Here is a 71,773-nt window from a genome sequence, read left to right as displayed (position 1 = left end):
GTCATACAGCTGGTCAAAGGTTTCAGCCACAGCCCTGGCGTCCTGGAAGGGCTCCCCAGCAGCCACAAATCACTTTATAATGCTCTATCACATGAGATAAGTCCTGAACTTTGCCACCTTTCCATGCAATGCTTTAGGATGCTGAGAAACCAGGGAGCAGCAGTAGGAGCCAGCAGCACAGCAGCTGAGGTTTGGAGTGGAGCTCTGACCATTAACACCAGCTGTCCTGGTGTTGTCCAAATGAAACAGAAAGAGAAGCCAGCTTCCAAATGCAGCTCTTTCAGTGAGGACAATGCTGAGATTCCTCAAACAGGATGGAAAATGGCAGCAGCACAGCCCCTGGTTGTTGTCTCTGTTACAGACACCCAAGAAAATGAATCTTGCAAAATGTTTTGTGGGTTTACATGGGGAAAAAAAAGCAGGAACAATATTTAGCAACTGATCTGTATTACTTCAGCACTAATCCTGCCACAAACCATTGGAAAATGGCTGTATGAACACTGAGCTGGGAAGGGCTGATCATGAATAAGGTTACTTGTGTTTCAAGGAGCAAGCCTGTTAGGAGGTAAGCCAGAGTATTTTAAGTGGAAACATTCTTGTCTTTAATTAAGGATGTTCCTTTTCTCCCTCAAATGCAGACTTTTATATTTGGGTCAAAATTTTGCCAAGTTTAGTAACTTTTAATAAATGGGTACTGTTATTTCCTGAAATCCAGCCCAAGGTAAACGTGCCCGGTGTCCCTACTGTTTAAATTCAGGGGGAGCTTTCTAGATTCTTCCTCTCTGGTGACTTGCTCTTGTGTCTAAAGGTCTCTACTACCTTTGTTTTAACCTGAGATTTGTCAAGGCAGGAACAGAACCTTCATAACATCTGCCATTCAGATGATGGCAGGCAAAGAATAGCCTCCAGCTGCCAGTAAATCAAATGGAGTTGCACCAGGGTTGATGTTGCTTGAAATTCTTGCATCAGTGCTCAAAAGCCAGAGAGTAAAAAAAAAAGGCAAAAAAGGAGATGGGGAAAGAGAGGAGAAAAGATGTGCTGCTGATGAGAGTGAGAACAGGTCACTTCCCTGCCCCTCACTGGCAGGACTGAGCCAGAGGCTATTTTGGGGTGAAATGAAGAAGAATACGTATTTGTCATAGAATCATAGAATGGTTGGAAAAAACCTCAAAGCTCACCCAGTCCTACCCCCTGCCATGGTCAGGGACAACCTTCCACTGTCCCAGACTGCTCCCAGCCCCATCCAGCCTGGCCTTGGACACTTCCAGGGATCCAGGTGGAGCCACAGCTGCTCTGGGCAACCTGTGCTGCGGACTCCCACCCTCACAGGAAGGAATTCCTCCCAATATCCCATCTAACCCTGCCCTCTGGCAGTTTAAACTCACTGCCCCTTGTCCTGTACTCCATGTCTTTGTCCCAAGTCCCTTTCCAGCACTCTTGGTGCCCCTTTAGGCACTGGAAGGGGCTCTAAGGTCTCCCTGGAGCCTCCTCTCCTCCAGGCTGAACAATCCCCACTCTCTCATCCTGCCTCCATAAGATAAGAAGATTTTTCACTACTGTTTCATGTGAGCACTGAGGGAAAGGCAATGGAAGCCCAGCAGCCTCTCCACCAGCAGAAGGTTCCCTTTAGGAGCCATTTTCAGCTGCACACATTCAAATTCACTGCACTTTATTAATGACTGGAGAAAGAAAGGGCCAAATCCACATAAATAAATAAAACTGGACGGCTGCCATGACGAGCACTAATTTGGGTGGTTCTGTGCTGATGTCTCTCTGTATACAGTCACTGGAGTGAAAAGGAGATATTTTAAGTCAGAAACTGAGTATCTGTGGCAGACAATTTGGGTACAGGCAAGAGCAAAGCTCTCTGCTAAGGGGCTGGGGGAGAAAAAGCCATCCTCTGAAAAGATGAATATTTGAAAACGCCAACTGCTACAGCTACTGCAGGCTTATTTACCAGCACTCTGAGCCTGGCTGGAATCGATCTGTGGGGATAGGTTTGCAGAAAAGGAAACAAAAACAAATGGGGCTTCTGCTTCTGGGATGACACTGCTCAGTTGTCAGGAACAACTGGTTGTGTCCTCCCTTGGCAGGGGCAGCAGGAGAAGCTGTTAAACACGGACCCAGAGCCTGTGGCACAAGGGTTCAGGAGAAAATGTGTGGCATTTCACTGGGATTCCTGGTGCAGGGACTAAAACAATGTTAATTGTGGAGAACTGATTTATTCAGCATAAAGCCACCCAGGGAATTTGAGTTTTGGGTGTCTGAGAGCAGAAAGCACTTACAAGAAAGTTTAGGAATAAGCTTTCTAAATTCACTTTGCTCTCCTATGAACCTGTCATTTGTGCCTTCAGGTACCAAGGTGTATTTTCCCCTCATCACTGTTCCTAGTCCATTGGTGGGGAAACTACACAGAGAAGAGCAATATCTCTGCAGAAGGACCTTGCAATTTCAAGCTTCCATCAGCACATGGAGGCAGAACAGGAACAGCCTGCAAGTGGTTTTACTGACATACCTGTTCCTGTCCAAGTTTTACTCCTTTAAACAGTCCAAATTTTAAGGCAGAATGCCCAGAAACCACCCCTAAGGCACTTCTGTAATTGGCAGTTTGTTGTATTAAGATGCTGCTACCAATGCACAGTGAAGAATTAGTCCCTAATGTGAGGGATACACAGGGTTTCACTGGTGTAACTGTGCTCATACTGGGCAGAGCAATCATAAAAAAAAAAAACCACCAAAAATTAAAAATCGCACTTCAGAAAGCTCATTAGCAAACAGCCCCAACCTGAAGCCAGGATCTGAGCCTGGAATGAAGACTGGGGTGACATGGAAAGGTCACTGTGGAGAGCCCTGGCCGTGAGCTGAGCTGAGCTTTGAGCGAGGATGTAGCTTTGAGTAATTCTGGCATCCTGAGGTCTCAAGTAATTCCCACTTGTGTTTGCTTGTATTTTTACTGTCTGTCTTTTGCACTTCTGCCTCTCAGATTACTGGGGCTGGTGACAAGGAAATATGGGAATAGCCACCCAATCAAATTAAAAACATTAGAAAGGTCAAGCGCATACAGGTTGCTTTCACACCACGAGTGGGAATCAGATTTCCTGGTATCTCAGTAAAAGTGCCAGATAGTGTTAACCAGATAAGGAAATGGGAGCTTCTAAGTCTAAAACCAGGAGTAATTTGCCAGGGGATCTCTTTTCAAGGAAAAGTGTGTGGTGGTTAGGTTTCTTTGACATTTCTACCCTGTGGATGGAAACAGCCTGACTGTGCTTTTGTGTCTTTCCCTGCCCAGTGTGGTCCTGGTTCCACAGACATGAGAGTTCCTGCAGACCTGCTGATGCTGTAGGAGGTTGGAAGAGGAGCAATAAATAAACGCAGTATTTATCCTGGAAAAATTAGTGGTAAATACCTTTATCTGGGAGGGAATCAAGGTGCTGAAGCCTCATCTCACAGCTGAAGCCCTGACGGATTCCACCCTGATGGTCCCTTCCACACATAACTGAATCTCCAGCAGCCTGCAGACAAAATATCCATACAGTTTTAGACAAGAGTTCTAGGTGTTGTAACTACCAGAGCTACCCAATGAAAACTCCACAGAGCAGCATGTCCTCAGTAGACAGAGACCTTCTCCTCTTGAAGCACCACCTAAGGACAATTTTAACATGGATATTTAGAGACACAATTGGAAGTTTAGACATTTTAAGGTATAGACATCTTGGGAGAGTTCTGCTACCAGGCAAGACCAACTTTGTCTTTGATTGACCAGATGGGCAGCAACCACCATACACTGGGAAACTTCCTGCCCTGCTTTTCTTGGTGAGCTGTTTTAGATTTGTAATGACTGTGGGCTGTTTCTCAAAGGTCTTGCTTCTACTTTATTCCAGGACCAGTACTTCATTCAGGATTTTGAAGACTGTTGCACAGGAACAACCTTCATTTTCAAAGATAGCAGCTCCTGAAATAATGAGTAAATAAACCCTGTCACCTTGACAGGCTAACATTTCCATCTCCCCCTTCATTATTTATTTATGTATGGTTCCTGAAACCCATTTCCCAAATTCTCCACCCTCACCCTCCTCCCCATACTTTGTTTTAATGAATTGAGGATTGAATTCTAGAGCACACCTTTGAGTCAGAGATGATAAAGCACCCAGTCTTTTGGCAGTCCTGTAAATGCTACGGTGGCTTCCAAAGAGTTAATTCATTATGGTCCATTGTCCAGTCAACTTTATAGCTAGCAGCAGATTGGAGCCAACTTGAAATGCTGAAGTGGGAATGAAAAATGAGCAGAGCCTTGGTGTGCATTAAATATTTAATATTCTCTCAGTGGGAGGTGTCAGGAAAAGGACCATATAATAAATACTACAAGAGACAATTCCATCACTGACTCGTCTGTTAATGACCTCATTTGCTTTGACAGAAACATTACAGATGCAGCCTCTTCGCTTCTGTGGCCCTAATAAGCAAGCACATTCCAGTTGGAAAGCAAATTCCTGCTTCTGCAACGCAGAGGAGTGGGTTGGAGCTATGATTGCCTCCTTCTCCCTCTCTCTGTCTCCCCCCAACTCCACAGATCTGGGGCATTTAGAAAGAATTTTGTGTGGCATGAAAGGTATTTGTGGCAGCTGTGTGATTTTGGCAGGAAAAGCGACAATTTTATCAAACTACCTGGAAAACATGAACTCAAAAAAATGTTCCCTTCCCTTAGAGGAGAAAAGCGCTTCCCATCTCCTTCTTAACATCCCCAGCTTGTAAACTGTGAGAGCTTGGCAATGGTGTTTGAGGATGTGGTGGTGACCACCTCCAGTTTAACCCCTGTAGATTTCTTGTGCCAGGAATGAAAGAATGCTCAAGAGGATTTATCCAGATGCCTTCTGGTGAGTGTTTCCCACCTCAGCAGGCATAGAGATTTTGGATCCCACTGCATTCCTGGCCACACGTTGGCCAGATCACAGGATTTTCTATGAGGGCTGTGACCTGCAGCCCTGCTGGTCCCACAGAGGGATGTTCTGCCTGAGCCCCAGTATTACAGGGGCTTTGGCTTCAAACTAAGTGTGAGCAGCATGTTTTCTCTCTTCCACTATTTATGTTTGAAAGGTCTTCAAAAGCATCCCTGCTCTGATGGCTGGAAGCCAGCTCTACATGTATTCATATCCAGTTCCTGTGGAGTTGATCTTTGCCAGGTTTCCCCTTCAACTTAATTAATTCTTTTCCTGCCTGGGCAGATAGATCCTGGGATGTTTGTATCACTTCTCTGTCTCTTTTTTTAATCCTGGTTGAACAAATCAACCTCTTTGTGTTTGTCTAGAAGGGTTCCTGATGGCTCTCAGCATCCCAGTAAACTTTTCTTCTGTCCCTGCTTCAGTTTCTCTTCTTGAATAGCAATAACTGATGAGGTTTGAAATGCTGTGTAAAATTATGTACATTCCAGCTTTTCTCTAGTGGGAATTCCTCCCATTCAGTGTCTGCATTACCCTGTAGGGCCACCTTGGGAGCTCAGTTCTCCCCTCCATGGACAACTGCTGGGTTAAATTTGAAGATCTCAGTATTAGTAGTCTGGAATCCATCCAAATTCTAACACATTTCCTTTCCTTCTTACTGCAGCATAAATTCATGTTGAATTTCTCTGAACTTCTTATTTACCTCCAGTATTAACTTATTCTCTCTCCTCCAAACTTTCTTCTAAGGCCTTGCATGACTGCAAAATTTCAACAATTTTCCTGTATTTGTCTAGGCTCTTATTCCTTCTCTTTTTTTAAAAAAGGGCTCAATTTTCTCAGAAAAATAGTAGTTTTTGTAGAACAGTAGTTGTTTTTTTTGGTTTTTTTTTTTTTTTTTTTTTGGTAGAAACAGTAGTTTTTGTAGGACAGTATGGATGGTAAACACAACTCAGATTGTGAAAATGAAGAGTAAAAATAGCTATTTGTCTTTTGCTCAGGTGAAGTGGACACTGGGAGGCTCAGACTCTGCTTTGGACATCTGGGGTTGACAATACTCTTGCCCTCTGTTTTAAACTAGCAGTTTTGTGCCTCAGCGTGGAACTTGAATATAAGCACCTTAAAAATTGTAAAGATGATGAGGTGGTGACAGGAGCCTTAGAGACACCTTATAGTTCAGTGCTTGAGGCCTGGACAGCTAAGCTGCTGGGGTAGGACTCCAGAGTCCAAGCTCAAATGTCAGCATCTTTGATTAGAATCTGCTTTTTGGGATGGATTACAACCCCATCACCTCCCTCCTTCCCTAACACTGCCTGAACCGAAGCCAGTGATCATGGAGGAGATGCCCATTCTGCTCCCTGCTGGGGTCAGGGTGGAAGGGGCCGTTTGCTGTGCTTGCCATGGGCTAAGAGCAGGTTTGGCAGGGTGGGAGGCGAGGCTCCTTCCCCTGCTGCCCCTACAGGGACCGGGGGCTGCGCTTCAGAGGGTGCAGGGGGAGGATGCTGAGCACAAACCAGCCCACTGCAGGCTCCAGGAGGAACGGGGAGCAGGAATGAAAAGAAAAAGCTGGTCATAAACGGGAAGGGAACATGGCTGTTGCTCACTCTGGCCTGTGTAGGCTGCCTCAGATGCCGGGCATTCTGTGCATTACAACGAGGCACTTGTTCGTAGCGCTGGATCCGTGCAGCCGCCAGATAAGCTTCTGCCTTTGTATCAGAAGCAGCTGCAAAGGGGCAGAAAGGTCTTAGAACAAGAAATTAGTTCATTTGAATTCTCCCACTCTCTCTCTTTTCCTTCTTCAAGCCAGACAGTGCCAGCATCTCCCTCCTCTGGTGCTGTGCAGGGGTTCTGCACCGGCGTGGTACCAGCAGGGATTTGTCTGTCTGCCTCTGGACTCTGTGCAGGGGGGGTCCCTGGCTGGGGTCCTGTCCTGGGGACTGGGCTCACAGGGCAGGCAGTGGTGTGGCTTCCAGAGGAGAGCTCCTGGCTGTGAAGGTGTGGAGGTAGCACAGACATTCACACCAGCCGGGGCTGGAGCTGCTGCTGGGCTGTGGTTGAACAAGCCCATGGCTACAGCAATAAGACAACAAGAGGCTAGAGAAAGCTCTAAGATGGCACAGGTCATCCATTCCATGTCCAGCATGGGGAGAAGGAGAAAATACCTGGACTATATACTATGAGTCTGTGCCATAACACATTCACAGACTGGATGCATTCAAATGAACCTGGGCAGGCAGCCTTGAGCATGACATAGCTACTGTCTGAGTGCTTGGCTCTGCAGCCTTAATGATGTTCTTTTAATGTAGCTTTTAAAAGTGCATAATATAATATACATTGTCTGTGCTGTCTGTCTTTTATAGCTTTAAAAAATGGATCAGGTATATGCTCTGACATATGGATCCATTCCACCCCCACTCACAGACAGACACTCTGCCACCTTCCTGCCCTTGCTGAAACACCCTGCAAGGTTTACATTTGCTCTTAAATAATTATCACCCATGCAATAAAGAAATAACCCTTCAAAACTTTGCATTATTAATTTCTTAGTCTGTGTTTGTCAGGAGCTGGGCAGTCCCCTGGCTGTTTCTCTGCAGTTCATTTCTGGCCATGCGTTCTGGAAAGCTGTGAGTAAATCTGGACAGGGCTGCAGAAACTGCTCAGTGCTGCTCCTGCCTGTGTGTCAGGGGTGTAAAAGGAGGAAACTCACAGTCCAGGTGGAAGAAGAAGGCAGAGAGGAGATGAAATGGCCCTCAGAGCCCCTCCTGGGACTGCAGAGATGTGTCCCCTCTCCCCCAGCCTGCTCTGCCCATGAGTTACAGTCTGAGCTGGCAGTGCTGCTGCTGCTGCAGGGCTGTGGAGGCTCCAGCCCTCCTGGCAATCTCAGGTCTCCCCAGGGCTGATTTAGAGAGGTCTCCTGTCACTTGTGTAAAGGTCACCAGGGGTCTGCGCTGTGGACAGTCCCCACATTCCCGGGATGTCACATAATCATTTTATTTTACGTTGCCTGGGCCCTGCCAGGGGAGGGGAGGAGGAGGGATGAGACTGCGAGGTCAGCAGCATCTTTATGGATGGCAGAGTGAATGTGAGGTGAAAGGGATCGTTGCTTTTGCCTCCCCAATAAACCCCTTTTCTCTGCCTGAGCGGAAGCGACGAGGAGCTGCTCGGCTAATTTATATTAATTCAACTCCATTAATGATGAGATATCATCTCTTCTCTCAGCAGGAGAACCATCAAAAGGATTTAATACTGAGCTGCTCTTCTGACATGCCCATGTTACAGCCACAGCCACTCCATGGCAGGACTGAACCTCTCCCAGCTTTTCCCAGGGCAGTCTCACACTGTCAGGATTATTTTTGGGTGAGTCCTCACATGCCTCAGCACTGCTCAGGCACAGAGGAGCAGGAAAGCTCTGTGGGGAGGAGAGGACATGGCACCTGTGCCCTGTCTTTCCCAGCTGCTGATGAACACAGGACATTTCCAGTGCTGTGCAGCCACCACCAGCATGAGTTGCTGTCTGCTCTCCTTGGCTGCTACAGGGTAGAAAAATCCCTTTTTTTTTGGAGCCAGGAGTGGCTGTGGGAGCCTCCTGCCCTGCTCCTGGGCAGCAGTGGCAGCAGTGCTCCGTGGTGCAGAACAGTCCTGCCCAGTTCCCCTTGGATGTAGAGAGCCCATTGCCCTCACCAGGGACATGCCAGAGGAAAAAGCACCTGGACCATCAGAAATGTTTGATGAGTTCCATGAAGTCGGTTGTCTGGGCTTTCCTGCCCATTCACCACGGGGATTCTGATGGACAGGCACTGTGGCACCGGGCTGTGGTGTTAGGAGTGGCTGAGGTTCCCACTGGGGTCAGAGTCTGGGGTACTGCAGAGCAGAGAACAGCACGTTGGGCTCCCTGCAGAGAGGGGAAACTGAGGCACGGGGGGGAGCCTCACATCCCCTCAGTGTGGGCAGCTCTGGGGCCAGGCACTGGCCCTGGGGAGCCAAAGCAAGGACCAGTTGTCAGTTTTGCCCGTGGAGGGCTGGATGGTGCCCCAGGGATGGCCACGGCAGGCCATGGTGGCCAGAGTGGTTTTCCAGTGGCCACAGGGCCTGGATCCAGCAGGGCTGCAGAGGAGGCTCTTGTTCCCTCATCCATGTCCTGGCAGCAGGAGACAAGACTTCTTGCTAGTCATGTAATTTAATTTCTCTCTTTGCTTCTGGCTGATAGTATTAAACTCCTGGCCTCCGAAACACACATACAAATATCTTTTTATTTTTTTCCCTTTTATAAAAATATATTTTTTTATATTAACATATTTCCTTTTGAAACTGTGTGAGGCTTTTCTCAAAACTAATGGATTTTTTTTTTCTCCCCTTGTCTGGGCCAAATGTATTCAAATCTTAACTCAGTTAAGTCAGAAGATTCCTATCGTCTCAGCAGGGAATCCCACCCTTTATTCCACAAATCAGCATCCTTTTTATTTGACTTTCTGATCTCCAAAGGAAAAGGGATGCTTTTTTTTTTTAGAGGTTCTTTTTTTTTTAAGTTTAACTCTGACGTTGATGTTGCAATGCTCTTTGATAGCTGAGAACACAAGGACTGACTTCAGGAGCAGCTGAAACTTCATCAGGAACCAAAATATAAGAAGAAGGGATTCAGAGTGGGAAATGGTAGAAAGTGATACTGTTGAAACAACCCTTTGAAATTTCCCAAATGATGTTTGATCTGTGAGTCCCTTAAAGCTGCTGCAATACCTTTAGTATCAAAATGATCTCTTTTTTATTTAGGGGGGGCAGGAAGGAGAGGTATTTAAATTTCTTTTAGTGACACTCAGAAGAAATAAATTTAATTTTAACCTGTAATGGTTCCACCTGGAATTATATTTTTTATTTATGTTTATCTGGGATTTAGTAGGATTCTTTCATAATTTTTTTTCTCTTCTGCTTGAATAATACTTTATTTCAAAGGAGCAGCAGAAGAGACACGAGGGACTGAATGCTGAGGAATAGATTACTCCTGAAACTCGCTGCATCCTCCCTTATCCTCCCCCAAAATGAAAACATGAAATAGAAACTCTTTGAGGTGAAGGAAGGAAGGGCCCAAGAGCAAAACCAGTGCTGTGGCATTGAGCTGCTGGCAGGATTCTGCGAGCCCTGAGGCTGCCCCAGCCCTCCCACTGCAGCTGCAGTGGTGCCCTTGAGTCCCCCCTGGGCTGATCCTCAGCAGGGACACAGCAAAAGGAACTGGTGAAAATCCCTAGGGAGAAACAGATCTTCAGGGAATGACATGGGGCATGTCCAGGCCGTAGAGAAAACAAGCCTGGGGGGAAAGTGGCTGCCTTGGTTGGTGGGATAAACCTGGGAGATATTTACCTTGTTGCTTGTTCTGTGTGAAGGGCCCAGCTGTAGGTTTGGGTGGTCAGAAAAGAAAATAAAATACCTCATTAATGTCAATCCCCTACATAGCAAGGGCATAGCAGGATTTTTGTCAGATCCATCCAGGTGAACAGGCCAAGTATCTGTGCCATGATCTTCCCTGGGTTATAATTTCCCCACGCTTATTTTGGGCATGTACTTAGGAGCTGTTCAACCAAGTATCTGCATAACTCCAGGTCACACTGAGGAAAAGGCACACATTTTTCTGATGCAGTAGAAAAACCTGCTGTCTAAAGTGAGCCAAAAAGCAGGGCACTGGGTGCAATTAGCAGTTTCACTTCAGAAAGCAACAATTTGAGCAGGTCACCTCCTTTGCAGATTGCTCAGGGAATGGGCTGCACCTACACTATTCATCCCAGCTCCTCACTCTTGTAGGAAAGCAGCACATAAAAGACTGTGTGGATTAGATGGGAAGGAGCATGCCTGTTTCTTCTGCAATTAATATCATATGCAAATGAAATGTTTCCACTGGAAGTTTGCAGAAAGGGAAATGCTGCCACTTACTACCATCTCTGCTGAGCTAAAAGGTTTCTTGCAGATAGCATTTTTCATGCAGTGCTGGTGTGCTTTACAGTTATTGAGCCCTGGCAAAATGTCTGTAAATCAACCCTGTATGGATTCGGCATACATCCAGCCTGCAGGAGCTAGCAAGTCACAGGGATTAATGGAATAGCATGGGACCTGCTTGACTGACAGCAGGGGAGAGATGGATGCAGGTTCTGCTCTCCCTGCAGCTCCCACTCAGTGCAATGGGTTTTTCTCCCTCCATTTGGTGTCTCCAGAAATCCCAGGCTGCTGCTCTGAGATGCTGAAGGGCTGCTGTGCCCTGCAGAGGAGGGCACATTTCATGGGAGGTGAGAACTGCCTGTCACAGCAAGTGCAGTGAGTGCAGAGTGGCCACAGCACCCCTGAAAACCAGACCAGTTCTCTTTCAATGTGGGATGCTGTTAAACTGGACCAGTTCTCCTCACAGCGTTTTCAACTCCAGAGGGACACTGAGCCCCAGGGCAGTGAAACCCTCAGCGCAGCTGAAGGTCTGTGACCCATGGGTTCCTCTCCAGAAGCTGGCAGCTTGCCCAGGGCATTAACAATGTGCTAAAAGAGCCCCAGGAGAAAGGAGCAAAGCTGTTCTCTGCCTGTCTCCTGTGAGCTGTCACCCTCCAACACCACACACACACTGCAGGCAACTTTTCATGGCACTTGAGTAGAATAAAAATGACTGAAACCATCTGCCCTCTCCAGCAGCAGGGTCTTGCACCCAGGTTACTCTCTATCAGATTTTACCAGGAGAGAGTTTTAGCCAGGGCGCTAAAAATTAATATTAAACCAGAAATCTGCATTTCTAAACCAGGACCTCATGCCCTCCTTTGGAGAAGAAGCATTTTCCCTGCTCCTGTCTCCAGCAGAAATGTACCCTTTGAGGTTACCATTTCTTCCTTTGCTAATTTTGGTTCTTCCAGTGAATACCAAACATTTAAGAAAACCTGCCTGTTGTGAACAGCACATTGAGAGTGCAGTAGGGGAGATGGGTAACCCTCCTAAGCACAGTTATGTGCAAGAAGCAGAAAACTGCTCAAGAATCAAGATTCTAGCTGAGAATCACTTTGATTCTCAGCTAGAATCAACTGATTCTAGCTGAGAATCAAAGTGCATGGCATCCACAGATGTTATGAAGTAGGATGGGAGTTTCTGGGGTCAGCCCGAAGCTACAGTATTAGGAAGATGATTTAATATCTTAAATCAGTACCAGGGAAGGCAGACATTGAAACAGGGCATTTCCTAAAGCAGTGCCACAATTAAGAGCCATTGCATAACCCCTCACAGTGTCAGAATGGGGCTGGTTTCTCAACCCTCAGTGGCTGTGAAAAGACTCTCACACAGTTATGGCAGTCCTGGGGTGGTCAAACGGGGCTGCTTGAATGGGTGGGAATGAGCCTTGCTGCAAGTTTGAACAGAGATCCCTTTGTTCAGGATTTGAAAATCAGTGCTATGGCAAGTTTGCTTACAGCTGCTCTGGCTTTGCCCATGGTGGCCATGTGAGTTGTCTGTAATGTCAATAAACCAGGCCTGGATATGACATCCTTAGTCCTTATCCATCTATCCTCTCCTAACAAGGACTCACCCCAGGTCTACCAAAATCTTGGGCAATAGTATCAGAGAGAGAGAGAGAGAGAGAGATTATGATAAAGAAATAAATAAAGAAGTCTAATTTATGAAGCAAACCTTTCAAAGCGTTAAACCATTCATAGCTTTATGACTACATATTAATCTGCTCTCATTTATTGCTTTGTAAGGCTATTTTGACAAAAGTTCATTATCAAGACTGCTAAATGCTTTTAAAGCATTGATTGGGGGAATTATTACATCACGGTGATAGACACAGTGTGTTAAGATGGATTGTAAGGCTTGGACCATCTGAAATTTCCCCCCTTTTAATTGGATCGATCCCCAGAATAAACGAAGTTTAATTGAATTTTCAGGAAAATTGAGCAGTTGTTTTCAAGTCTCTGTCAATACACGTTATTTCAATTACATGATGATAAGCATAGAGAGAGTTTGCAAACAGCCTGAACGGAGGCAGAGGCTGCACACCAGAGAGGCTCCCTGCACAGCCTTGGCTTTTACTTTCTCTTTCCAGGATGAGCTACATTTCCCAAAAGCACATCAGCAAGGGCAGGGGCCCTGCTCCTGCTATTTGGATTTCAGAGGATGATTACTGCTTGTCCCTGCTTTTCCCAGCTCTGCTTGTCTCCTGTCTAGAACTCATTCCCCAGGGTTCCAATAGTCTCTTCCTTACAATGCAAACAATTTTTCACACAAAACCCAGGCTTTTTGTTGCAAGACCTCCAAATTACTTGGAAACATTGGCCAAGATGTGCTGGCTCAGGGAGCTTTGCTGAAGTGAGGTAAGAAGCAGCTGCCCCTTGCTGTCTGTCCTGCTCCACTTCCAAGCAACAGACACTTGTCTCCCAATCCCTGCAACTTCCCTGGGGAATGGAAAGTGCTGGTGAAGGTATGTTGGAGCTCGTGTCAGGAACATGCTCCCTTTTGAGGACAGGAGCCATTATTTAGGGAGTGGGGCAGAAAGCTGGAGGCAAGGGCACAAGTTCACCTGCCAGGTTTCATCACCTCGACCTGCAAGGCTGCCCCAAGCCCAGAGGGGCAGGGAGGCTGAGTGCCCTTCTACTTACACAGGGACAACTCTTTTAAAAGAAACAAATGCCATTAGCTTGAGAACTTTGGCTGATTTCTGGGTTCCTTGGAAATCTTTCCTCAACTCAGAAATATTCCTTTCTCCTCACAAACACTGGGTCTCTGCAAAAAAACATGGGAACCTTGACCAGAGGAAGAAGAATTCAAGATCCCTTGAAGATGAGCAGTGTTGATGTAGCAATGCAGAATAAAGCATTCCCCTGGCTCTCCATGGGTTTCTTTGAGCCTCCAATTAGCAGAAATTCTTTGGTACAGTGTTTTCCTCTTTCTTGTTGGTAGAAACCTGGTGATGGTTTGATATCATCTGCAGTGTCCTGAGATGCTCCCTGGCAGGGTGGTCTTCATGCCTTCCTGCTCCAAGGCTCCCTTCCCTGCCACAGCTGCAGTAGTTTGAGAGGCCACTTAGCTGAGTCATTGTCTTTTGTATTTTCTTTCATTGAATAGCCACCCAAAAAATTAACATCCTCTGCTAAGGAAGACAATACCATATAAAAATATAAAACCTCTCCATAGTAATAAAAGCTCCTTTCCCCCACTTCTTTCACAATCCCAACTCACTGAATGTTGTATGAGTTATGGTGAGTCCCACCAGTGAAACACAAGGTGCAAACTCCTTGCAGATGAAGGTGTTTCTCTTTTTTCCCCTCCTTTGACAACACCTTTCTGTGTTCACCAGGGACATACTTCCCCAGGAACAGTCCAAACCATCATGGGACAGTTGCATCCTCTGGGATGGATCAGAGTGGATGGATCAGATACTTGATGTAGTAGTTATGGGTGATAATGGATGGGTTTCACTCTGATAACACCATCAGATAGGCAGCACTCAATAGCAGCAATGCTGGGATACCCTGGAACAAGTGGCAGGATGTGGCTCAAGCCGCATCTTGGCCCTGTGGAGTCCAGGCAGGAGGTTCTGAGGCTCAGGAGTTGGTGGTTGTGCCCTACTCCTGCAACTCACCTGCAGCATCCTGTTTGATTCCCCTCTCCATCCACCTGCACTGCTCCCCTAACCCTGAGCAATCCAGGTGACAGCAGCTTCCCTCAGAGCTGCAATTAGAGGCTGGCATGGGGCAAAGTGTGCTGGCCTCAGGGTCAGGATAGCTCCCTCCAGGGCTCCCTGCTGCAGCTGCCAGCCCAGGCATAAAGGATATAGCTGTTGTTATAGATTCGTTAGTTATTCATTGTAACAGCCTTGATCCTAATGAATTCATTTGGTATTCATTGGCTGTCACGCACAGTTTTGTAAGTCTTCAGCTCTAATTTAGGACAATTAAAATGAAGTGTTAGCAAGCAATGTTTCCCCTGCATTGCACAATCTATAATATTTTCTTTTCAGGGGAGGGATGCAGACTAACCCCGCTCACGCTGCTGATGTTATCAGCGAGTGAGATCTTACAGCTTGATCCTGCAATGCTTAATGAATTAATACAGCAGATATAATTTTCATGGGTCAGTGTGTTGTGCTGGCCTGCAGATCTGTCTAGATTAGGCCTAGGGAAAGACTAATTGAAAAATACATGTCTTGGTTTGCTTAAAAACAATAAGCAGATATCTACCAGGGAGAAACGTACAAACAAGATGCATAAAAGCAAGCCAGCGATTTGTCATATGCTTCATAGTTCATGCTGTAAATTAGACAATCTTTCATAATCACAGGGCTGGGGGAGGGGGAGAACCAAATCAATTTGCCTGTAAAATTCTAAGTCCTTTTGAAAACACAATTGAAATATAATTCCTCTGTGTTTCCCAGTTAATTATCATTTACAATATTTCTGGCATCAAAGCTTTACTAGCATGGAGGGATCATTTCTTCATCACAATACCACTTTCAGGATTCATTTATCTTGTCTTTTAGACTAATTATCCCCAAATTCACCAATAGACTGTCACACTTACATGCTCCAATAAATGTAGTTTTAAATCAGCAGCTTACTTTGCTGCAGTGGTACAAGCTTTCCTGAATTGTGTCTAACTAGAGTCATTCATCTGTGATCACAACACTAAAGGGAGAACAACAACATTAAGGTTTGTATGAATGATCATGCTTATTTATATGCAAATACGTCTGACAAATCAATAATGTATGATTTAGCTGTTCACTGTGCATTAGTAGAAGTGCTGCCAGTCCCAGGTGGCGGCCTCAAAAGGGTCCTCAGCTCTTCCCCCTCCCCGTCTGGGTCCCGATTCAACCAACATCTCTGGTCAAGTGGCTGTGAAATCAGCTGCTGCCTCCTCGCTGTGTGCTGGTGGCACTGGCAGCCACCCCTGCTGCCGAGGGGATCCGGCTGGGAGAGGCTTTGGGGAGGGGAGGGAGCCACCGTGGGGAGCCTGGGGTGGGAGTGGGGATGGCAGCATCTGACTGTCCACAGGCTGGGCTAGCACAGGCTCCTTCCTCCAGATTTCAAGCTGATATGGAGCATAATAACACCCCAAGTGGGGTCAGTCCTGCCTGTCAGCCTTTCTGTACTCTGTCCTGCTCCCTTTTCCCATCCAGAGAGCAGCTGGCCATAAGATCCACCTCCATTTGCTGCAGAGGGTCTGTCACCCTCTCCAGACTGTCCCTGTGGTCCAGCTTTCCTGCACAGCCCAGCCTGGGCCTGCTCCACAGAGAGGGCTCCTCACTCACCCCAACCTCATCCCCTCTGCTGTCCGTGGCTTTCCTTTCTGCTCTGCCACCCCCAGCAGTGACCAGCACCAAGCCATGGGGTTTTCTGCGCCACCAGTCCTCTCAGAGAGGTGTTTTTCCTCCTTTCCAAGGTCCCAAAAACTCTCTTTTCTCAGAAGGAAAAGGGGCAGGAACCCTAGAGGGTGTATGGAGCTGTGCTGTCCATGCTCTACACCATTTGTGCACACCATGATGTATCTGAACCTGCCTTGGGGACCAGCTGTCAGGGTCTAAGTGATAATCAAAATAAGTAATATTAAATATCTCTATCTTGTACCTATGTAAATGTGGACACTGGGCTAAATGTTAAGTGGTGTGAATTCCTGCTTTTCTTCTGAGTTGTGCTTATGGCTGTGGTGAGTTGGGCTTTCAGCTAAGGTCAGAACCGGGCTGTGAGTAAAAAAACCCCAACCTTGTGCTCAGCAATTATTATTTTTCTTGCTATACACTTCAGGCAAAGTCATGACCAAGGCAGACTGAAATCCCTCCTATTCAGCTGGCCAGAAACATCTCAGTGCTGTGGAGAAAGAGAAATAGTTATTTTCCCCCCTACAGACCCCCCAGAACACCTCCAGAAAAGGGTGGACATGGTGGGGTGTCTGTTTGTGTGGTCCCATGCAAAGGGAAAGGGCAGTAGCACCTGCACAGGGCAACTGTCTGGGACAGGGGGATGATTTATATCCACTTAACAGGACTCCCTGTCTCATCCTGGCATCACTTGATGTCCATCTCCATTTTCTCTCTGCCCTGGGTAAGGATACCCACATCTGATACAGGCAGTGCAGGCAGTCTGTGCTGGAGCTCTCATTAGCTGTGACAGGTGAAGAGAGGTGCAGCTTGAACAAATGCTGTGCCGTACACTCTGTCCCAGGGAGAAATTGCTCAGCTGTTGCCAGCTTTGGAGGAGCTACTCAGAAAGCTGTGAAAGCAAGCAAGAAATCCCAGCCTACACAATGCTGGGTGGACGAGGGGAGGAGTAAGTTTAATGGCCTGCATGAATTGTCGAGCAAACCCTCTGCAGACTTCAGCATCTTCAGTGGCACATTCTCATTCTGACACGGAAGCGACATTTATAGGTTGTAACTCTTAGGAGCAGTTGGTCTCTCTGGCACTATTACACTTAAATGTGAAGGGCTTCATCTGCTGACTATCACAGTGGAAAAGGCAAGTTGAGCAGTTAAAGTAACAGTTCAGAAAGATCCCCCAGGGATGGAGTGAGCAAAAGAGAATAATCAGGCATTTCCACAACTTGCCCCAGTAGTGTATTAGTTTCTGGCGACTAAGCTGCTTTTAGCTTTCCCAGTTTATTTTTAATCGTGTCTATACAATATACTGCTGGTATTCCCATTGCATTTGTAATTATAATTGGCTATCTAACTAAATAGCCTGTGGATCTGTGTGCTGGAAACACGCTGTGCAGATGTGTTGGGCTGTGTGCACACGCACACAAACCTGCACATCCTCACTCCCCTGCCCTCACACATCCCGCCTCAAAAAAAACAGCCAGAGATTGAATTAGCTTAGAAATGGAGCATCTGCACAACCAATAATTTCATTACTGGGGAAAGCAGGAAACTGTGTTTCTCAATGAAGCCCAGATTATGAATCCGGTCATTTGCATTGGAATTTTAATAGGTTTGTACAAAAAAGGGCTGGTACACATCAGTTCCTCTTTGAATGAGGCATAATGTGAGGAAGATGCTGCACGCTGTCACCAGATGCTGGGCAGAGAAGGAAGCTGTGGTGGGCAGGCACATCCCCACCAGTCCTGCAGAAAAGCAGGAGATGGAGAATTGGTACCTGTGCTCCGCTGGGCCATTCTTTCCATGGAGAGTGCAGATTGCTGCTTTAAAGAGTTTAAATATCTTTGCCATGTTTTGTCACTGGAACTCTTTGCTATGAGGGGACAAGAGTGATGGCCTACATCCCAGGGCTTGGACCAGTCCCCTGGGCAGGGCCTTTTTGGGATGAGACCTGAGGGGCTTTCATGAAGGGGTTCAAGTGTGAATGATTGGGTAATCTGCTTCAGGAAGAGGATCCATACCCTGAGATACAGTCTCATATGCACTATGATGTACAAGCCACACTATTCATAGGGAAGCAGTAATTCTTGCTTTCATATATTGTTTTCCCCTTCCATCAACCCAGACTTGTTGACACAGGAAGTATCATCAGCTGTTGCAATAGTCTGCATTTTGGATGATGATTTTTCTATGAGGTCTGGGCCTCCTTTCAGTCCCAGCAGGTTGATGAGGCTTTATGGGTGGCCTCCCTATGAGATGAAATGCCTTGCAGCTCTCTCCAGAATGATAGAGAGGAAGACTACATCTCCCAGCAGCCCCAGGAAGGAACAGGATGAGATTTTAAGGGTGGGTTTGATTCTCTTTCCAAACAAATGGCACTTGGAAAGTCAATCTCTGATTAGCAGTCTGCGCCTTTTGTTTTCAGTGATGCTGAAGAAGTTCACAAGAATGGGAAAAGACATTTGTTCCATCAGTTTTGCAAGAGATTTTCTCAGAGAGAGACATGCACACACAGAAATCAGGCAGATCAGCTCTCACCTCAGCCTGCCGAGGCTCTTCCTGCAGGGTGCTTGCTAATATGAAATATTAAAAGTGCCATGTTCTTTTCTTCACAAATTTCTTCATATTCAGCCTGGCCACTCAGCTGATATGTAAATAAAGTGTACCACCACTCTATAAAATGCAGCTACCCTGCATTATTTAAGCTGTGAAGGTGATGCATCATCCGTTATGTGGCTCATTGGGGGAGCCCCGCTGTGTATTTGGCAATAAAGCCTCAGAGCGCCTCATCAGAAACAGCAGTTGGTCCAGGGGAAGTTCATTTATGCATGAAATATTCACAGAGCAACAATGCAAACCTTAAACATCAGTAATTGTTAGATTTCTATTGCCGCTAACTAGTGTCTCTAAATTATTGCAAAAGACCAGCCAATTTGCAAATTACATATATTTGTCATGCTCTTGTACCTTTAGTGAAGAGCCCATAATGGTGATAGCATTTTTAATGTACACAGTCACTGAGCCTCCTTTGGAGAGCTAGCCAAAGACTAGCTCTGTAATGGGAAGGGCTGGCCAGGTTTCTGGAGAAGGGCCCTGCTGTATTAACTGACTCATTGCGTGCAATTTTTTTTCCCAAATGTTTATCTCCAGCTTTCAGACTGAGAAGAAACTCCATCCAAGATGGTCCTTCCACTCTCTGTGCTCCTTGAAGAAATCCTGTTGGATCATGACACCAGTAACACCTGGGGCCATGACATGAACAAGCCCAGCTCAGGCTTTTTCAGGGCTTCTGCCACTCAGTCCCTGCCCACAGGACAATGACTTTGTCCATGGCCTAAGTGGTCTCACAATTAGGGAGCAGGACCTCTGGAAAACGCAGCCTGAGGTTCCAGGCTGAAAACAAGGCAAAACAAATGCCTGGTGTAACCCTCTCAGAGGGTGCAGAGCTGCTCCATGCATACAGATACCTGGGGAAATTTGACCAGGTCTGTCTGTACCACCCTCCTGGCGGGCTCTGAAAGGAGGAAGGTGATAAACACATCCCCTGGCTCTGAGCTGTGCTGGAATTAGGAGTGACACTGATCCAGGAGTGTGAAATGCTCTCCATTTCAAGCTGGGGAGTTTTCAACTCCCTTTAGTCAGGCAGAGCATGGAGACTGTCTGTAAACTACAGCTGGGTGCTCTCCTCCATCCTGCCGTGCAGTATTTGTCCCTCTGTCTCCACCCCTTTGAGAACTCCAGCCAGAGCAGGGCCAGCCCAAAGGGATCCTCTCTGCTGGGAGCCAAATGCTGCCACAGCAAGCGAGGAATTCATTTAATAACCTCAGATTCATTAATATCCCTCCCTGCAAGGCCCAAAATAACAACTGGGAGATCAAAGGGTCAGTTAACACTCACAGTGTTTAATCTATCAGCAGATTAATTTCAGAGTTGCTTTGACTGTGTGCTTCCTACAAAAGCTGGAGAAGGAAAATGCTCTGTCCCCATCTTTCCTCTTCCTGGTTAATATTTAACATTAGTCAATGAATGTGCTCTTCCATTCAATACAGTAATAAAATACAGCATCACCTTTGACAAATCTCTTCCTTTCCACAGAGGAAAGGGTGTATTTCCCCAGCTGGCACCGTGCTGCTTTGTCTTTTACACCGTGTGCCTCTCTGGGAACAGAGACTGCTCCATCAGGTTGATAAAACACAAACTCCTTTCCCCAGGCATATTGGTCCCTCAGGAGGAGTCATTAGCTTTGCAGAGGATGGGGCCAAGAGCATCATTTCCTGGCTGTGCTGACTTTCTGTGTGTCTGGTTATCCCAGAAGAGGTTAATGGCTGTCCTGGCACCTCTTCCTCCCCCATGGATCTCAGAGTAATCTCCAGGAGGGATTTGATCCCTTCTACATACAAATTGTTGTTTGCTGACCACAGGGGGATGTAAGGAGAGCTTTTTTGCACCTTTAAATATCCTACAGTCATCCCAGACACGAAGGGCAGAGGGGGATGAAGCTCTGGATGTGCTTTCAGAGAAAGGGCAAGGCCCTCTCTGGGAAGTTCACTTTGGCTTCAGAGACGTGACCTCTGTGCCAATTTTGCAAGTGACAGTTTTAGGTTTGTCCCTATGGCCTTGTCTTTGTGAGGGGGCAAAGAGGAGCGTGGCAAGCAGGTGTGACTCAGAGACCAGCACCCTCTCCATCTGCTCTCTTTGCTCCATCTCAGACCCTCAATGCTGCCCTTGCAAGAGCAGAGTTTGGGCCATCAGCTGTGAGCTGGGCTGGGCTGCAAGACCTCACACCAAGGTCCTCAGCATCCTCACTGCTGCTCCTCCAGAGCCTGGGCTGAGGAGCAGCTCCAAAAGTGCAGTGAGTTAAAATTCATCTGTTGAACATGCAATTTAAACTGTCTCAGCCACCCAGCTATAAACTGGGGCAGCAGCACGTCTGTAATTCCTGGGGAGGAAAGACAGATATAGGATATATCTGGAAAGACAGACACCCCAGAAACTTTGCAGCACACAAATACTACAGGAAAAGGCTCCATGAGTAGGTGAGGTGAGTGGCTTCATCCTGGCTCTGCTTGGAGGAAGGAATTACATTGTCATCAATCTTGTGCAAGGAGGCAGCTCAAAACCAGAACCTGAGCAGCAAAATGGCACCTTTTGGCCACTCAGCAGGAGGTGACAATAAAAGTTAACCAGGGAAAAAAAGAAAAAAAAAAAAAAGAAAAAAAAAAAAAAAAAAGAAAAAAAAAAAAGAAAAAAAAAAAGAAAAAAAAAAAGAAAAAAAGTGCTCTGGAGTTCTTAGTCACTTAACAAAATGAATTTCTGTGCAAGTTCTGAAGCTGAACTCTCTCAAAGGCGATCACTCCTGACTTCAGGTTTCTCTTTGACTTGTTTTATGTTGTTTGCTGAAAGTTCAGAAAATTAAATCTTTTGCAGTTTCAGAAATGCACATGATAGATGTGTTTTGGGATTCAAATCAAGGGAGGGAAAAAGCTTCTTTAAATTATTAGTTTGGCTTCCCTCCACCATGCTGCCGCTCTGTTAATTAAACAGCGGACATATGTTAAGGCTGTTTTACAAGCATCTGGAAAGAAAAATTAACATTTTTTATCACTGTCACTGTAATTTCTTAACTGTATGTATATGTGGGCAATATGAAAATTAGTTTCATTTAAAAGTTGGAGTGGTTTCCTTTGATTAGAAGACAAGCAGGGGAGTGAAGGGGAAGGCTGATAACTGAAGAAGAATCTGGCCTGGAGAATGCAATGCAAAACGTGATGTTCAATGACTCTGGTCAGCCTAGGTGGAAATTTAATAGTGTATATTCATATTAAAACAACTCTGCTGTGCATTTCTGTTGGTGTATTCATGGTAATTTACAAACAAACCAAACACCCCTCTGTGGAGCAGATTTTGGATGGTCATTCTGGATTTCATGCAGCACTCCAGGCTGGTTGACTTCTCTCACCCTGCAGCTCAGGACTCCCACAGCCTGGGTGCACCAGCACAGGGGCTTGAGTGTTGAGCCTGGCACTTCAGGACAATCATTACGGCCTCAAACTGACAGAGGGCAGGCTTAGATTGGATATTAGGAAGAAATTCTTCCCTGTGAAGGTGGTCAGACACACAAGTTGAACAGAGAATGTCTCAATGACCAGAGATGTGGCTGCACATCCCTGAAGTGTCCAAGGACAGGCTGGATGGGCCTTGGAGCAACCTGAGATACTGGAAGGTATCCCTGTCCATGGTGGGAGTGTTGGAACTAAAATGGTCTTTAGGGTCCCTTCCAACCCAAGCCATCCCATGGTTCTATGATTCTATGAGTCCAAGATTCTGTGATTGAGTCTATGATTCTATGATTCTATTCTATGATTTAGACTGTACTGTCTCCCTCACAACTCTCCTTGCACAAAGTCTTCCAGAAGAGGAGACTTTTCTTCTGGAAAAATGGGAATCCTCAGGGTTTGGCTGTAAAAACAGCTTGGCAGTGGTTGTACAGGAACTGTGCATGGCCTCTTTCAGTCTTTTCAGCCCCTTTCACTTTCAGCCTGGATGGGGAGGCCAAGAGGAAGGAGAAGAGTGTCAAAATTGCTCTCTGAAGCTGAAAGCTGCGTTCCAAAGTTGGAGGCAGCAGCAAGCCCTGCTCTGGGCCAGGCTGGGGGAGCCTTCTCAGGTTGCACAGTGTGCTGCACTGTGTAAATTAAACAATATGTTCCTAAATTGACAGATTGGACAGAATCCATTTCCAGGATTCCCAGTCCACACTTGCTAATTATAGCAATATGTTGTTTATCAGTGAAGAATTGTCCAAATCCAAATTTCCCTGAGTAATGAGGTACACTTAACTCCAGCTGGATGGGATAGACTGTACAGCAGAACAGGACAGGGATTCCTGCCTGTTCCCAGGGCTAGGGAAGTCACAGACTTGGGGCCAAACTGGGGCCAATATACTCACATAAAGAGGCCATATCAAATTAATGGGGCTGTCCCTAAGAGCAAGGATCTGATCCAACAGCCATTAAAATCAATGTCCCCTTCATGGGGTTTCAGAGGCCCATAGGTGGTGCATGAGGTGAGCAGGATTTGGTCACAATCCTGCAAGAAAAATGAGCAGTGAGATATCTATATAGAAAATAGAGAGTACAGAAGGTTATTTGGGGTTTCCAGCACCTGACTGACTTACATTAATGCTTTTGCTTTTTCTTGCAAACCAAAAAAATTGTCTCCTAAAACTTTTATTTTCAGCCAGAGAAAATTCAAAGGCAGAAACCATCGAGAGAGCAGGCTGGGAGCAGAGTATTGTCTTTATCCATGCTGGATAAAGAAATCCCAATGAAATCATTAACACAGCTTCATCAAGGCAGCACTGAGCCTTGTAAAAGTGGCAGAGCCAGGGAGTGTGACCAGCCTGTGTGACCAGCAGTGGGGCTAACCCCAAACTGCCAATTCACTCCATCTCTCCATAACCCCCCTCTCTGTCAGTTTTCTTGCAACAGTAAAAAGGATAATCTGGTCACGTCTCCTGCTGACAACTCAGCTGGGATTTTTGCTGTAACCCAGGTGCTTGTAGGGGATCTGAGTGAGGGTGTCTTGCCTGCCTGGTTAACATGTGCATCGTGGTCCTGTTGCTAAAATAATGAGTGCAGGAGACTGGACTGTCAAACAAATTAATCTCAGGCTCCTGATGATATCACAAACCACCAGGGCTTCACTCTCACAGGTTGCAGTTTCATCAACCCCCCTCGTTTATTGATTTATACCTACAGAACCCATCCTTCTCCTTATCCATTATCCTAAATGCAACGTTAACGTACCAGAGAAAATCTATTGGAGTTCATTTGAATTTTTTTTTTTTAGCTCCTGAATTAATGTTTTCTAAAAGGCTGTTTTAATCAGGCACTTTTTTATTAAAAGAAATATTAGGAGAATAAAACACCAGCCCCCAAGGTTCAGTCAGTTATGGCAAAATAGCAGATTTGGCTCCTGCTATCCCACTGTGCTTTTTCCCCCCTTTGCAAAATTAGCAGTGCGAATTAGATCCAAGAATTTTAACCCTATTTGACCAGTGAGAGTTAACTGATGAACATGGTTAATTTATTTGATGAATCAGTGTCAGGGGGGTTTGTGAGGGTTTTTTTTTCATCCCTTCTAATAATATAAAACTGCAAAATTGTGGATTATGTTATTAGCTTGAGTTATCCTGCTACAGTGATTAGCGAGATATTCCTTTTTTTCTGCTTTTATTGACAAGATGTTTCTGAAAATAAGCTTTTGTGTATCTGGATGAGATAAAATATTATGTTTTAAATGTGGTGCCTGGCATCATTGTCAAAGCAAGTGAAGAAAGATCAGCTCAAGGTTATGAGTTTGCTTGTCCACTGCTCCATATAAACTTCTAAATCCTGTCCTGTTTGCAAGATTCTTCCTTCCATTTAAATCCCATTTTCAGATTTCTCATACACAGAAATTTTACTAACCTGCTTCATTTTATTTTTAAATGTAAGGTTTCTATACAGTCATTTGTTTCCAGAACTTAGGGCTTAAAAGAAATCAATATCTGTCCATCTCTCACAGTCTGCAGCAGAGTTGTGGGATGTAACAACACGGATTACCCTGAAATGTTTGCAATATGTATAAACCAACCCAAAACATACAAATCTGAAATTTCAAATGCAGCTTTTCCCAAACAGCAAAGACACACCCAGAGTGCAATCCCCTGTCTTTGTAAATAAAAACATACAACTGACTTTATGTTATTCATCTTTCTGATGCCCTTAGAAATAAAGTTCACCAGCACCACAGTATGCAGCTCTACATACTGGGATGTCTATGGATGTGATATATGTCACACATCACACACATGCATGTACTGGCATTTTTGAGGAGTTCACCTTAAATGCAGGCTCAGAGGGAGTGAGAGGGAACCACCTTGCTCACAAAAAACCCCAAAAAAACAAAACAAAACAACAAAACCAAACCAAAACAAACCAAAAAAATCACCTTAAAGCAAGTGGACAGCAAGGGGAAAATGAAGGTCCCTGCATGCCCAAAAGCAGCCCTGTCACTTCCCAGCTGTGAGCCACTGGCTGCTGTAGACAAAGGCTTTTTGGAAAGGAAGAAGTAGGGACAAGTTCTTCTGCCTATATCTGGTCTCAGTTCTGTGGGAGCTTCAGCACAGGAATCCTAGAATCCTGGAAAATGGAAAAACAGTAAGGATTTATTGCATTTGACCATTTTTGGAAGTTGGGAGACAGAAAGGATTGTCCCTGCTCAGGCTGGAACTACATGTGGATACAGACCAAACCCTGAAATTTATCATCCAAAAATTCCAGTTTGGCTCTAGACTTTGTCCTAGCATTTGTTGGAGCAAAGTCCTGCCTGCAGGTGACTGCTAGATGGGAGGCTGGAAGGAGAAAGAATTTGAGATGAAAAAACAGCTGTGGGGTCTAGTTAGTGAATTAATTAGCAAATTTGTATTTAATTAATGAATGACTTAAAAGAAATCTATGTGATGATTTCTATTAAAACAGATTTCCATTTTTCTCAAACTTATTTGTAAAGCACAGTCTGGCTACAGTTTGCTGCAGGCCCTTCTTCTTGCAGGAATTTCTGCTGTTGGAGATCAGTTCATCACAGATTTGTACAATAGTTTGGGTTGGAAGGGAACTTAAAGCTCGTCTCATTCCAACCCCTGCCATGGGCATGGACACTTTCCACTATCCCAGGCTGCTCCAAGCCTTGTCCAGCCTGGCCTTGGACACTTCCAGGGCTGTGACATCAACAGCTTCTCTGGGAATCCTGTTCCAGGACCTCAGCACCCTCACAGGGAAGAATTTCTTCCTAACATCCAATCTAAGCCTCCTCTCTTTCCTTTTCTCCTGCTGTTGGAGATGCCATATCACCTGTGGTCCTTGTTTTAGTCATTTTGCCCAGAGCTATCTGGGGGGAACATGTCCATCTCGAGGTGTGTAACATTTTCCTTTTCCAAGTGTCCGGTCCCAACCACAGGCTGGGAAAAGCAAGGAGCAGGCTTGTAAGGTTTTCAGGATGCTTTCTCCCTGTGTAAGAGTCCCTTGCTGTCACAGTCTTTGCCTATGTGGGTTAATAAAACCATCTATCACACTTCCTGATGACAGATGTCTACATGTCCAAATAATACCCAGCATGGAGAGCTATGTGCTCTGACAGCCAGAATCAGGTTTCAGGAGAGATTGAGACAACTCCAGAAGTGAATGGAATGCACAGATGTTAGCAAGCCTGTCCTTCTGATTAAGTTTGCTGCAATGCAGAAGGTATAAATATGTTCAGATGCTCAGAAGGCCATGGGAAATGAGAGACTGCTTTTTAGCACCCAGCATTTTCGAGTCCTGGGGTAATCCTGATTTTAAGTACACCTTTTATAGACCAATCTGGCTGAATTGTTCTACAAGTTAAATGAAGCAAAGACTTTGTAGAAGTATTCTGGCAAACAATATAATGTATCACTTAAAGAGCTATAACCAAGCAAGTGGAAAATGCAGCTCTTGTTGCAATTTAAGGCAGAGTAACACTAGTTCATATTTAGCATTTTATTGTGGAAAATGAAAACAAATATTAGCAAGCAAATAGGCATTGTACCCCAGTGCACTCTGCTACCCAGAGATCAATGTGTGGAGTTGGTAACATCCTCCGGGCAGCTTCCAGCTCTTAGAAGCTGCAATCCCAGCACTTTTTTCCCTGGGGAAGGAGGGCCTTATTTCCATATGGTGGTGCAAAGCAGTCACATCTCTGTGGAGTCTCCTCCAGCCCAGAGGTGACACTGAGGCTTGGGAACAGCTTGATCTGATAAGAGCAAGGACACGTTTCAGACTCACACTCCACCACCTGCCCTGGCTGTGAGCATCTCAGGTTGTGTCTCAGCATTATGGGTTTCACACCTTTCCCATCCCTGTGACTTCACCAAGCACAGCTTTCCAAGGAGAAGTGACTTTGGAGAAGTTTGTCATGCTGGACTTTGATAAACTGTGGTACAATTTGTGTTAATTGCATCGTCAGCCTCTGGGAGCAGATGCCTGTGAAACACAAGGAAGTCCTGCACTGAGGAATCCTATCCCCACTAAGGAATAAAATCAGCCTTGAGAAACTTCTTCCCCAGCAAAGAAATCCCAGCAGAGGAGGAGCAGATGATAAAGCAGAGATAAGGGATCTTCTCTTCAATACTTTGTGCTTCTCCCTCTGTTCCAGGGCTGCCCCAGCACATCCTCATTGGCTGCTTCCCAGAGTCTCACAGAATTCCCAGGGGGCTGGTTCCAGCTGCCATGTGTCTCTCAGCAGCCTGTCCTCGGGCAGGGAAAGCTGACACTGCACAGACACAGACTCCAGAGTGTCCCTGCATGGGGCAGGAATCCTGCACAGCCCAGCCAACACTCCACAAAGTGCTGCCTCAGAGTGACTCTGAGGAGGGGAAGTATCACATTGATTATTTTATTCAAAATTACACCAGTAAAGCCATAACGTTTATGGGACTGGAAATGTCTTGTGAGAGACTGCTCCGGATGTTGGAAGTGCTTACTGCCCCGGGTGTCTCAGGGGTCTTTGCCAGGCTGGTAAATCTGAAATCCCTCGTTCATTCAGGGCTGGAAAGTGCTTTACTTCTGAATGAAGTGTCAGAAGAGATTTTTACACCTGGGTTTTTATAGCCTGATCTTAGCAGAGGAAAGGAATAACTCTGGCTTTCCATTTGAAATGACCTCAGGAACAGCTTGTCACAGCTAAGCTGTTGGTTTACAGTTATTCCTTTGGCTGCTCACTTGGGTTTTGTTTGCTTTAAAAATCACAACTGGTGGTAGCCACTATCCCTTCTGTCCCTGAGTCCTCGGAGAGAGTCCTCTGAGCTCTGCTCTCCTCATTTCCCTTCCCTCTTCTGTGAGTGCTCTGCCTCTCCTCTGCTGCTCTCCCAGAACTGCCGGATGTCCAACCATGCCAGAATGTGTGTTCCTGTGTGTTTGTGCATGTGTTCCTGGGTGTTTGTGGGTGTTTGTGTGTCTTTGTGTGTGTTCCTTGGTGTTTGTGGGTGTTCCTGTGTGTATTCATGTGTGTTCCTGTGTGTATTCATGTGTGTTCCTGTTTGTGTGTGTTCCTGTGTGTTCTCCTGTGTGTATTCATGTGTGTTCCTGTGTTTGTGTGTCTTCCTGTGTGTGCTCCTGTGTGTTCCTGTGTTTCCCTGTGCATATTCACGTGTGTTTGTGTGTGCTCACACAAGCCCAGGGAGCTGCTGCACAGCCATGTCCTGCAGACCTTGGCACAAGGGACACACAGCCGTCCTTGCCACGCAGGGAATGGAAACACATCTCCAGCACACAGAGGGTTAATAGCTCTAAATCTAAAGTACTCATCTGCAATCTCAATTTGCTCAGAGTCCAGCAGCTGCATTAGTTGAGATAATTCTGTCAGTGAGTGCTGTTTGTACCCAGAACATGCCTGCTAAATTTGTTAAAGAATACCCCAGACTAACGCATCATTACACTCACAAAGTCATCTATCTTTTACTTCAGATTAATTCTTTTTTTTCCCTCTCTCTTCACCTCCTCCATAAATCCTGGTGCACTTAATTAATTTCAGTTCCAGTGTAAGGTCCATAATACAGAATTGTTCAAGCAAACACAAAATTAATTATTCTATTTACAGCCTTCTCATTGAAAGGAGCATTTCATCTTTCATAATTACATTTTGGAACGTCCAATTATGAATTCAGACTTCTGCTGTTTTGCATACCGTGATTGTATGCAAGTGTCTCCATGCCAATGAGAACCAAGATTTGGGTCTCACATTTCCTTCCAATTAGACTAAATTCAAGTACAGTTCCAGTCTGAAAAACCTTTTCAAGAGGTGACAGAGGGAGAGGGTGGGAGATGCTTAAAGAATCAGATTAAAAATGCCAATATGAATGCACGTTATCGTTTCTTCTCCAGCTACAGAGTTGTCTTTATAACACAGCACAAGGCTGCTGTAGCTGGTTCAGTAACCCTACCAGCTGCTACAGGCTTAATTCTACAAGCAAAAGACTTTATCAAGCTCTTTTTGAGATAATGGAAAAATTCCTTGGCTTTTATGGCTTTAACAAGAGCTTTTGAACTCATGCACAAGTTGATGTATATTATACCCTTGATTTGTGTTAATTATATAAATTTTTAATGCCTTCGATCACAGTAGCTGTTTTCCTCAGAGCTGATTTGTAAGTGAAATCTGAAACTGCAAAGGTTTCCTGCCTGCTGCAAACCTGGGGCAGGTTCAAGGAAGGTTCCTTGTGTTTTTTGAGAATTTTGGCCTCAACCTGTGAAGCAGGGAAAGAAAACCTGGGCTCAGCTGTTCTGAGTTTTGCCTGTCCACAATTCCTCTGGAACAGAGGTCCGTGATGGGTGTTTGGCTCCCTTTGGAGCTGCAGTGCCATGGGAAGTGAGTGTTGTAGGAAAGTCTTGACCTGAGTGCTCACCCTCCAGCAGCTGGCAGCTCTGGGAGGGCACTCAGCAGACCTGGGCTCAGTCCCAGCTTTGTCACAAAGCTCTGGGTGATCCTCAGCTGGGGTTTCAGGCCTGACCTGTGGGCTGCAGGTTGGAGCTGGGAGCTGCATGAGGCTGTTGGAGGTTTCTGGATGGACAAGGGGAGCACAGCTGCCTCCTGTCATCCCAGCACAAAATCCTCCTGTGACAGTCAGCTTGGCTGCACGGGGACATGGCTGCAGCTCTTCTTTCTCTCATGCCTGGAGCTCCTGACCTCCAAAAGCACCCAGAGCTGCCTTTGCACTCAGGAGAGAGCAAGAGCTGGATTGACATCTGGCTGAAGAGGTCACCCAGGAAATCCAAGGCTTTTAATGCTCTCCTCTTTGCATACTTGAGAAACAGCCACAGTTGATCTGACCTTTTAGGATATCTGGTTTAAAAATTCCTACCCAGTACAGGTTGAAATGTGCTGTTATAAGAGCTGCAAAATAGCTCTAGAGTCCGCCTGTCAAGTTTGATCATGCCCTGAAAAGCCAAAATGTGCCCATCTCCTTTAGAAACACAAATAAATTGCTTTAGCCTTATCTAGAGCCTTACAGTGACTGCTGTTCTAATGGGATGAAGCACGGTAATCAACTTTATAGAGCATATTTCCATGGCACACCCGTTATGTCATGCCTTGTTTACACAATTGGAATTAGGGATTAAGAGGTACACATACTGGGCACGGGGCCAAAAATACTTTTACAGCCCTGATTTACTGGCTAGTCCATGCAGGACTTGGGAGCTGTGCGTGCATTGGCTGCAGTGGGAATGTGACTGGTGTTGGAGTGCAGGACTTAGCAAAGAGCAGGGTCACATCACAGTGGCTGAAAATAAACCTGAGGGCAAGGGCAGGTGGGCACTGAGTGTCACCACGTGAGCCCTGGCAGGGTGGGTGGATGGGACAGCTGCTGCTGCACTGGTGTCTGTCTGTGGAAACCCAGGGCACCAGGAATATTTCTCTGTCTGCTGTGGGGTGCCCTGACACCCAGGGATCACTGGCTTTGACCCTCATTCATGGAGAAAGTTTCCTAGACTTCAAGATAAACTAGAATCCACAAAAGTGTGAAGTAGATTGGTGTAGTGAGAGGGTAGTGTAGGTGTGTCACTTGGTAAGAAATTTAGGTTTTGGGATTTTTAGTGTGTTGTGGATGGAAGCAAGATGGAGGGCACAGGGTGTCGTCCTGGGTTTCTTCTTCATGATTCTTCTTCATGGGTTTGGGTGGCATTTTGTAATTGGTCAGAAAAGTCCACATTGCAGCTCTGTGGGATCCATTATTGGGTTAAAAGGGAAAATAATCTAAGTGTCCTTTCTTAATTGGATAGTTTAGTCTTAAAAGACCTTGTAACAAGAGATTGTTAGCCATTTTGTGCCTTCTAATGAAAAGCTGTGAATTCATGGTTGTGAGACTGTTTTACTGATAAGAAATAATAAACACTTGAGTCTGAACATGAACTACTGTCTCAAGTGCCTTCAATCCAGACCCAGAGAAACCAACAATTGGTACTGCCACATCTGTCCCCTTCCAAATACATCTTCAGGTGCTGACCTGGTACCTGGGAGTTAAAAACCCCCAGCACAGAGCCTGGGTAGTTGGTGGGAAATATATGAATAGTAATTTTGAAAAAACAGAGTTTAATGTTTGGATGTGCAGCTGACAGCAGGGCTGGGGAACCTGTGCCCATGGGCACTGCCAAGTCCTGGTTTGATACCTGCTCCAACAGAAACACAGTGCTTGCAAAGAAAACTCAGACTTGAGAGCAAAGTAGATTTTTCATAGAGTTATCTTTATTATTATCCCAGATACAGAATTGCAGATTGATTTGTGTTGGAAGGAACCTTAAAGGTCATCTTGTTCCAACCCCCTGCCGTGGCAGGGACACATTCTGCTAGGACAGGTTGCTCAATGTCCTGTCCAACCTGGCCTTGAACACTTCCAGGGATGGGGCAAGGAACATCTCTGTACTAATAAGAATGATGTTCCTTTCCTTACAACTGTACAGTACAGAACAGAAAAAGTTCTTAACTTTAAATATAATTAATGTGTCATTTATGGCCAGAGAGCAGGAGAGGTTGACCCTGCTCTTTGCCCACTTGCAGAACTCTCCCTGGAGAGGATCCATCCCTGCCTTGCTGAGTATGAACCAGAGCTGGTGCTCTTTACACTCACCTGCCCAAACCCAGGGAGGGTGGGCTGAGAGCAGAACCCCTCTGAAAGCTCTGAGGCCAGGGGTACCCACCAGACAAAGTGCTGCAGATTCAGAGAAAATGGGACAAGGACGGGCAGGGGGGTGGGTGTGGGCACTTCCCCAGTTCCAGCCTCAGATGAGGATGCAGAGGGAATAGGATGACTGAGTCCTGCTGCAGCCACCTTCCCTGGGCTCCCCTGACAGGGACAGACAGTGATTTACCCTGCAAGGACACACATGTGCACCAAGCTCACGTCTCAGGCAGCCAAACCCCATGAGCTGAACCTCAGTTGGAGCTCAAGCACATCTTCACTAAAGCTGGGAACAGTGACGACATTTTTTCCCCTCCACAGATGTTGTTGTTAATTTGTTTGCTGTGTACAAGTGTGAGGTTTGCTGGAGGAAGCCAATTTGTGCAGTTTTTAGCTCATTCGATGGTGAAGTCTGCTTTATCTCTTGTGGGAGCAACTTCACGGCTGACAAAATACAGAAATAATCTGTTTAAAAGTTGTTGGAAGGACAGTGGATTTATGGTCCTATTGTCAGAAGGGAATGATAATGACCCTCTGGTCCAGCCCCTGGCCTACCAAAAGCAATTCCTGACTCAGAGCCCGCATCTTGCACTTGAACTGGAGCTGGTTTATTTTATTTTATAAACACATCCAACCCTGCCAGGAGGGCTTTATTCAATAACAAAATATTTTTCTCACTGTCCTTAGCTGGCAGGAGTTAATTGTTCCCTTTGTGAGCTGTGAATGGGTTTGTGCTGTTCCACCTGGCATCTCTGCCTTTGTTTGTTAATTAGGTATTAATTGCAGAGGCTGTTGGGGATTTGTAGGTGAAAAGAGCATGTGTTTATTGGTCCTGCATGGAAGGGGCTGAAATGAATCGAGTTTGGTAACAACAGACCTTGTAACATCCCTAATATATATTTTCCAGGGGGTGTTATGGTCTGATGTTCAGTGAGGCACGGAGAGGTGAGCGAAAGTTTTTGGTTATTGATTCTCTGAATGTTGCAGCTCAGCTCGTGCACTGCTGGTTAATGAAATACAGTGGTAAGGGAAGGAGAGAGGCAGAGGGCTGTTTTTTAAAATATCAAAGTTGCTATAAAATGTAAAGTGAAATTGTGGAAGGTGGGTTAACAATGAACCAGCTCCTCATTTTACAAGTTTCATGACGAAGCTAGGAAAAACCATGTAAAACTGATCCTTGAAGAAGCTGGCATTGTTATAGGCTGCTGAGAACTACTGGAGAGTTGGGATGGATAGCCAGGGGTTTTATACCTTTTGAAATAAAAATTACAGAATAAAGTGTTCTATATGGAAAAGAGAGCAAGAAAACTAGGACTGAGGAAATAATACTGAGGAGGGCAAGACACTTCAGGTATATGAGGGATTATTTTAATGTTCTTTCCCAAAAACTTTCAGCAAATCAAAATATTGAAGTATAATTATTTCAACCCCTTCTGATTGAAGAATATATTAAAAACATAAAAAGAGAAAGCTACAGTTTGGTAAATGGATATACCTGAGGTAATTGCTTGACCTACAGGTTACAAGGCAAAGGTTGTCACTGAGAAACTCCTTAGGGGAACTAGAAAATAAAAATATTCACTTTTCCACAGCAGACTCATCTCAATCTACAAGGTGTCAGATATGGCAGGAAGGGATAGTGTGGGGCTGCAGACCCCTTCATCTGCCTTTCTCCTTGAGAGCTGGATTTGCCAAGACTATCTGCTGTGGACATTTTGAGAGCGCCTAAAAATTCAATTTCCACAATGATGAAGAGTGCAAAAGAATGCGGAAAATGAGGTGGGAAGAGATTTTCAGTGGAGAGCTGAACAATTTCCTGTTTAATACAGTATTTTAAAGCCTCTGTTCTTTTGTTGTGCTGCCAAAGATGTCTCAGAATCCAAAAACCTTGCATGGATGTTTAAAATGATTTTAAGTCAGTTAAATAAATGTGTAACTCCCAATAAAGCAGCTCGTGCAGAATCATACTGTATTTCTTCAGCAGTCATGTTGAACCAATGTTTTTTCTCCACCAAACTCAGGCTCTAACCTCCCTTGCTGACCCTTGTGCTTACCTGTGCTCCCCTATCAGCCTCCCGGATCAGACACTGTGCTTTTCCTACCCTCAGCACCTCTATTTACCCTGTTCTGTCCCAGGTTGCCAGGGGGATACTCAGTATCTATCATCTGTACAAACATCACAAAGTCATTGGGACAAACCAAACCCATGGATTCTCTGTGAAAGGAGAAGTATTTTGTAACTTGTATGGGAATTATGGGTTTCCCACCCTTTGCCATCTACCCCAATGCATAAATCCTGGGCAACAGGCATGTGAGCCTGTGATTTGGAAAACAAAATCAGGGGTTGTGGGCTGTCATTTTTTCACTATCTTAATTTAATACTATGTGATCATTTTTGTGGTTCCTCCACTTCACATCATATGGGCCTGCTCTGCTCATCATCAGGAGCAGCTGGACAAAGCAGTGCATTCCTCTGCTTTGTTTAATGTATTGCCTTCCCACTCTTCTCTGTCTTTCATCTCTGCCTTCAATAGAAGGTTTTACTGTTTGCTTGTCCTGCCCCCTCCTTCCACACACCCCACAGATTTCTCTGGTTGCCTGCAAGAAGAGGGAGTGTTCCCATGTTTGTGTGAGCAATGGCATATTCTCTGGACATCCCAGTGGATCAGAGACAGTGACAGTTTTAGAAATGTAGATTTATTTATTTTTGTTAATAATGAAAACAAGTTTTTTTTCTTCTAGAGCAATGTATTCAAATTGATGGTGTTGCAATGGCAGTGTGACTCCAGAAGCCTCTGCTCCCTTACCTCATGTCAGCCCATGTGAGGCAGCACCAAGGAGTGGTTTGGCCATCTGAGGATGTGCAGAGTGCCCAGAGAGGCGTGTTAGACAAGATGATGATGGTGAGGCCTTCCAGATGAAGCTGGATCCCAGCAGATAAGTGTTCACAGGGCTATTTTCAAAGTCCTTCACCCTGCCTTGTTGCTTGTTTTAACCCCTGACAAAGGGCCATGGCACTGCCCAGCGGGTTCTCATTTGTGCACTGGCTTTCAGAGAGTTTAATGATCAGCAGGTGATGGTTCTATCTGGGCTGGGGAGGTGCTGCCTTGGACTGTGACGTTCCAGCTGGGCTGCATCCGCTGATTATGATGATTATTTTCAGCAGCTTTATTGCATTGGTGATAAACTGAGACATTCTTCTTATAAACAACAAGAAACTTTGAACCTTTGAAACACTCCCTGAACTGTGGAGAACTTGTTAAGCTGGATAGCCCTCAGTGAGGAAGCAAAGTGCAAAGTGCTGCCAGCCTTGTGTTACTCACAGGTCCTTGCAGGTGGCCTCAGAGAATCTTCCTGGTTCACCAATGACCAGTGAGGGGTGCTCTGAAGGTAGGGGCACCTTCTTCTTTGGCCACAGTGGGAATTTGGTCCTGTTAACTCCAGGAAAAGAGGACCTTTGGGTCTTTGATAAATATTTCTTGCTGATTTTGTGTGATACTGCTCTGCTTCCTGACTCGCTTTTCCTTCCCTCTCCTTTCCTCCAAGGCTGCAAGTTGATTTCATGCAGCCTTTTCTCTCCTGATGAGAAGTTTTGAGGTCTGTAAGAGTTTTGAGACTATTTCTTTCTTCTGCTTACCCCGTCTTTTGCTGGGGATGGGAAGACAGGGAAACTCAAGAAGGTGAAAAAGAAAGCTGTGACTGGATTTTTAGTGCTAGCTGGAAGGAAACTCTTGCTCACTTCTCTCCCTTACTCTTACACCTCCCAGGATGCTTTTAAAAAAAGGATCTCAAATTGATGTCGAAACAGTTAATTGTTGAACTATTCTGCAGATCACAGCAGCTGAGCATCACCTTCAACACCCAAAAAGGGTTTTTTGGGTTTGCCATTTGCCTGATCACTCTTGGGGCGTTGTTGAAAGGTTGTGGCTGTGAGCTGAGTACTGAGTGTGCAGCTGTGTGCTGCCACAATTCATGTGTCCTGTGGATGCAGGAATGGAGCAGGAAGTTGTGCTAAAATTATCAGACACAGTAGAGCCCATGGTAGCTGTGTAGCATCTGCCTCCTACAAACAGCCCAGAGTTAATTCAGCTGCCTTGGTATCACAACAGGCTCTGAACTCCAATGACAGTGACCAAAGGAACTTCCTACAGAAATATGAGATGGTCTTAAATCTCCATAAACCTAAGCAAGGCTATATTTCCTAGGCAAATTATTAAATAAATAATTAAGGTATGTTTAATAGAAAATGTAAATTATATATTTATTCCAGAATATGTTTTGCGCTGGAAAACAGAAATGACACTTGTTACAAGAATATCCTTGAGAGGAGGAAGTATTTCAGCAGCCAAGGAAAAAGACCTCCATGAAATAACACTTCTTTCCTTTCTCTTCCCTCCAGCCCTATCCAAATACCGTGTGAAAGTAATTTGTCTTGGACATGGGAGGTTTGCTTGCAAACAACTGCACTTCTTTTCCTGCAGAGCTCAACTGCAAGTTTGCTCCTTGTAACCAGACAAAGTCACTGGCTAGTCAATGTCTGCCTTGAACAGATTAGTTTGAATTCCTGTGTATGTAGTAGTTTAAGCTCAGGTATTGGTTTCGCTATATTTCTGTTTGTGTTAGGAATGAATTGATTTTTTTTATTATTTTTTTTTACTGGGCTAGCATTTTAAAAGACCAAAAACTCTCCCTTGCTGCCAAACCAGGATGGTCATTAAAGGATTTTAATATTCTTTCCTTTTATTGCCAGAACTACTCTTGGGATAAACTGACTATGTGAAAAGTAATTCCTTTATGCCCTTCACTCTGCGCTTCAAGAAATGGAAGGATCCACATGGATCAATAGGACTTGGACACCCAAAAGAAAGAAAAACTTTTCTTTAGCACGATCTTATTCTGAAGGAAAACTGTCTTGTCTTATCCAGGTGTCGTCTCAGGCTTTTGGGATGTCAGAGAGCACCTGGTTCCTTGCAGGCTCTGTCCATTCTTAGTGTACTTACTGGGTATAAATAGGGTTTATTTTTCTGATTATTAAGAGGTATTTTCTGTTGCCATCAAGTTGGTGGAGAAGTCCAACCTGCCAAAAGCAGCAAGGAGCTTCTTGTGAGAGGCAAGCCTGACCTTTGGGAGTTGCAAAGGAAGGGAGGACACGCTCCTTGGGCTTGTCCTCAGCACTCAGTGGTGGGGCTCTTCTGCCAGGGTTGGTGGCCAGCCTTTGACAGTCAGGGAAGGTCTTGGCAGGACAGCCAGGGAAGCCTTGAGTCAAAGGAATATTGTCCTAAGATAAGTGTCAAATCTACCATGGGCAGATGTTTTCAGGGCACAATTTATTTGCCAGCACTGGGGGAGCAGGGAGTGGGTCAGGTCAGTCTCTGCAGCCTGGCAGAACAAGTGTCAGCCAGAGCTGGATCTTGGGAAAACCTTGGTGAAACAGTGAGCAGAGCTGATCAGTGTGAACATGTGGCTTTAGTAGGTTGGTTGCTGCTTCTCCTTTCCTTATGTGCAAGTTTTTAATTATAAACTGGACTTTTCTTTCACCAGTTTAAGTGAAGCCACCATAGTCAGGAAGACATAGCAAGTCAGTCTCTTCACAAATAGAGATTTTTACACCGAAAAGTAAACTCATAAAATTGTATGTGTGAGATGGAATAAAGTAGTGCCACTGCTGAGTTCTGGAGCTTGGTTTTTGAAAAGACAGCAGGCCAGTATTTTCCCATCTCAAAATTCTCCCCATCCAGATAACAGGGACAATAAAGGCAAAAGCAAAGATGTAGTGTTCACAACTCACAGGCTGCTCCCACTGTACATTTTTCTCCTGTCTTTCCCAGAGGGCTTGAATTTTCTCAGTGACAGAGCAAGAAGTGCCAAGGAGAGTGAGCAGGACTGGGAATGCAGCAAGGTTTACTTGTCATTCCTGGGGTAGACTCATTTCAGAGAGCAGGCTGACAAAGTTTAGCCTGATTTAGGTGGTCAAGAGGGATCTGGCTTAGCTTTGCAAGGCAGAAAAAGGGGATGCATTTCCCAGCATCAGGTTATGCAAACCACTGAGGTGGAGGTGGGAGGGGCAGGCTGGCTGCGAGTCATTTTGTATCTGCATGAAAATGGAATTCAAAACATTCCCTCTAGAGTGGTATCCAATACCAAAATTGGATTTGGGAACTCAGAGTACAAGAATATTTGTGCTGTCAATAAGAGTTATCTGTATACAGAACCCTTTCCTTGTCTGCTTTCTCTACCATGCTTCCTTCTTAATTCATTTTCAGTCTTTAATGTACTGTTGTGTAGCATCCTCTCCCATTAGGCCCTGTAATGTGCTCCGATTGCCTTCAGCTTGACTGCACTTAATAGCCAGCGTAAATAGAACTTAGTGTAGCATGCACTAACATCTCTATCCATTGTCCAGAGATTAAATACATGCCACAAATGGTTTACGCATCATCAGCCCCGAGCCCTCGTTTCATAGCTCCCAACCAAAAGAGGATATTAAATTAATTTGCAGGTTGCTTTAGCAAGGCCTAACAAAAAGACGGGGGGAAAAAATCCTGAGGGTCACTCTGCATATAATATCCATCAATCAAAAAAGAGGGGTGGAAAATGATAATAGCAGGTCATTATAAGGGGACAGGTGCACACATATTTAGCTCGATGTCTAGTTCAGGTCAAAGCTTAATGGTGTTAACGGGGAGGAATGCAGGCTATGTGAGCAGTGTGGATGTGTGAGGAAGAGCCAAAAGGGCAGCTCTGTGACAGGACAGCGCTGCCTCTTCCAGATCTCCGTGATTAACCCTTTACTCTGCCTGGGCAGGAGCTGTTCAGTAACACTGAGCTTATGAGAGGAAGGAAAGGAGCCAAGCAGAGATCTCCAACTCCTGTCCTGCAGCAGCTTGTAGCACTGAAAGTCAGCAGGGAGGCAGGATTGGGGCAGGGCAGTGAAATGAAATTGCAGAGTGCCAGTACCTGGATGTACTGTTATCATGGGCAGGGGTTTTGTCAAGCAGCAGGAAATGCAAATGCTCCTCATGGAAAGGCAGGAAGCAGATCTGTGTTCAGCAGAGAACATGGGCTAACAGAGATGAACAATGATCTTCACAAGGGCCAGAGAACTGAAAAAATAATGGCAAGGCCACATCTCATCTACCAAAACAAGAACTGTGACTAAGTAGTGAGATGGATTTAAAGTGAAGCGAGGCTGACAAGTTTGGGAGGATAGGACAGAGTCCTTGACTTATTATTATGAAGGAAGGTGCTACATGAATGTGGGCTGCACACAGACACTGTGTGCCAGCCCTACTTGTCAGTCTGTGCTTTTAGCTCAGTGGCTGGGACAGACCTGGAAAATGAGAAAGCTTCAGTCACACTTGTGGGTTCCAATAAACAACTGGGAATACACACTTAGGTTTAAAGGACCAAGCTGAAGATTAGGCTACTTGCTTTGTGGCTGTGGCAAGTAATGTCACCCTGGTATGCAAATCTTTTCTCTTTGTTCTAAGTTTGATAGCAATCCACAGAGGTGAAGGAAAATATCTGTGATTATCACTGTGTTTTGGATGCCAGCACAGGGTTTTGCAAGGTCTTGTTGATGAATAATAAATCACTGCATCCCTTCTGGGGTGATGTGGCTCAGTGGCACATTCCCCTGCTTTCTGAGGAAGTGTGTTTTCAGGTGCTGCATTCTGTAGTCTTCATGAGGAAGTGATCCAAGTGCTCCCCCAAGCCCACAATAACACACTTTGACTGACATGGATCGTTTTTCTGAGGCTCACAGTAAGTACCATCCATACCCTGAGAAGTGATATACTGGGAACTAGAATAATTAAGTAAGGAAATACCCTTTACCACAAGAGTTTAAATGCCCAAGGACTTCTGTCATAGAAATGATGAACTTACAGTCTGTCAGCTGATATTTTAAATGCTGTTATTCCATGCGAATTTTCCCAGGCTGGAGCCATGAAAGTGAAGAAAGGCAAAGCAACACTGTATGTTAGCTAGGGTTCAGCAGAAGTTGTAAGAAAGAAATTTGCTAGTTACGATAGAAATAAGAAGCCAATTTCAAGCTGTGTTTAAGGGTAGAAAATTTGATAGAGTGCATTTGGGAAGGGAAAAAATACATTTAAAAATGACTTTTTTTTTTTTTTTAAAGATTAATTTTGGGAGCAGGAAGATCTATTTGAGAAAGTGTTCTCAATGGAATGGCCCACACAAAAGCAGTGGTGCAATTTCCCAAAAGTCTTGGTGAGCTTTGTTGCCCCATGGTCAGCCCAAGAACTGCTTTCAGATGTGGTGGTCTGTGTTCTCTCATGTGTTCTTTCATGTGTTCTCTCATGCTCCATTTTTGCCCTCGTTTTTTCCCCACCTTGCTAGTACACAGCATAAGCTGCTTCTCTTGGGCTGAATGGATGGTGGAAGATATAAATTTAATCCTGACGTGCTACAGAGCAACTTCAGCCAGTCCTGCTCCAATTCTCACTCCAAGCAGATGCTCCATCCACGTGTTCATGGGAGTGAGGGCCAGGGAAGGGAGAGGGAAGAGCCTGATGGGGCTGGGCTGTGCCGTGTGCTCCAGAACAATAGATGATCACTCTTAATTATGGCAGCCTGAATGAGCATCGCTCTGCCGGCCCCTTTCCTCCTGCTAGCTGATCAATACAGTCTTAATTGCCGAAGAAAGGCAGTATCCTACACAATCACAGCACAATGGTTTAATCACTTGGACGCTTAAAGTTAATTTCAGGCAGTTCATTTCTCATTGCCTCTCCCTCTGTCAGGCATGGCTTGTCTCCTTGCACACACAGGTGCAGTGTGCTCGCAGCTAAAGGTGGGTTATCAATAGCTTTTAGCGAGATTATTTGAGCTAATTGAAAATGTGGGAAATGTTATTATCATGCATAAGCTTAGAAGGGATTTTCTTTTTGGAGGGGGGGGTATGCTAAAAGTATTTATTGAGACACTTCTTGAGGGAAGAAATAAAATGCTCTTCTTTTCTGGGCCATCCCCTCTACTGCTTCCATGCTGACCTGTCCAGATACTCTGGGGATCCTTAGGTTGGTGGTCAGGTGATGCAGCAGGATTGGAACCTTATGAACAGCTGGAGAGGAAATTCACCCAATCCTCTCCAGTTTTTGGGGATCCTCAGGCTCATGGGCTGTGTCTCTGCAGGATTGTTTTGTGGCTGGCAGAGTGTGGCTACTTGAGAAGGTGTTGTTGAGATCCAATGTGAACCTTGGCTTAAAATAAGGGCATATCTGGCCCACCATCTGCAGAATTTCTGCTGTTTTCCGATGTACAGGTTCTGCTTGGATCATATTTTATAGATGAAGGTCTGCTGCAGCACCTTAATCCAGTTTTGAATATTGTCCAGTAGGTCCAGATGGAAGCCTCAGGTTTGCAGGCTTTGAGATGCTGGCCACAAGAGGCAAATTTGGGTGTCCCTTCCTCCTCAACAGAGTTGAGCATCACCACAGCAAAAGTTCAGGCTTTTCAAATGCCTCTTGTGATGCTGAGTGTGGTTTTTGACCTTCACTTTGAGACTCCTGCATCAAATCCTCTCCTTTTCTTCTTTCCCCCACCCCAGCCAAAGGCACCAAAGCCAACTGCTGGTTTTGTAAATTCCTTGAATGCTGCTGATTTGTGGCTGCCTTAGCAAACCTAGATCAAGAAAACATGAGTAGAAATGAGTTCTGACCCAGAGAAATCTGGTCCAGTGGAGCTCTCAGGCATCACTTTGACTTGTGAGTCCAGGCATCTTTTATCTTGGGTGACACAGAGAGGGACTGACTCTTGCTGGGTGCCTGTGCTGCATTAAGGAGAATTGTCACCCTCATCTGGGCACTGAGAGCTGGGAAATCTGATCTCACAGGATCCAGGACACCAAGGAATATCTGAGAAAACACTTGCTCTGCTTGTAGGATAAGGAAGCATGGGAGCCTGTGCCATACAAGTAAAGGGCCTGATGAAAAGTGAACAGAGCTTTTCAGAGCTGTAAGAAAATACTCCTTGAGCAACAAAAATATTCTGTGAAACATATTGCTGATGATGGGAGATGGGATGGAAAGAAAAGTTGCTTGATCATTTATCTCACAGCCATTTTAGTCACCTCCAACTTTGTTCTATATTGGACTATTGCCTACTGGGACAAAGCTTCTGGCTGGAGGCAGCCAGAAGTTTCTTCTGAATGCTGGTCAGATAAGGATGAAGTTCACAGGCTACACTGACATTCCCCCCCCCCCCCCCCCCCCCCAGAAAATAATTTCCAGGATAAAAATGGTATCCTGTGTTTTTGTTATTATTTTCTGGCTACTGCATATCTGAAATGCCAGACTCGGTTGCAGCTCTCTCTACATCCTGCAGATCATTTTTCCATGAAGAATAGCAGGCAATGTTAGAAATTTGATAAGAGTGGCTTTCTCCTTTGATGAGTTCCTGCCCAAAATCTTAGGCAGAAGATGAGGAATTCAGCATGAAGGATACAGACCAAGAGAAAGGACCTGACAGAAGCACAGTCACTCCCTTTGTTGCAATGCTTTAGGCTAACCATTATTCACAGCCCTTTCCTCATATTGCATCTTTCATGATTTGCTTAAGCGATTTTAAATTGCTTTTGTGATTTCATTTAGCAGAGACCACAATAAAAGTGACCCTTGAGTTTATGAAATGAAACAGCCTGCACAAAGGGACTGAGGGCCTCAGCAGTGTGTGGGGTGACGGGTTTCTGTGCTGCACGGGGTGTGTTTGCCTGGGACAAAGAGATGATAAAGGGCTTACAATGAAACGGTGCAAGCAAGGAACATTTCTGGCAGAGCAGCTGGTGTGAAACCAGTGCTGACCAGCCCTTTGCTTGTGCAAATGAAGGGAAGAACTTTGCCAGACAGTCCAGAGCATGCCCACCACCCAGATTTGTTTGTTAAAAATAAGATTTTGGGTTTTTTTTGTTCCCCCCTCAGTGTTTTCCTTGATGAGGGAGGCAGCAGGAAAATCACTGAAGGTTTTTTTCAGCAGACCTCTTCAACAGGGGAGTTTATTTAGCAAAATGTCCAGGGCTCTGAGCTTATGGCCAGGAGGAAAGCTGATTTCACTTTCCAGATGCTGTCCAAGGTGTACCTCTTGTACCTCACCCTGCCATGAGGTGCTTTGGAGCAGTGCTGGGATCAGGTGTTTGGTGTAACACTGCAAGTCAGAAGAAATTCTTGGGAATGAGAAGGGAGGTGGAAAGAGTTGGCATTGCTGGGAAAAAATTAAATTCTTTTGTTCCTGAAAAATCTTCTCAGAGAAAGGCAAAAACTGTCTTTGGAGCTAATTTTCCAGTCTCTATTTTTTTTTTTAATCCAGTATCCAATTATTTGGGAAGTGATTTCCAATACCCTGTGTGTGCATCCCCAAACGTTAGCCTGCTAGAGTGATGCCTCTTGATAACACCATGATGTTTTTGACTGCCCAGAAATACAGCTGAGCCTCTCCAGAGCTGAATGAGGCACAAATGAAACAAGCATCAGCAAAGTTGGTGCATTTTTACACAGCTGCTTTGCTGGGCTGCTCTCTGCTGTGCCAGGGAGCAAGTCAGCTCCTGGGAGCATTGCAAGGGAGGAATCCCAAATCTGACCTCTGATTTTTCTCTGGGATTGGCTTCTGCTATCTGAGACAAAAAGTTAAGCAGAACATACAGAGGAAAAGATAAAAAAGTGACCTATTTTCATGCTGTTTGCCTGTTCTTTACCGTAGATGACAAGTGGTCTGGTGCTCTTAGATGACTCCCAGGGGGATGAAAGGCGGAATTTGAAGCACGTTATTGGTGACACCTCATTTAAGGTGTTACTCCCACTTCCCTCCACCTTGCAGGGAAGTCATGTCTGGAAAGCCCTTGGGAAGAGGCTGCCTGCAACTTCCCTGCTTGGTTCCCTGTGGTTCCTCTAGCCAGGGAAAGGCAGGATAGATTTTATTCCAGCTGCAGAGCACCCTGTGCTTTAGCAGGAGCCAGAGGCTGTGCTGTTGTGCTGCAGCCAGGCTTGTTTCTGCTCTGAGCTTCTCCGGGGGTTCAAGTGTGTATTTGCAAAAAGAAAAGCCTCCCTTCCTCTCTGCTCCCCAAGAAAAACAGTTAAAAAAACCCCTAGTAACCCCAGAGCAAACTTTTGTTAGAGGAAGGAAGGAGAAGGCAATGGGAAGCTGAGGCACAGGGGGAAATCTGATTTTGAGATTTTTGTTGCTGTGGTGGCACAATTTCCTCTGATGCAGCTGTGTAATGAGTTCACATCTGTTAATGCCACATGTTGCTCTGCCTTGCACAGATGCAAAGTCTCAATTTTTCTAATTAGCAACAACATGAAGTATATCTTAATTTTCTGTCCCCCTTCCCTCTAATAAACGTGATATTAACAAGGTTACATGCCTGCTTTCACGGGGTTTAATCGAATGAGAAGCGAGATTGGGTTAGATCACACTGTTCTTTTTAGGTGGGGTCTGCCCAGCCACAGAGACATCGATCCATTACAATAAGCAGAAAGCACAGGACAGGGGATGGGGGCACACCTCCCTTTTTGCAGCAGCTGTATCAGTCACAGCCACTGTTACGTGTTTCTGTCATCCTTCAGCCCTCTCTGGACCACACTGCATGTTTGTGTTGTACATGCATCTTTGTTTTACAGGGTGAGTGCCCAGGAAGGCCTGTAACACCAGATCCAGCTGCATTTCTGCTCTGAGGGGATGGGGAACACAGCCAGTCCGGGCAGGAGCAGGAGGTGCTGGAGGATCTCAAAGCCATGAGAAGCTGCAAAGCAGCTGAATCTGCAGAGGACAAAAGAGGCAGCCCTGTGCCTCTTCATGCCCTGAAATGCTCAGTGGCATCTCTGTGTGAGGCTCTGTGACTTCCCCCACTCCTGGCTGCAGAAATGCTCAGCTGGGGCTGCTGGGGACCCTGAGAGCACAAGCTGGGGAGCTTTGCCTGTGGTCCCCACAACAGGGATCAGAGCAGGACAGGGACTAGTGTGGATGGAGCTGTCTCTGAGCAGGATCCAGGCCTCTCTGGACAGCCTGCATTCATATTCCACCTGACTCTTCTGGGAGAAATCCATGGGGACCCCAACAGCAATTACTTGTGTGATTTAATTGGCATTATCATTTTAGTGGCTTGACAGAGATAAATCGCCCTATTGGGTAAGGCTGCTACTGTGACAGCAAAAGCAGAAGCAAAGACTTTCTTCTTCTCTCTGGAATAGGAGATGACTACCAGTGTATCTTAATAATTAGTGCTGTTATAATTAATCGGGCTATTTGAGAGTCAATCTAACAAACAAATGGAGGGCTTGATTGTTCAGTAATTGACAATTTGTTTCCAATATGGTATCACTCACTTCTGCTTGTGCAAAGATGGAAAAAGACACAAAATTGAGATTGCTGCAGGGCTGGGGCTTGGCCACAGTGAGGACAAGTGACTGTGTGAGAGAGCATGGAGGAAAGGAGTGTTCCCAGACACTGAATGTCCCAGGGACCCATTTGTCTTGGAAACACACACACACACATACACAGAGGGTTATGATTCCTTCTGTTTCCCTGCTTTTCAAACACTTGCAGCCAGCTGTCACTGCCTGTGTGGGTAGTTTTACAGAAAAGCAGAGTTTTCAGGCCTTGGCCTTTCCATACAATTTTCACCCTGGTTATATTCCTGGATTGGCTCTGTCCAGGCTGTGTTTCTTTCCTTGCCTTGTCTCAGTCTCCTCTTGCTCTCTGTCTTACCCTCTGCTCTGCAGTGCCGTGGGTGCTCTGGTACCTGCAGTAAGTTGTTGATGCTTTGGATGGAAGAAAAATGTGTGGTCATGGCAAAGAGTGGGTGGATGCACCAGGCACTGCAGCACTGGGGTGTTGCTCTCTGGATTCAGACCATAATCTGTGTGGTGCTCCCATGCCTGCCTCCAAAGAAGGCAAATATGATTAGAGAGTGGGCAATTGATTTTTTAAATTATGATTTTCATTATTTCAGGGGGAGCAAGATACAGATATTTTGCTGGTAAAATATCTCTATGATGATATCAGGTTTTGAAAAATGCTGAAGAGCCTTCCTTCCTTCCTTCCTTCCTTCCTTCCTTCCTTCCTTCCTTCCTTCCTTCCTTCCTTCCTTCCTTCCTTCCTTCCTTCCTTCCTTCCTTCCTTCCTTCCTTCCTTCCTTCCTTCCTTCCTTCCTTCCTTCCTTCCTTCCTTCCTTCCTTCCTTCCTTCCTTCCTTCCTTCCTTCCTTCCTTCCTTCCTTCCTTCCTTCCTTCCTTCCTTCCTTCCTTCCTTCCTTCCTTCCTTCCTTCCTTCCTTCCTTCCTTCCTTCCTTCCTTCCTTCCTTCCTTCCTTCCTTCCTTCCTTCCTTCCCTCCTTCCCTCCTTCCTTCCCTCCCTCCTTCCCTCCCTCCTTCCCTCCTACAGCACATTCTTGACTCCCATGAGCTTCTGAACTCCTGTTGGTGCTGGCCTGGAGGATGTTTTGTATAACAATTAAAAGGCAGCAATAATCATGGCTGAGGAGGCCCTGCAGGGAGTTCCAAACTCTCACAGTTCTCTGGAATTGGCCTTGGACACCAAACGTGTATGGATGGATATCCATATAGTCTGGGGAATATAATTTTGGGCACGGCTTTTGCTCCCAATACAATTCCTCCCTGTTGCAGCAGAATTGTTGCTGCACCCAGAGAGGCTGTGAACAGCTCTGTCAAGTGGCAACGCTTCTCCCCCGACCCAGTTTAAATGAGATATGAATAATTGATTTGCCTCCTGAATAATTAATTGGATATTCAATAATGAAAGTAATTGTTTGGCTCATTCCCCCATTGATAATCAAGCTAATCTTCCCCTTCAATATGTGGGCCATACAGATATGTAAAGCAGTGAGACAGTTTACAGGCTGATAATGCAGCTAATGTGCTCGGTGCGGGGTCACCTTGTCCAAATATTCCAGCAGCTCCCAGGGCTGCTCTCTGCTGGGTTATCCACTGCACAGCCAGGCTGTGTGCAGCAAGGGTCTGTTTTTTTCCTCCTCATTCTGATTGCTGAACATCTCCCACCAGGGAGGAGTCTTCTTTTACAGTTTAAACAAAACTCGTCAGACGCCACTCGCTCCAATTAAGGCTTCCAAGGAGGTTTGTTCTTCCTCCAGTCAATAGTGCAGGGATTAAAGGGAGCAAGCAGCGCTCTGAACTCACGGGGCTGCTCTCTTCTGCAGGAATTAGAGCTCAGCTCCACAGAGAGCCTCCAGAGCTTTTCTTTGCCACCAGCCCTTTAGAAATCAAAATCAAACTGAAATGTGTTAATGCTGATTTTGCAGCTGCTGCATTTGGGTTTGATTTTCTAATGTTGCAAGTCCCTGGAAGTCTGAGCTGACACTGCTGTGGCGCAAAGCAGATGTGCCCTTTGGAGAGGAGCTCAGCACTGACAGTGGAGTGTGAGTGGGTGACAGTCTCAGGTTATCCCAGAAGCACTTTGGGGGTGTCCATCTGAGGTGCCCCCATGCACTGAGCACTTACCCGACCTGCTTTGGCAACCTGGGGTTGAACCCCAACATAGCACAAAATCAAGTGGCGTGAGGAGATCCACACTGCTGGGCCTGAGTCAGATACTGGAGGGTTTCAATACTGGCACTGACAAGCTGTAACCTCAGAGAGCCTTGCCTGCATCCCCTCATGTTCCACCAGACCTCTGATTCCTGCACATTCCTATTGGGTCTCAGAAGAGCTTGAGGTCCTGGCAAGTAATGCAAGTCACGGAGTGTGGAAGACATTCCCAGGAGGTGCTGTCCCAGAGGTGCCAGTTCTATCAGGTAAATAAATCCTCTGCCACTGTTGTAGGCTTGTCCTGGCAGAAAAGGGCATTCTGGAATCTTTGAGCTCCATGGGTTTCATCTTGGGCTTGTTTCTAATGAAATTAAGGGCTGAGAGAACCACGTTGTGTGTTCAAAGTTCTGCACTAATGACAGAGCTTACCATCACTGGGGCAGAAAAGCATAAAAAGCACCTTGAGACACCATGCCCAGGGAAGGTGAGGGCTGGGACAGTCTGGAGTGAGGGGCAGAGGGAGTTGTGCTGCCCCTGCTCCTGAGATGCCTCCTGGGTGCCCAATCTCCCACCCTCCCTGGGCTCTGGGACTGATCCCTGCCCTGCAGAGATGGGACTCTCAAATGGTCTCAGACTCTGCCTGGGGCTCTGCTGTGCTTCTAGATGTTCTGGGTGGAAGTTGCCTGTGAGAGGCTTTTGCACTAGCTGGGACATGGCTGGGAGCTTTCAAGCATTTTTCATCGTGTCCTGAGCCCCTGCTCTGAGGGCAGAGTTCCACTGGGGTGGGCATTCTCAGCAAGAATTCCTTAAGCCTGGAACACAGGGGATTTATCTCGTTGTACAAACCCACACTTCCTGAGGTGTCTGCCTGGAGGGCAGGAGATGAAGGTGTCACTTGGGAATATCAAAGCAGTGCAGCTCCAGAATATTTTATTTTGCCATTAGGCCCAAACCTGCAGGACAGTGAGCAGCCCCTGAGGCAGGGAGAGCTATGTGTGACTGGTACATCTGACACCCTGAGGTTTCAGCCTCTGGGTCCCTCCTTCTCCTGGCAGCAGCACTGAGCAGAAGCAGTTACCTGGAGATTGATGGACTATTATGGATGTGTATGTGGGAACCATTTAAAACAAGCAAGGAAAGCAGCAGAGTGTTCCTGGAGAAGGATCTACGTGACATGACAGTGCAATCTGGGAAACCCTCCCCTGAAAAAGTACTTGAATTTAGATACTTTTTCATTTTAACCAGTTTAATTTCTTTATGAGGGCTTTCATTTGAAAAAGTGGCAGCACCGACAGGGCTTGGAAAGATTTGTCTTCAGCCAATTTACTCTGCAGCAGATTTATCATTTCATCAGTAATTTAAGCAGGGACACTTGATTGTGCATTCATTTATACAGCTCAGAGCAGCTTGGTTGTGTGTTACTTGTGGAAAGTGTGAGGACAGATCAACAGGGAAGGGGAAATGCCAGGGGTGCTCCTAAGAAACCTCTGTAAAGGTGACTGTGAGAGGGGAAAATGGCAGGAGCCCATCAGCCAAGTAAAACCAATAAACCCAACTTCGTGTGAAGCTTTTTCTCATTTCAGGCTAATTTAGTGTGAAGATGGCAGCACCACCCTTCCCTTCCCCTCCCTTCTCCAGGCTATTAAGGGGTGTGTGAGGGGCTCCCAAGATCAAAGCTCCCTTGGTGATTTAATTTGTGCAGCTGTGAGTGGAGGGAGGCAGGGGCTCTGGGGAGGGAAGGGGAGCACGGGGACACACCACAGCCCTGCCAGAAGAAACACTGCAGAGAGCCCCTGCCTCTGCCTGGCAATCCCGGCGTTATTTATGCACACACATAAAGGGTTCCATGCATCCCACTGAAATCTCCATTATTTGTCAGTGAGATCCCCCCTCCCTCGTGCCTCAGCTAACATTTACAGTAAATCTGTTACACTGACCATTAAATCTGGAGCTGCCCTGAGCGATAGTTTCAATGGGTGTGTTGACAGCCCGAGTGTTAATAATGATGCAAACACTAACCTGTTTATTGATTTGCTTTTTGTACCCTTCATTCTAGCTCACTCCTTCTCACTCTCGGAGGAGAAATCCTAGAATTAGTAATCAGGTGACAGCTCAGAGCCCCCCTCTGTTCCCAGCAGTGTCATCCAGCCCAAACTCCCGGAGATAAATCACAGGTGCCTTATTCTGCCTCTGCCAGCCATTCAATATACTGTTACTCAATGCAAGATGTAGTATTTGTCATTGGTGCCAGCAGACAGGAGGGAAAAAAAAAAAAAAAGAAACATTAACACAGACATGAAAAGCTTTTAACTTTGACAAGAGAAGCATAGGGAAGTTTTACATTTAGCCCCTCCACGGAAGGCCAGTGCCCATCCATTAAAGCAGCTTGTCAGACAGTGCGTGGGGTAGAGTGGAGCTGGGATCAGGATGCTGAGAGGAAACCTGATGTGCTCATGGTGCTTCCTCCTCCTGCTAGGTGGATGACTGCTTACAGCACTCAGGAGCATGCAATTGGTGTAAGGCTTTTTGGGTTCCTACAAAAAATTTGTCTATTCATGAGTGTCCTTAAAGCTGGGTAGGTGGGTTTGTAGAGGGGGTGCCAACAGCAGTTTTGGTTTATGCCCTGGGAGCCTGTTCAGACAGGCTCCCAGGTGGTGTGACACGAGGTGAGCAGTGACACAGCCCTGAGGTCCTGCTTGGCCTCTGCTGAGGAGCAGCTCAGCCAACTTAGAGTGCTTCTAAACCAAAACACTCCCACCTGAGCTACCCAGCGAGGTCCTCCAGGCTGTAAATCATGAAGAGCTTTGCAACAGAGCCTGAGCAGGAGCCAGGAGCTCACATCTGCAGGGGATCAGCCCTACATCGAGCCAGGAGCTGCAGATGCTCTCCCCGTGCTGGGCTCAGTGTGACACCCAGCACAGGCACCACAGCTTTGCTGATGAGCTGCACAGGCTTGTGGAAGAGGAAGCTGGAGTTGACTGAAATCTAGGCTTTGTGTTCCCATCTAGCAGTGCTTTCTGACCTGTGTTTTTTATGGTCAGGAGAGAAACCTGCCTGTAAATAGGCAGAATTTATAGACCCTGCAGGGGCTCTGATATATTCCCCAGGAGCTGGGGCCCCAAAGGCTTTCAGTGACATTTATAAGCTTCACTCAGTTGTCAGACCCCTCAGTTCCTTTTATTTCTGCTAAGTTTATAAGCTCTGAAAGAGCAGTGTGCAGTGTTTATTAACTGCACTGCAGAGCTGAAGAAAAGCAGCTGATCCAAAAGAAACACAATTCTACCTGTACCACTTAAACGTGGCTTAAGCCAAAGCTCCATGTTCTGTCTGCTTTATCCTGTCTTCTAATATGCACCCATCACCAAACAGATGGATGGGTGTCATTATAGAAAATAAAATTACACCAGTGGTAAAAGTGTTTGATGTCTTAATTCATTAGGAGGAACCAGAATGGAACATAACAACCAACCACTAAAAGTGGTTTGTCAAGTGTTAAATATTAGTATCTATGTGAACATATAACTGTGTCCATAAGGAGAAGCTAAAATCCAGTGCAAATAAAATATGTTAAAAAAATTGTATCATGCATGTTTCAATAGGACTAATATTTTTTCAATTAGGGTCCTTCAGCTCTGTGAAACATCAAGTTTCCCAGGGACAAGGGAACCTGTGGTGGCAGCCAGCAGTTTGGAAAAAAAGTGTTTAGTGCTGTAGTACATGGAAGTAGCCTCAGGACAGCAGGATCAGCCACTGGTTTTGACATATATAAAATAACCGTGCTCAAATTATAAATCCCAGGGTATTTTAGACTTCATAGTATGTCTGCAATGATTCAGAGGAAAACAGAGCTCTTTCCACAGTGGAACAGACATGCAGGTTTACTCCAGCTATTGGTGCAGAACAAAGCAGTGACAGATTCTTTGCCTCAATTTCAATAAATCTAAAGGGTGAAATTCTGCCTTCAAGATTAAGCAAATTTTAATTAAGGAATTATTATTATTATTATTATTATTATTATTATTATTATTATTAGTCCCAGGTAAGATTTCAGGACTCCTTTTTTAAACTTTTCAATATTTTGTTTTCAGTTTCTTTTTCTTTTCTTCCTAATAGGACAATATGCCAAATTTTATCCATCATGTTTCCAAAACTGTAGAGTTGATCATATTTGGGCTGGGCAGTTGTGAAGGAAGATTTAACATTTGTGATTTAATTAAACATTTCCATGTGCTTGGACCCCACCTTTTGAATGTGGATGAGAGTTAAAGTTATTGACTTGGCTGACCAGTGTTTTCCCTGTAGGAGCTCAGGTTTGGAGTTCTCAGGTTGGTAACAAAAATCATGTGATTTTAACAGAGCAGAGGCAAAGGAAGAAGAAACAGTCCAAAAGCTGGGGACTGGGAGGGGTGATGAAATAACAGGGGTATTTGTAGACAGAACTACTAGAAGTGGGAAAAGCACAGAAATAAAAGCAAAGCCCAAGAGGAACAGAAAGCACATGAAATTAGTGGAAAGGAGAACAAAGCCTCATCCTGTGAGACACAGGAGAAGACCAATCTTAAATAATTATAGCAACAGTTTGACTTTAAAATCAGGATGTATATTTGTTGTGGCTCCTCCAACAGTGCAAGTCTCTCCTCCTCCCTTTCTTTGCACAGATTTCCCCAGACAATTCACAGTCCTTTCCTTCCTTTATTTATGTGGTTTCATATTTCATGGCTTTTGGTTACTGTATTCCCATCATGATTTATGACCAAGGGGAAGAATTGCATCCAGGTGATGATCCAGTCCATTATCTCTGGGGAGATGCTGACCACTGTAGTGGAGCAGAGACCTCTTCTACCACGTGATGGAGAACAAGCAGAAAAAGAAGGCTTCCAGCTTATGAGGGAAAAGCACATTTTTTTGTTTAATTTGGACAGTTGGATACAAAGAAAAAAAGAATCCTTTTTCCTATTTTTCATCTTCCTGAATGGGATGTATTATTTAAAAAAATATAGGATACCAAATATATTCAATGTGCTAACACACAGCTGCCTTAGCTGAAATGACCCATTTTAAATGCATGATACAACAGGGTAAATCTGTCTCGATACCACCCTTGGCTGGGCTGGAATTTCTTCTTCCACTTTTTCTTTCCAGTTTTCTCCTTTGCCATTAATAAATCAAGATTTCTTGGCCCCGCTCTGCACCTTCACAGCTTTTGCAGGTCATTAATACCAAGACAGGGCTGTTAATCTCTTGGTCCCAAGGTGCATCGACCCACTGGCAGAGAGAGAGGCTGGGACACTGGTGGGACCATGTCCTTGGGCACAGAGCAGGGGATGCACCCCAGGGCCACATTAATTCCAGAAATGTCACCCTGAGGCCTGGCCTGCCCATCCTGCTCTGACAGCAGCCCTTGTTTTGGGGTGTGGACCTCGGGATAAATCTCAGTGTGAGGTGTCTCTCTGCTCTGCACTTTCACTGGCTGTGCCCTACTTTAGCAGTGGCTTTGCCAGGGAATATCTCCTTCTCTGCTGTTATTGAGGTCTTATTCCCACTCGGGTTTCTTATCCAATTCAGCCCTTCTATCCCTAGTGGCATCTAGGAGAGGCTAGCACCCTTGCTTTATTTTTCAGGTCTCTTCCCATCAGTGAAGGGCAGGAACAAAGCCTGGCAATGAAAGGCAATTTCTCCTAACCCAGTGGGCGAGCGCAGTGTGGTAAGAGTGCTTTTAAACAAAAAAAATCCAATAACTTCCATATAAATTGTCCAGGAGAGAAAACTTTGTGTTTTTGACATTTGTAGCTGTTTCAGCATTTTTCTGTGCAAGATGAAAAACTTTTGCATTGAGCAAAACACAGATTTATGATCAATAAAGTGAAGTTTAACAGTTTATAGGGGCCATACATTCTTTTTTTAAAAATCTGATATTAAAAACTATTTTTTCCCTCCCAACCATGTGAGAAAGCCTCTCTGGTGTCAGAGTTTCAGCATAGTAAAGCAGCTGGCAGAGCACTGAGGATAATCACTGGATGGGGTTTCCTGCAGCACGAGGTGCCACCCAAGCCATCCCCCTCTTGCTTTTATGGAGTCATGTACAATAAGACCCCGTGAACACCTGGGTGTGGACCTCAAGCTCTGGGGCTGGGCTAGCCCTGTGCTTCAGAGAGTTTAGGAACACAAGGCTTTTGCAGCTCCCTTTCTGGGCCATAAAATAAACCCATTCCTAATAACTCTCACAAGGCTCTGCAAGCCCTCCCACGGCACAAGATGCAGGCAGAGAACCGGCAGCTGCTGCCAGACTGAGTCCCACAGGTGGTTTGGGAGCTGCTTGGGAGGACTGGCTGTGTGTGAGATTTCATTGCCACTGCCTTGTGCTTTTCAGGCTGAAATTGCTCAGGGAGTGCTGGGCTGGCTTCTTCCCATCTCTGCTCTGGTCCCCAGGTGTGTGGAGCAGGAAAATCTTCTGGTATTGCCCACTTGCCTTTACCTCTCACCAACAATGCTCACCTCTAAAAACATTCTCATAACAGAAACACAGAATGGTTTGGTTGGGAAGGACCTTAAAGCTCAGCCAGTTCCACGCCCTGCCCTGGGCAGGGACACCTTCCACCAGACTCAGCTGGTCCAAGTCCTTCCCAGCCTTGAGCATTCCCAGGGTTGGGGCAGCCACATCTTCCCTGGGAAGCCTGAACCACCCTCATGGGGAAGAATTTATCCCTTATATATAATCTAAATCTACTGTCTTTGTCCCTTGTGCTTTCCACGATAACAAATGTGCCAGGTTCTGTTGCAGGGATGCTGAACATACTAGAAAACAGAAAAGACTCTTATTCTCCAATGAAAAGACCACTGCAACTGATAATTTTGTATATTCTACCAGAAAATCACATCCACAGGCTGCCTGATAAAAGCTATTTGAACTTGGTTTTTGCATAAAAATTAAGGTGTAATTTTGAGTATAAAATTATGGAGTGTAGGGCCAATTTTTTTTGCTATTAAAACCAACAAGGATGATTAGATTTATTGTAGAGCTAGAGAGGTGAGATAGTTCTTGTTTTATGCTCCTGAATCCCTGATTATGCAGCCTCAAGGTTTTCTAAACCTGAAGAAATGTGGAAGTGCTTGTGTTGCCTTTATCTCTTCAAAGTGTTCCTCTCTGTAAAAGACTATTTCAACACAAGATCCACAGTGAAAAAATAGGAAAGTGTCCATTATCTGGAGAAGGCAGGGATTTAGCTTTTTTTTTTCCCCTACAGAGCATCTGACTAAGCCAGTAAATTTGTTGAGGAGGTAAATTGGACTAAATAATCCCCAGGTTCTGCATGAAGGATGGTGCTGCAGCACAGCCACACTGACTGTGTCCCCTTCTTTCCATGATATGCCTTGAAATTTATCACCGAGTTGTGAGCTTTTTGTGTAAATCCCCGGTGCATGGATGGGAGAAGGGAATCTCACTGAGGTTTATATGGTGGGTTTTAAACCCTTAAACACTTGCGGCAGCACGGTCCCCATAAAGCTGGGCCTTGGGGAATTTATTTACACATGGGGAGCTGGGACATGTGGAAAATGGGACTGAAACAAGTGGGAGCTCAGTGGAACTTGACTGCCAAGAGCATGCCATGATTCCTGTGAGTCCACAGCCATTTTCACTTGATTAAACAAACTCAGTTCTTGGAAGATCTGAAAAGCGGCTGTTGGAGGTTTCTGTCTACGAGAGCTTGCAAGATTTTGCATTTCTTCTGAAGAGAAATTTACACTCAGAAAATTAAAGGATCTACAGAGCGATGTTTTCTGAAGCAAATATTGCCATTATGAGTGTCTTAAGCACTTGCACTGAGTGTCTGAGCTAAACAGCATCTCCTGACTGACAAAGCCGTCACCCACTAAAAGCAACTGTTACAGAATTATGACTAGAGCATATATAATGTTTGTGTTTAACAAGATGACAGAAATGCCACCTTAGTAAAAACTGATTATGGTTACAGCTGAACAATTCACATCATGCAAGATTTATAATATTAAGGTTATGCAATCATCTAATCGGAGAGACAAGCCTTGAGTAATAATATGAAATGCATGTACTTCAATCTGCAGCAGTGGATTCATTGCTGTTTTCTTATTAGCTCATGCCAGCATTAGGGCTGCATTATCCATTTCACCATAGTCTAATTCAGCATTTCCATCTGAAAACATATGCACAATAAGTGATCTATGCCAAACAGGGAAATGGAGACAGAGCCATTTGAGTGACTTCACGGCTATAAAAACATACATAATCTGTATGTCTTTCAGCAATTCTCAATACTTTTTACTACATTTCTTTGCATGAAAAGTTTTCCCAGAATAGAGGAAAACATAGAAATTGCTCCTTCTCTTCCCTGGAGAACAATACTTTGGGGGTGGAACCAGAGTGGGAATCCTATCTGTGAATTTCTCATCTTGGAAGTGGGAATATCAGATCATTTTATTAGTGCTGTGCCAGCTAGCTGGGAAGTGGCTCAGGATAGGAGAGAATTCCTTGAAATGTGTATCTTCCAGCCCAGATAAAATTGGTGATATTTATATGGAAAAGGAATCTCTGTTTTTTCTTAGAAGTGAGATATCGCAGATACTTTCTAAACATCAGATATTGTCATCCAACAAATAGCAGCACACACACGCACACATATCTATGACAATATATGTATATTTAAACTCTAACTGATAGAATACTGGTACAGGGAAGTCACAATGCACTTCAGGTTAAAAATAGGCTATTTCAGGGCTGATGAGTTCAGGCATCGTATTTCAAAAGCACATATTATAAAAGTTGACAAGTGTTTATAATGCAATAATCAGACTAATTGACTGAGTTCCCTGATTAAAATGAGACTTTTCATGCAAAGCTCAGACTGAGATTCACTCTGAGCTGAGTTAATTTTCCAGAGCTGTGAAGACTTTGGTCCTGTGAGGCCCAGGGGTCTTGGGACATCAGGCAGTCCTGAGGGGATGGGAGATTTCACTGAACCAAAAGTTTCTGGTAATTTGTTGTTCAGATCCCTGTACTTGTAGGTGGATTCATCAGACTCCTGCAACAATCACAATTCTCAGGGAAAAAAAAAAAGAGTATTTCAAAGGTAAACAGAAGGCATTTGTATGCTGGGCTCTGATTTATTATACACACTATATATAGCTGTCATTAAATGAGCAGGCTAACGTGCAACTATTCATCATGGGGGGAAATGAACAGGCTATTCTCTGCTTGCCTGGAATTGTTCATATTTCTGGAAACTAAAAGCAGTGTCTAGGAAAGGAAAGAATGCTTAAAATGCTGTAAGATATTTGATTTATTCTCTTCAGGCATTGCCTCTCTCTCTTCTCTGTGTCCCAGAGTATTATTCAAGTCAATCGATCTTAGAAACTATTTCTAGCAATCCCAGTTTTCCCCCAAACTCCCTGCTAAAGACCTTAATCTGCCTCCTTTTGTTGTTATTGTCATTAAAATAGGCTCAAATCAGTCCGTAGTTTTTGTTTTTACTTTGAAGGCACATTTTGATCCAAGGAAAACAATTCATCTCCTCACTTGTGTTACCAGCAATTCACTTATGAGTCTGCATACGGTAAACTGCAATATCCTTTCGGGTGCCAGCTAAAGCAATTCTCAGCTTGCTGTTTAGTTACACAAGGAACAGAAAATAAGTGATGCTGCCTGACCAAAACAGCTCTCTGAGTGCTGATTCAGGGATATGACTAGAAATATTCAGATTCTTCTTAGCAACAAATAATTGCTGAAGAAAACCAGGAATAATTTTAATTAATTAAACAATATGATTTTGAACTATTTGTGACTACAAAGTGACACATGATTAAATGGACTAGGAGAAATGGCTAATGCAACCCAAAAATTGCAATCAAAATGATTGTTTCAACAGAAAATTGGAATTTAGTTAGGTTATGCCTTTCATGACAAGGCTCCCTTGCCACAGATGCATGGTTTTCCTCACCAAAATACGCAATGCTTCTGGCTGAAATGAAATGAAATATTTCGGTTTTCAGGAGAAAAAATGTTCAGTATGTTAAGCTGAAAACTCAACATTTTCCAGGTCTTTCTGTAAGTCCTAGTTCCCAACTCTGGCTGTCAATTCACTTATCATTCGGTTGTACAATTTAAATAAAATCGTCTCTGGAATGAGACTGGGATCTGTGCAGGGTTTTACATGGAGCGGGATGAGGAGCCCCCACCCCACAGCAGCAGGGCAGGATCATGTAGGGCCTCACCCCATCCCAGATTCTCCAGCAGCTCCCTGAGCAGCCAGCCCAGCTCAGCTCAGAGTTGTGCTGATGAGAAGAATTTTGGTGTCACCCAGCCAGTGAGAACTGGGGGATATCACACTCCAAGCACTGGCAACCCCATGAACGATCAACTCTGATTTTTCCTGCCAGCCCTGTCCTACACCCACCCTCAGCTTCAAGGCTTTGGGGTTGTTTTTGTCTTTTCCAGCTTGGGGAAGCTAAGGGAGAGGAAGGCGGGGACAAGGAAACCCTGTCAAAGAAAAAGTGGCCCCCCCAGGGATGTCCATCCTGGGCAGGGGGATGAAAGGGCACTTTGGATGTTGGACAATGGGGGTGTGTGGGTGTCTCTCATCAAACCCGCTGACACCCAGTGCTGAGCTGCACAAAATCCCCGAGGTCGGCAGGGATAAAAGCAGCCATGGCCCTCAGGGCTCTGCTTGCTGCCCTGAGCCCTGTTGGATGAGTTAAAGGCAGGTGAGGCACAGGCAGGAATAGCTTCTCCCATGGCTTCTCAGATTTCTGCTCCTATTTTCTCCTTCTGTATGTGAGGAGGGGTCTCAGATACCACTTGGCATCGGCTCTGGTTCCTCCACCCAAACCTTTCCAGCCTCCCCAGAGTGCCCCTTAAAGAGAAATCTCTGCTGTGCCTTTTCTATTATAGACATTTTTGAATTTGTTTGTTCTTGACAGTGCAACTTCTTTGTTTCACTCTGGTTTCATCAGGTGACTTAAAACACACACCTGAACAGCTCAGCCTACACAGGCAAGGATAGCTGTGGAGGAAGGTGTGTGATTTAATTGCAATTGGGGCCTTTCCTGCAGCTTCCTGGCTGTGCATGCACATGTACACACACAAACACATCCCAGAAACAGCTCCAGAGGTTGAGACCACAGTGGAATTGCTTATGGGCAACAAAAATCCAGACAAAAAAAAATCAAGGTGTTTTGTTCAGGGCTTGGGTTGGGAAAAGAAAAGGTCAGGATGCTGACTAACAGACTATTTTAGGACATAACTGATGCCATTAGAAGTGTGTTCCACTCTTCCCTATTCTATTCTCTCACCCACCCCCACTAAATACAAAATAGCCTGCAATCCAATTAGTGCTGAGTGTGTACGAGGCAATCACATTTAATAAACAGAGCTGGTAGGTTTTAAAAAATAAAGCCTTGTCCATGACCTTTTCTTAATTTTGTTGGATGAATGTGAAATTCTGCTCTATTTATTTACACTTGCAGTTTAATTAGGGCTGGTTGTTTTACCCCAGCTACCTGCTCAGAGGCACGTAGGGGAGCTTACACACTCACAGTGCTCCTGCACAGCTCCTCTGCTATCCCCAGGAGCTGCTGGGCTGAACTCCTGTCACACACACCCTCAGCAGATTAATAATGACAGAGTCACTGTGAGTGAGTGTGAATAACATGCCCTGGTAACAAGTCAGGAGCATGGAGAGGGATTTGTGTCTTTTAAGTGGATTTGGGACAGCAGCATGTACTTTTCTATCTTTTTTTCTTCCCCCCCCGCCCAGTTTCAGTTCTGATTTGCTCTTCTTCCACAGCCATCACTTCATTCCATGGAGAGGTGCCACAGAATGCTCTCTACTCACTCTACAGAGAGGAGTGATCCCCTCTGAGCCTTCTTTTTAATTCTTTGGGAATAGACAAAACAGAAAAGAACTGACAGAAGCAGCATGAACAATAAGCTGTGTTTTCCAGAATCGATAGTGAAAACCAGGAAATTTTTGGCTGAAGAAGAAGAAGAAGAAGAAGAAGAAGAAGAAGAAGAAGAAGAAGAAGAAGAAGAAGAAGAAGGAAGAGAAGGAGGAGGTTTTGAAGAGGGTTTTGTCTGGAGTCTTTAGGAGGTGGAAGACAGAATTGAAGATCAGCTTGAGGGATGCTGTGTCCAGTGGTTAAATCCATCATCTTCCATCATGGAATCATGCATCATAAAATGGTTTGGTTTGGTTTGGTTTGGTTTGGGCTGGGAGGCACCTTACAGGTCATCTTGTTCCAGGTGAAAATTTAGGATTATCTCTGAGCAAATGAATTGTTTGTGGAGCACCAAATAAAACCAATGTCCCAAATGTCCTCCTTGCTTTCCCACATTGCAGTTCCAGGTTATGCTGCTTTTTTTGGTAGCAAAAATGGTGTAAGAAATCCTGACTCTCTGTTGATTCACATGTCTCAGATTGCCTCTCCTTTCTTCTGTCAGGGGTAAAACCACTCCTACCCATTCCCCAAAAAACCAGGCACAGGTTGGCAAGGCTTGCTGCAACTGGCTCCTCTACCAGAGGCAGCACAGCCCAGACCTGCCAGCTCCTCACCTCACATTGCCCAAGTGCCAGACTTCCCATTTCACCCAAAAATGCACCTGAAAAGGTTTGAAGTTTGCCTGCTGCTGCCTGACTGCAGCACTGGATTAACAAGTGACGGGAGCACGTGGAACCAAGTTCAAGAGTTGGCAGATTCATTTGCATATGAGAGGCCAAAATAAGCAAATAAAAACTGCCACACAAAACGAACCAGAATTGGAATTGGCTAAACACTTCCCCGTGAAATGGATTTTCGAAGTGACTCTTGAACTCTTCAGTGGAAAGACAGATTCATTTTCAATGGAGTTTGATCTTGCTCTTCAGCTTCATTTGTAAGACCAATTACAGAGCATTTTGTACAACAATTACGGGCATTAAAACCACTCTGTTCCATTTGATGAATTTTAATAGTAATTGAACAGAAGAAGCCATCAACTGAAAGATTGTCCAATCAAGTATGCCCACATACTGAACTGTAATTTCCACTCCACAAATGTGTAATGCCATTTGAAACTACCAAAATGTCCTCTCCCCACCAACACCCAAGCAGATTGGAGGATTTGTTCCAAAACAACTTTATTCCCTGAGGCTCCAAGTACACAGAAAACACACTGACCACAGTCCTGTGATAATTCCTGTGTGCAACTTTGTCCTGCAAAGCTCCCTGGAGCTCATTCTTGGACAGGCATTTGCAGAGGGCTGATGACCATAAATGTTTGTGGGTAGCACCCTACAAGTCACTGTACAAAGTCCCCTCTTTGTGAAGAAAGACATTTTTGGAGTACGTGCTCCGAGGAACTTTGTAAGATATTGAAAGAGCTGGGTGGCTTCTTCGTGTGAGTGCAGGGAATGGAATCCATCCCCTGGACACTGGTCTGGTATTTACATTTGAGTTGGGTTCAGCTTCTTCCCTTGAAAAGAATGTGCAGAATGGTGGGCTGAAGAAATATAGTCCTGAAACAGATAATTTGGTTACAAGGAGAGGCCCCTCACAGCCACTAAAGAATAGATATTTGGGCTAGAAGAGTCCAGATGGTTTCCACAAGACCCAAACAGACTTTGACTTATGTTACAAGCCCAAAAGCCACAAAAGCAATGCAGTATGGCAGAGCAGAGGAGATCAAAGGCCTCACCAGTGTCCTGGGTCTCAGAAGAATGCTAATGCATTTCTTATTCTTTGTTGTGAACATTTTGTTGTTATTTTTTTCCTACTAAACCTGCCCTTTCTGTCTGAGGTTGGCCTGTGCTGTACTGAAAATTCCTTGAGGGAAGTTGTGTTCTTCGTTGGATTTGCTGTAAATTAGAAGAACAAAAGAACTATTTTGATGAACTTGCTCTCAATGGGATTTCCAGGCTCGCTTGGGAAACAAAAAGAGATTTTGATAGTTTAGATCAGTGGGAGATAAGTGTCCAACTGTCAGAGCCTTCCTTTGAAGTGGGTTTTCCCTTGCCAGTGCTCACTACAACTGTAAGTTCAATTTAAAGACAAAAGATGAAGTCTTGGCCTTTCTGAAGTCAGTAAGAGTTTTATCACTGACAACTCAGAGGCCAGGATTTCACCCAAGATGTTTGTACAGGCACTAACTTTAGCATCTTGTTGAGAGCCACATGAAATATTTATGTTGAAGAGTGAAACTGTATTGTTTTCTTGCATCTCATTCTGGACACAAAAATGACCCCGTCTCACTGGAAAATCACCACTCTTTTATGAAAATCATACAATTTCAGTTGTGAGATGCCTTATCCTGGTGTGGTCCAACTGAGGGTTGCAATGTGTGATTTTAAAAGGAGTTAAAAGCAGTATGTCTTCGTGCAATAGATCTGACTTTTTTTCTTGCTAGTTTTCATTTTGGTTTAGAACAGTTTAATAATGAAGTTTTCATGTGAATGGGAAGATCTGTTTTCCCCCCAACTAAAATTTCCATCCATGAGTTCACATGTTTAAAAAATATTTGTCAAATCCTGCCTTTAAAAGCCCAGAACACAGCTTTTCCTGGAAGTGCTGGAGGTTCCATACTTCTGTAAGTGGTGCCAGTCAATCAGTCAGTGGGTGCAAAGTTTTACAGAAAAAGCTCAGCTTTTTACTTTACTAAATGAACTGCAGAAAACCTCTGCCTAGTAACAAACCTATCCAAGCTTCTGAAATGCAGACAAACACAAACCTGGCATAAATAATTTTTTTTCAGAACTTCTTCCCTCTTTTCCCCCAGATAGAGACAAGATCCAAACAAGTGAAATCTGGGAAAAATAGAAAGGGAATGGGGACAGATAAATGCTGAGGTACTCACAGGGATCCTTTTGAAAATAAAGGCCAAAAAAAAAGTGCAAATTAAAGGCCAGAGAATTTTTCCCTGCTTGTCTCTTAGTCCCCTCCCCCTTTCAAACATTGCGTCTTATTTCTTTCATTTTATATATTTTAGTGTTTCAGTCGCTGGCTCCTGCATTGAGTTTTTTCACCCTTCACACACCATCACATACTGCCTGCCTTTCTTTGACCACACTCTGTGTTGTAATAATAATAATAAAAAACTGGGCCTGATTTTAATTTGTGTAATGTTTTTGTTGAAAAAAATAAAAACTCTACAGCCTAATTAGGAAACCCGTTAAATGGCTGCAATTCAAATATAATTCTATTAAATTCTCCCTGTAAAGTTAATGTTACAGACTTTTTAACAGATGTTTTAATTAGACGTTGTTATTAAAGGGAATACTGTAGAAATTAAAAGCAGGCCCTAAATGTGTTAACAAAGACACTTTTCTTGCATGGCATCGATGGTGGCAGAAACATTAGCAGAGAGATTTTGGCAGCAGGTCATGAAAAGGAAGAAAAAAACGAGATGTGTTAAAGGGAAGATGCACTGAGAGATATGCAGTGCTCAGCTACTCTGTGAGTTCATTTCACATCCAGCACCACCTCGGGCCATTGCCTGAGCTGGAATGAGGTGGGGAAGAGGCTTCAGCCCACTGCTAATGGCACCACGTGGGCAGCACTGGGAACAGGCTTTGGATGGGAGAAACTTGCAGCTCCAAGGATTTCCAAGGAAGCATCAGTCCTGCTTTATGGAAATTAATGTAATTTTTGGAAAATTCAGTTTAACTATGGCAAATTCTTGCCTGGACCAGTGTTGCCACCTTCAAGGAATTGTCATGGATTTATGGGATGTGATTTCCCTGGAGAAGCTGTGCTGATTCTTCCCAGTACAGCCACATCTCTCTGGGCTCCCGTTAATTCCAGAGTTTGTCAGTTTTTGAGGTTTCATCTGCTGTCCCTGTGGTTTGGGATGTTTTCTGATGGTGATATTGGAATTGAGCAACACCACAGGGATTGTGTTTTTTGTAAGGTGGGTTTGCTCTGAGCCCTTCGTGCTGCAGAGCCTGGCTGGGATGAAGGCTGTTGCAGGCTTGGAAATCAGGGGAAAAAATAACCCTGTAACTGTATTTTTTTGGGGGAAGAATGTTTAAGCACACTGCAGAAGGACCCTGATGAGACATTTTCAGAGATTTATGATACTAGGATTGAATTGCAGATGAAAAAGGTGACAAATTGGTCAGGTTTCACCTTTTTGCTGGGGTTGTGAGATGTGCAAGCCCACATCAGATGTGCAAGCCCTGCTCAGCCAGGCCACCAAAGAGCCCAAGGCCAACAAGAGCAGCCCCTTTCTTCACCTAACAGTGATGGCTGCAGCAAGGCAGTGTCATTCCATGGGGCTGCTGGCCTAACCCAGCCATCAGTGCTCCCTGAGTGCCACCACCTACTGCCCAGAGCCCTTCAGAGGGTGACTCAGAGCAGACACTGGTACATTTGATGGATGAGATGCTTCTGTCCAAAGCAGGATCAGCTCTACCTAAAACATTCAAGTAAACGTGCATTATCTAGTTCTGTTCTATTACTTCATCTACAGGCAGAAGAGCTGTGATGTTTTCCCTCAATGAGAGGAACAACTTCTTCCTGAAAGAGCAGGAGTAAAACTGATAATCACAGCTCTGAATGTTTTATCCCTGTCACTGAAATCTCTGTTATTGTTCACTCTGGGAAGAGGAATACGAGCCTGGGGAAAAAGACGCCTGGAAAATCATGTTAAAGTGATGCTATCATTGATATTAGTGAAAAGTGTCAACTCTTGTTCCTTCTTCTATCTACAGGTTTCATTCTTTCAGCCACATTACTCATTTATAGGCTGGAGACAGGCCAGACCCAGAGCAGAACTTCCTCAGAGCTCAGAGGTGTTGAACCTGGCTGCTGATACCTGCCAGTGACTCTGATGAGCATCTCTCTCAGAATCTGCACAGCTCTGCAGATTCTCACTCTCATGTATTTTCAAGCTTTGTTTACAATTTATTTTTCTTTGTTATCCCTTCCCTTTAGAGGCCTTTCACTTAAAAGCAGTGCAGGAACCAAATTAATGCAGGTAATCAAATTTTAATGATCACCTGAGTCAAACAAACTGGAAAATCTTTCCTGTACAACCATAAGGGTAAAAGAGAGAGGTGCAAAACCCCACGAACGGAGACAACTGGCTAATTAACTGAAGTGAAACCAGTGTAAAAAACCAGAAACTAGAAAACAAATGAAAACCTGTACAGCAATTACTTCCAAAAAGGTAACATTTCACAATTAAAGCCATTCTAAGAACTTTAGTTAATTATGTAGGTTTTCTTCTCTCTCTCTCTTCCCCCTCCCTCTTCTTCTCTCTCTCGCTAGCTTACCCCTTTATTAAAGTCCATCAGGGCTCATGATGTGTGGGAAAAGTGCTAACATTTGCAAATTGCTGGTTTATGATAAATGAATTGTGGAAACTCAGCCCCTTGGTTGAGGCCTGGCTAGATAGCAGAGCACCAGCATCTCCGGCTGCTGCAGCCCTGACCCTGACTTTACACCCATTGATCACAAGTGGTGCATAGCCATGACCACCAAATGCACACACTGGAGCTGGGGACTGGCTTTTCCCATAGTATTTCATCATTGTTCCACTTCAGGGGCGCCACAGTAACCTTTGGCACTCCGTCCTGTAAGACTAATACCTGCAGGAGATTTCCTCCTGCCCCAGTGATTGCTGCTTCCACTGCTCCATCTTTAAAAACCTTTTGTAGTTAAGCCAGATTTGATTTTCAGAAAATACCCATTGATTTCCATAGTGCTGGGGAGGGAGGCAAAGGGCTGAACAGGCTGGATAATCAAGCCCTGAATAATTCTAACATATTTCCAGCTATAACTTTACAGCTTTCTCAGCTCTTTCATTTTAGGCTGGAATTTACAGCAGCCTGTCTGGGTGTTCATCCCAGTGGTCCTTGAAGATGCAGCAGGAAGGAGAGGAAAGTACAATTAAGGATATCACAAGAGTGACAGGTTCATTGTGACTGCACACCTGGAGTTAGGAGAGCTCCAAGCACAGTCCTGCCTGGGATTGCACACATGGAGAAGGGAAACCCCCCGTGCCAGGTGAGGGAGATGTGCAAAGTCAGCCAGGGAGGCAGGAGACACCTCACAGGTAAAGCACAGCAGGTGCTGGTGGCCCCCTCAGCCGGTGCTCTCAATGGGATGTTACCTCTGTGCAACTCTTATGTTATGTCAACATAAACTTGGGAGCGGTGTGTTGACTTTAGGGACTATTTATGGTTTCAGGGAAAACAGAACTGAAGGGAGCACAGAGCTTGGCAGCTGCACGTCAGCTGAGATTCCTGCGTGGGGAAATTGTTTCCATTCACACTTCTGGGTCTGCAGGCAGGTCCTGGTCCTGCTTTAATGAAAACAATTCCTCGAAAGTCAAGTGCATTTTTCTGGGTGGCACATGGATGTGTTTTCTTGGCAGAATCTGGCAGATAATGCTGAGCATGTGTGCACACGTGTGTTAGCTCTCACACACAGGCACACACAGAGGGAAAAGGGAGAGCTCTCAGAATCCAAGGAAAAACCCACCATCCATGAAAGAGTCTGGGTAGGAGATGAAAGTGTCCCAAAGAGACTCAGAGTAATGAAGTTATGAAGAGCTGGGAAATGTTGGTATTACTTTATTATAGTGTACTGAAGAGAGCTTGTGAGCCAGTGCTCTAAGGGTTGTATTCAATAAAAAAATAATACGTCTGGTTCCCACACATGGCCACTGAAGTACCAAAAATCAATTTTAGTCATTGAATTGGGCCCTAAGGTGCAGAAAAATGGGTAAGATTCACAATAGAGCAGCAAGGAAATGATGCACAGTGTCTGGATGAGGAACATTTCCCTGCTTCATGTCTAGTTCTGGTTTGTGCAGCAGCAGGACTGACAGAGCAACTCTCAGCTGCCCCACAGATTGCCCAGAGACCCTGACAAACTCCAGCCTCCTGGGGAAAGCCTTCTGCCCTCTCCCCTGTGAGAAAACTCTCTCAAAACTGCTGAATCTGATGAAAACCACCAGTGCTGGTGCAATGGGCAAGCTGTGGTGCTGTGGTTGCCCTTTGAGGCAGCGTGGCAGGAGCACCAGTGGCTGTAGGAGCAGTTCTAACCCAGTTTGGGAAGGCAGCACCTTAAACACCTCTTGGACCAACACAGAAAGGGACGTGTGAGGTCAGACACCCCCACTGAGAGACATCCCTGCACAGCTCAGATGTGACCAATGCAGGGGGACTGGAAATCGGTTTCAAAATCAAATTTTAGCAGAAAGGTGAAAAGTGTCCAAAGAGAGAAAGGCTGGGGAATGCTGCCAGATCCAATTGGCATTTTCCAGGCAGCTTGGTCATGAATTCAGTGCCTGCATCAGTTCTCTCTTGTCTTTGGTAGTGCTCTGAAGCACAGTGTCTGAAGCAAAAGTTATTGAATTTTCACTAAACCCTTCCCACATGCAAAGGCTTTTTCTACTTTAATGTTCAAAAAAGTCCCAGTTGCAGCCACCGTCTCTAGCATGTGCCCATATCTTTTCTCATTATAGGCTGAGGTCCAAAACCAATATGAATTAAATAAATATCCCACTGAGAGCTGTACTTTTGAAAATGGCCTTATTGCAGTACAGATGTGTGCTATCTAAAACCAGCTTAAATGTTTTATTTATATATATATATATATATTTAAATTAAGAAAATAAAATAAAATCTAAATATTATCCTGGAAGGAAGTGTATGCACTGGTGGATGTTTGATTTTCATTTTTCTCCCAGCATGCTCTGTCCTTTCATCCTATAATGGTTCTTCTCTATTAATCCTTCTCAAACCCCACAGGTAGAGATGCTTATTGATAGAAGGCCAATGTGTATCTCAGTTTACAAAGGCATATTAAAGGATACAAGTAACATATTTCTCTTGATGTCTTCTTATTAATGCAATTCCACTCAGAACATTTTGGCATAAGAGGCATTGCCAGATGGAAGATAAAACTTCACTTTTATGGGTATTTTAAGGAAGAAAACATTTGGTTTGCATCAGCTCTAAATGAATAATATTTATTGCCCTATGATTTGTATTTTATAAGCAGGATAACAAAAAGCACTGTCAATTACTTAGTATTTTAACAAGGTTTTTCTTTAACAAAAAGATTTTATAACAGCAAGTCATTTTAAATGATCAAATGCCTTTCAAGCTAAACTGTAATAACCCAAAGCGATGGCTTGTTTACATAATAAAAATAAATAAACACTGGCCACAGCTTGGCTGTATTTAAGGATTCTGTCATTTGTTGCCACAGTTCCCAGCAGGGCTGGGGAGCCCAGCGTGGGAGCATCACACAGACATCAAACACACATCAGCACACGCCGGGCAGGAGGGACGGGGACCTGGGGCTGCTCCTGGGTGGCTTTGGGGGGCAGCACAGTAAATCCTGCAAGTCTCATTTTCCCAGGACACCAGCAGGCTCCTGAGGTTGGTAAGGCTGATGCTGTGATGATTAAAAAGGATGGTCACTCTCTGATCTCTCCCCATCAATAATTTGATTATGTTCACCCATCTCCTTTCATGAAGATAACAAAATTCCACGCTTTTCTTACTTTTCTTGCTTGCCTTGTGCTGCTGATTATTTTTGGTATTTATTGCCTTTGCAGCCATTAGGGCTGCAAAAAGTGTTCAGTGGATCCAAATGTGGGGGCTTTCCCACTCCAAGACCAGAACCTGCCTGGAGCTTGTGGGTCCCAGAGGCAGCACGTCCCCTGCCCAGCACCAGGCTCATCTCTCTGGGATTTGGCACAGTGGTGTTTGCTTTGCAACACTACACTTGTCCTGCAACAACACACAGTGGAAATATTCTCAAAATTAAGGCTGAGGAAATAAAAACGTTATTAACCTTTCAAAGGAAGGGGAAGAACAAATAAATTCAGTTGATTTCAGATGAACTCCTCCTTTAGCACAAGAAGATTTGAAGTTAAGCTCTTCAGGACAGATGGCCACGTTGATTGTGCCCTGTCCTGGGTCACACAGGAACTACTGAAGGGTCTGCAGTGACACCAGTGACAGCAGCACTGGGCAGGACATAATTTCTGAGACCAGTTCTGCACTCCAAAGCATGGTCTAGTCTGCCAAGAGACTTTGGAAAGAGAAGGGGCTGCATTTTTTTTCCTTCTATTTTCTTACATAACTTGAGCCCTCTCTAGCCCTTTGAAATCATACTCATTTTCAGCAATAAACAGATTTACAAATTTCCACTACTTGGGACCATACTGAGAATGGTGAGGACTCCATCCCTGTGAAAGTCTCTGTGTGCTCTGAGATACCTTGAGAGAGCTGCTTTGATCTGGAGTTGGAGCAAGGCTTGGGCAAGATAATGAGAGAAAACCTCCTCCTTTGCTGGCCTATGATAAATCCTTGCAATCCTGTTCACCTGGATGACAATCCCTTGTCATTTGTAGCCTGGAATTTGTAACTTGTGGAACCCCCAGGCTAAAGGAGCAGCCTCTCCTCTCTCCTTGGTGTCCTGCCAGCAGATGAGTATGAGTAGGTTCCAAATCTTGGAATATTTTACACATAAGCATAAAATAATTGTCATGCTCCTCAGGTGAGGTGCACTGCTCCTGCAGGAAGATTTCTCTGTCTGATTAGGTAGGTGGATATTTGGCTTCCCATTGAGAGGATGGATTTTTCCATTCTCTTTTGATCCAACATTGAGGGCTGGGTGATGGTTCCCATTTTGGAGAGTGGAGGGAAAGCAAAAGGAGACCTTGAACACAGGCTGTGTTAAGGTCCTGTTGAAATAACATCAGATTTACTCTGACATATTCCATGGGACTTAATATTGATTTGCAAATAATCCAGAATGCTGTTTTTAAAAACAATTATTGGCAAGGGGAGGCGTTGTTTTTGGAAGCTCTTGTATGTACAGTAAGGCTTTATTTCTGCTTGTTTTGAAGTGCGGCACGTCTTTTAAAAAATGCTGTTCAGGAAACATCTGCTGTCAATTAAGGAGTAACACATTAAGGCATATTAAAGTGCACTCTTATTAGTGTTTCAGCAATAAAAAGAAAGGTTTTCTATTTGAATCATATGTTCTTTAACACATCTGCCAGCCATCTGAAAGTTGCAAATATTCCTCAGTAAAAACATCTTCATAACTTTCTAAAAACTTAGTAATATATGGCACTATGTTAAAAAAAATCCCTTTATGCACTGAGTTCAGGTGGTTCTCAAACAGGTTACAGGGCTGATGCTGATAGTTTTAGGTAAGGATGCTCTGCAGATGCTCAATCCATACAGTCCCTTTGAACAAATGGGAAAAATAAACTTGCATTTTTATAAAAATGGAAAAGCAGAAAAATCTTCAATAGAAAAATCAGTCTTTTCACACACACATACACACACACACATACAAACATTGGTTTGGAAAAGAAGCATTTTATTTGGAAAGAAGTTGCTGTGTATTAGGCAAACAGTAATTTCTGTGTGTTAAGCTCCCCTGCTCTGTTCAGAATACATTTCCCATGACATGCTGTGGGCTCTTGTTGTTTAGCAAAGTTGTTGCATTGTGTGAAACCTTGGTCAAATGCATAATGGATATACAGGTCATGAGGGATCATCCTTAATCTGCTGTGATTTCTGAGTGTAAACTATCCCAGGCTCCAGAAAAGTGTATGAGACTTGAAGCTGAAGCCACCCAGTAAAAATGTTTGAAAGTATCAATCCACTGAACAAAAACTTTTTTTTTTTTTGCAGTAGGACCATGATGACTCAGTTACCTGTGAGCACAGGTGAGCATGTACCAGATCCCAGGGTTTAGTCACCCAATGCTCTCTGAATCAGCTTATTGTAAAACAAGGGTGATAGGGCAGACCAAGAGCACATCATCCTCACCAGTCCTGCTGGATAAAATCATTCTCTAAGAAGCTCTAGGTATTATTCTTAACACTGGGACATGATATAAAGAGTGGGATGTGGGATCCTGCCACAGGGACGTGATGTGAGGGGTGCAACTCAGGATTTTCTGTACTCCTGCCCTTTTCTTGGTGAAAGGCAGGCATCAGTGAGGTTTGGCTGCAGCATGGCTTGAGGAAAAGCCTTGGCTTGGTGGTTTTAGGCAGAAAATGGTCTCCTTATGGCACTGAAGCTACTCCTGTTGGCTCCTCCAGGCAGGACTGAGTGCACGGACCAATGACCCCAGAGCAGCACTGTTTGGAGTTCCATCAAATGCAGCTCCTACCTGATCACCTTTTAAACTCCTTGAGAAAAATTTCATCTGACCTTAGAGAGGGTGGCAGAGAATGGAAACCTGCCTGGGGAAAGAATCAAATGTTTTTATTGTTTTCCTTTTGTTAGAAAATTCCTTAGACACAGATCCCAAAGCTGGGAAACCACTGAGCTCATTCCCAGCTACTTGATTAATTTTCTTACTGATACCTTGGAAGTGACTGCTACTGCATGGGTCAAAGCAGCAGCCAAGAAGCATAGGAGATTTCCTATTTCTGCATTTTTAAGGAGCTGGAAGCTGTTATAAGTGGATGATGCAGCATCTAATGTTCAGTGATGAATACATCTACTTGGCTAAACAACAGAAATCTGCCTAATTAGGTGCTGTTTGAGACTGACCTGCTTCTGCCACTCCAACGTACAGATCTCCTCATTGAGGGATGATACAGTTCTTCCCTAGAAAATCACAAATCAAAGCTTGGTCATGTCTGCCTTCCAATAGTGAAAGGATTGTTTTTACTTTCCAGAGTCGCAGGGGGAGGTTTGCTGGAGGTTCAAACTACAGAGGGCAAAAAAGGGAAATGTAACTTTCATTCAGAGCTCACGTGCTAAATGCTATTTGACTGTTCAGCTGCTGAGCAGAAAGCAAACCTAGGAACAAATACAAAAAATCTGCTGGGCTTCTGAGCTGCTGAGAACCACTGACTTACTTATGGGGAGACAGTGTGAAGCTGACTTATGGCAAGGGTGGCTCAGCTTCAAAGCCTTCTGAGCTTTCCACTGCTCCTTGTGGGATTTGGACTCCCAGGTCCTGTCAGTGCTGGATTTCTTTCAAAAGTGCTAAGGAGAAGCAGTCAGCCCTGGGACTAGGGATGATGGATACAGAGTGGTTGGCTAGGGATCAGATTCAGAAAAACATGTAACAGTAAGACATTGAGCTCTTGTGGGAAAAAGGCCCCTGGACATATCTTGGGTGATTGTTTCTGCTTTTCTGCTGAGTGAGAGATGGGTGCTGCTTTCAGAGGCAGCTTTTCTGAGGGGTTAGAAAAAGCTTCACACCCTCCTGCAAAAAAGACCCACAATGTCAAGTTCTTACACTGAAAGCTGTGATGATGCTCTAAATTTTT

The 71,773-nt window shown here is 44.8% G+C and overlaps 1 long non-coding RNA gene across 8 annotated transcripts; it reads left to right on the top strand.

The window, feature by feature from the left end:
* Positions 1 to 32,791: 32,791 nt before the first annotated feature.
* Positions 32,792 to 62,616, top strand: LOC135282141 (uncharacterized). Of its 8 annotated transcripts, XR_010348453.1 has the most exons (8): positions 32,792 to 32,931; positions 33,579 to 33,765; positions 34,729 to 35,376; positions 36,386 to 36,911; positions 39,639 to 39,750; positions 47,644 to 47,768; positions 53,124 to 53,206; positions 59,319 to 62,616. It is a non-coding gene; the product is annotated as an uncharacterized LOC135282141 (long non-coding RNA). The 8 variants fall into 8 exon arrangements; XR_010348451.1 differs by lacking the exons at positions 36,386 to 36,911; positions 47,644 to 47,768 and having other exon boundaries at positions 39,650 to 39,750; XR_010348452.1 differs by lacking the exons at positions 36,386 to 36,911; positions 47,644 to 47,768.
* The last annotated feature ends 9,157 nt before the right edge of the window (positions 62,617 to 71,773 follow it).

Source organism: Passer domesticus, chromosome 16, assembly GCF_036417665.1.
Source record: "Passer domesticus isolate bPasDom1 chromosome 16, bPasDom1.hap1, whole genome shotgun sequence".
Lineage (NCBI taxonomy): Eukaryota > Metazoa > Chordata > Aves > Passeriformes > Passeridae > Passer > Passer domesticus.
This window is presented reverse-complemented; position numbering and strand designations above follow the sequence as displayed.